Source organism: Oncorhynchus mykiss, chromosome 27 (genome assembly GCF_013265735.2).
Source record: "Oncorhynchus mykiss isolate Arlee chromosome 27, USDA_OmykA_1.1, whole genome shotgun sequence".
NCBI lineage: Eukaryota > Metazoa > Chordata > Actinopteri > Salmoniformes > Salmonidae > Oncorhynchus > Oncorhynchus mykiss.
In genome coordinates, this window is record NC_048591.1 from 20,748,269 (window position 1) to 20,820,357 (window position 72,089).

Here is a 72,089-nt window from a genome sequence, read left to right on the forward strand (position 1 = left end):
AACTTGAGTACATTAGTATATATAAGTTGATAGAAAACAAAGTACTTGTTCGAGAGCATCCTGACTGGTTGCATCACTACCTGGTATGGCAACTGCTCAGCCGCCCCGACCGCAAGGCTACAGAGGGTAGTGCGTACGGCCCACTACATCACCGGGGCCAAGCTTCCTGCCATCCAGGACCTCTATACCAGGCGGTGTCCGAGGAAGGCCCTAGTCTAGGTCCAAGATGTTTCTAAACTGCTTCTTCCCCCAAGCCATAAGACTCCAGAACATCTAATCAAATGGCTACACCAGACTAGACTATTCTCTCTGTTACCGCACGGCAAGTGGTACCGGAGCTTCAAGTCTAGGTCCAAGAGGCTTCTAAACAGCTTCTACCCCCAAGACATAAGATTCCTGAACATCTAATCAAATGCCTACCCCAGACTATTTGCATTGCCCCCCCCCCCCCCCCCCCCCACTGCTGCTACTCTCTGTTATTATCTATGCATAGTCACTTTAATAACTCTACCTACATGCACATATTACCTCAATTACCTCGACTAACCGGTGCCTCCTCACATTAACTCTGTACCGGTACCCCCTGTATAAGGTCTCACTATTGTTATTTTACTGCTGCTCTTTAATTGTTTGTTACTTTTTTTAGGTATTTTTCTTGAAACTGCATTGTTGGCTAAGGGCTTGTAAGTAAGCATTTCATTGTAAGGTTGTATTCGGCGCATGTGACAAATACAATTTGATTTGTTTAGAAAGATCTAGCTGAGTGGTCATTTTATGATATGCCTGTTGTGAAATCATTCATTTTGAATGAATCATTTCATGAATGAAGTCATCTAATGAATTGTAGATGGTGCTTGAATCTCAGAGGTTTAACTTTGTCTTTCAGGAGTTGAAAGTCTGGATCCTTGAGACTTGATGCTCCTCACCATTGGAATTCGCTGAAATCACAAAGAGAGAACTAAGTGGAAGTTATGTTGATCTTCTTTGAAATATAGTGTTTATATTCATAAGCACATCTTGTGACTTTTTTCAACAGGTATTTTCCTAACAGTATGTCATTTCCTACAGTATTTGTCAGGGTTGCTAACCCTGCTCTCAGAGCCACAGCATGAGCAGACTTTTGTTCAATCACCATTCTACCACACCTGTTTTATTAATCAATTGCTCAACATGACCAAGAGTAGTAGAATCAGGGGAGGTCGGACTGGTCTGCAACAAAGCCTGAACAGCCTGTGGTTCAAGCCCTGTCTACGCCGGGCATTTTGAATTTTAAGACCCCTTTAAGTATTCCAAAAATATATTACAAAATTATTTGATGAAGCATTTTTTTTGGCCTTAACTGCTATCAGCCCATAAAAACACATTTAATAACAGATTCATTACATGGAACAACAGTTAGTACTCCCAAAAATCGAAAGGAGTTTGTTCTGAAGTGTCTGTCCTATATCTGAGATATACAGTATAAGATATATATATATATATATATATATATATTTTTTTGTTTTACATGTATTTAACCCATTATTTTTTTGGTACTAAACAGTCTTCATAAATACTTCCATCAATTTTTTCAACTGGTACTGGGGACCTTCAGTTGGATCATGTATCCATAGCTTAAACGGACAGATTTTTATCAAATCAAATCAAATCAAATGAAATTCCATTAGACCTTACAGTGAAATACTTACTTACGAGCCCCCAACCAGCAATGCAGTTTTAAAAAATATGGATAAGAATAAGAAATAAAAGTAACAAGTAATTAAGAGCAGCAGTAAAACAACAATACCGAGACTATATAGAGGGGGGTACCGGTACAGAGTCAGTGCGCGGGGGCACCGGTTAGTTGAGGTTGTATGTACATGTAGGTAGAGTTATTAAAGTGACTATGCATAGATGATAACAACAGAGAGTAGCAACGGTGTAAAAGAGGGGGGGCAATGCAAATAGTCTGGGTAGCCATTTGATTAGATGTTCAGGAGACTAGACTTGGCACTCTGGTACCACTTGCCATGCGGTAGCAGAGAGAACAGTCTATGACTAGAGTGGCTGGAGTCTTTGACAATTTTAGGGCCTTCCTCTGACACCGCCTGGTATAAAGGTCCTGGATAGCAGGAAGCTTGGCCCTGATAATGTACTGGGCCATACGCACATACTGGGCCGTACGCACTACCCTCTGTAGTGCCTTGCGCTACAGACGCTCTCGATGGTGCAGCTGTAGAACCTTTTGAGGATCTGAGGACCGATGCCAAATATTTTTAGTCTCCTGAGGGGGAATAGGTTTTGTCGTGCCCTCTGCACGACTGTCTTGGTGTGCTTGGACCATGTTAGTTTGTTGGTGTCAAGCAAAGAGGCACTGAGTTTGAGGCTAGGCCTTGAAATAGATCCACGGGTACACCTCCAATTGACTCAAATGATGTCATTTAGCCTATCAGAAGCTTCTAAGGCCATGACATAATTTACTGGAATTTTCCAAGCTGTTTAAAGGCACAGTCAATTTAGTGTATGTAAACTTCTGACCCACTGGAATTGTGATACAGTGAATTATAAGTGAAATATTCTGTCTGTAAACAATTGTTCTAAAAATGACTTGTGTCATGCACAAAGGAGATGTCCTAACCGACTTGGTTGAAAAATGAGTTTTAATGACTACAACCTAAGTGTATGTAAACGTTTGACTTCAACTGTAAGTGTTACGATGCTAATATTTGTGTAAACTCTTCAGAATTGTAATCTGCTGGTGTCAATGAGTAGGCTGATACCTATGGATCGTTTGTCCATAAATTAGGGTAAGGCTGTACAATGCATTTAAGTATGCCCTCAATGCAATTCTAAAGTCTAATACATCCACAGTGTCAGATTTTTACAAATGATTGTCTTTTGTTTAATTTATGTAATAAAATTCGGACCTTTTATTAGCATTATCTAGTCCAGATATGACATGATTCCACTAGTTGTATCCGGTTAAATAATTTTTGAAGGGGGACATTTATTTTTTAAGGCAAACTGCAAATTCCACTATTGTGGCTAATCTTTACTGTGGCAAGCTTCACACAGGTCAGTCTACATACTATCAGGTATGAAGGTAAGACCCAGATGCAGACAACGTCGAATTAACAATGGTTTAATAATCCAACAGGGGCAAGAAATAGACAGGTCAAGACAGGCAGGGGTCAATAAACCAGAGGTGGGTCCATGGTACTGAACGGCAGACAGGCTCAGGGTAGGCAGAGGTCAATAATCCAGAGGTGGGGCAAAAGTACAGGTCGGCAGGCTTGACAAACAAGACAAACTGGCAACAGACAAACAGAGAACACAGGTATAAATACACAGGGGTTAATGGGGAAGACGGGCGACACCTGGAGGGGGGTGGAGACAATCACAAATGCAGGGGAAACAGATCAGGGTGTAACAGTACTGCAAAAACACTGTACACAGTATTGCCTAAACCATTTCAGTTAAGATAAGATAACTAATATTAATACATGTAAATATCTATATCTTAAATTGTTGCAAAATGTGACTGGGATTATTGGAAATGAACTTGTCATATCTAATCTAGTTTGATATGTTGCTGTCACAACAAGTTATTAAATCTGATTATCGCAAACCTCACCGCTCAGGCGGTGTCGATCAGAGAAGTGGTGACAGGAGAATGCATCCACATTCGTCTCTGAATGAATGACATACCACTGTGAGACAAATGGGGAGGCAGGTAGTGGTTAGAGCATTGGGCCAGTAACCAAAAGGTTGCTGGATCGAATCCCCGAGCTGACAGGGTAAAAATCTGTCGTTCTGCCCCTGATCAAGGCAGTTAACCCACTGTTCCTTGGGTGTCGTGGATGTCGATTAAGGCAGCCCCCCGCACCTCTCTGATTCAGAGGGGTTGGGTTAAATGCGGAAGACACATTTCAGTTGAAGGCATTCAGTTGTACAACTGACTAGGTATCCCACTTTCCCAATGGAAGGGTCTTTCGCAGCCTGATCTTATAGACATAGTAAATGAGAATCCGGGACACTCAAATTAGTATGATATGTTATTTTTGGTATGGTTACATACGACAAAAGGTTACTTAAGGGGTGGATGGGTAGGCGTATAACGCAAACGTCTAGCAACCCAAAGGTTGCGTGTTTGAATCTCATCACGGACAACTTTAGCATTTGAGCTAATTAGTAACTTTACAACTACTTGTTAATTTTTAGCTACTTTGCAACTACTTAGCATGTTAGCCAACACTTCCCCTAACCTTAACCCTTTAACCTAACTCCTAACTTTAACCCCTAACCCCTAATGTTAGCCACTTAGCTAACGCTAGCGTTAGCCACCTAGCTAAAATTAGCCACAATCATGTGTGACAGCTGGGTGAACCACATATCGTATCACAGTCATATCAAGTATATTTTCCCTCAATTAAGTAGTTCTCAGCAAAGTCAGTTCATCTGCCTTTGTAGTTACTGTAGACTCTATGATTAATATTGCATTGGCTGTGAGGGTGATAATTAAAGAATTTAGGAATAGTTTATACCTGAAATTTTATTTGGGCATAAACTGGATTGATTGCATTTATCCAATAGCTTTTATTTTGTATTTCAAATATTTTGTTACAATTGTATTGTTTTGTATTAGAACTTATCCAAACAAGCAATATCTTCAACAATTTCTGGTTGATTGGTATTCTATGTTCAGTGTTGGAAACTTTTCTCCAGGGGTTTTATGTAACACTTGAGCCAATATGCTCTGAGGTAAACAGCAAGCTTAAGAACCTCCTTGGGCACTCAGCTCGGCAAACTCCCATTATGTCTATAGCATTGTCCATAGAGAAATCACAGACAGCATAGGTTGTTCCACCACCAATGGTCATCCTTCACTTCCAGTGGTTTTCCTAACATCAATCTCCAGTCTCCGTTAGATCGAACTGTTTCCTGGCCGTAACTCATAGGATGTGTCCCAAATTTTACAATTTTCCCTATATAGTGCACTTCTTTTAACCAGAGCCCATAGGTGTTTGGTCAAAAGTAGTGCACTAGATAGGGAATATGGTGCCATTTGGGACGCACTCCTAATGTCCCCATGATTCCTAATGTCCAATCATTTACCTTTTTCCCCTGTTGCACTGGCCCAGGGGTGAAGTTTATCAATGTAAATACTGCTTGCTACCCTCTGAATAACCTTAATGAGGCTAAATACGGCAAGGATTTATCCTTAAGGCTGGAGTAATCCTACAGTCTTTGGCTCAGCAGTGAAAGTCCTGATCTGAGACTCAAAGGGGTTTTCTCTCTTAAACATCAGCAGAACAGACCATGAAGCTCATCCACACTGACAGGCAATTTAGGATCCACAAGCTGTGTGTAAGTAAAACAACCATAATATGAAAATGCTTCCTTTATGTAATTTGCTATGTTTGCTGCAGAAAATCTGATTTTTGTAGGTGTGAAAGTTTTAGTGGTGGATTTGGGAGGGATTTGCAGTTAGTGCTATTTGTGTTGATAGGAATCGGTAGGCAGCAGAGCTCAGGTGGTTGTCATCTATGATGTGTTTAGACATATTATTTCCATGAAAAGTCATAGTCATTTAGTTTTGTATTGTACATGTAGAAAGGTACAAGCCAATTATAGTTCATTCAATTGACATATAGTTTTTTTTCTTATTTACCCTGTTAAATAATAAGCTATCTCTAGTTAATGTGCATGCCTTAATTCTACAAAATTAAGTTTGGAAAATATGTTCAATATTCAAAGTTGAAAAGCCAGGTTAGTGTAGTCTCCCATTTCAGGGAGATGTTACAGTTGAATGTTGGTTAAGTAAGTAAGCCTTGTCTGAGGGCAGAATCTCTACAGCAGAATCTCCTGTTTCTGTAACATGAAACAGCTTGATGTACAAGTACAGAACGTTAGTGAATGTCGGTTAAAATGTACAATTAATTATCTAATTAGCTGGCCCCTGTGACATCTCTGACCATTCTCTGTGATTAAACCGGGACTGGGACAAGGACAGGGACAGCCATGAGTGAAGACACTGATGGACTGGCAGAGCTGGACTCTGAGCACAATGCAGAGCTGGCCGACATGGTGGCCGCCATGAGCATGGCATCCAACCGGATGACCACGCCCAACGGTCACCGAAGGCCCCCTGCACCAGCGCGCCGGAAGCTGTCATTGTCAGACAGGAAGCTATCATTGCAGGAGCGATCGACCCAGCCGCGAGAGGCCCGACAGCCCACCATCGAGTCCAAGCGGGTGTCCATTTCAGATTCCCAGGTCAGAGATCAAGGCTGCATCCCAAATGGAGGTCAGGGCTGTGTCCAAAATGGCACCCCATTCCTTATATAGTGTCTACTTTCGACAAGGGCCCATAAGGGAATAGGGTGCCATTCAGGACACAGTATATGGGGGATAGGGTTCCATTTGGGATTCATCTATGAAGTCTCAAAATAAATAGGCATGAGCCTATATAATGTGTAGTCAATGTGCAATATCCCACCACTAAATACCCTTCACTTTGTTTCTCCCTAGAATTGTATCCAGCTCAACCAATACAAGTTGAAGGATGAGCTTGGAAAGGTAAGAAAAGAAAAGTTAGAATACTCAGTCTGGTACAAAACTGGATATCAAAACTAGATGCTGAATTTGTCCGACAAGAGAAAACATTTTTTCATAAAGCATTCTTGTGTAATAAGTAAAAATGATTCTGTCAGACTTTCTTCTTTTTCTATTGTAGGGCTCGTATGGGGTGGTGAGATTAGCTTACAATGAAGATGATGAACAATACTATGTAAGCATCTTTTCAGCTCTGCACATTCCATTCCTTATCATCCCCTTTGTGGAAGCAGAGACATGTACAGTTACTCAACTCTCTGTTTTGGCCTGATTGGCTCTTGTACCATAGGAGCAAACTGATCATGTCTGTCCTTTCATAGGCAATGAAAGTTTTTTCAAAAAAGAAGTTGATGAAGATGTGTGGATTTCCTCGTAGGTGAAATTTTTCCTTTTAAGTCCTTTTAAGTATGTGCTTTAGAACCAATATGAACATGAACTGGTGATGCTCACCACTATATATATATCACTATATATAATGGCGGTTGGTTATAGGGCGTCCCCCTCCTCGAGGAGCCAGCACAGAACAGGGACTGCCACCCAAACCCCTGGGGCCACTGGAGAGAGTCTACCAGGAGATCGCCATCCTGAAGAAACTAGACCACCTTAACATTGTCAATTTGGTGGAGGTGAACACACATACATAAGTGGAAGATTTAAAAGGTTCTACTATTACATGTAGTTGTATTAATTTAATAGATTTACACTTTCCAATTGTAGGTTCTCGATGATCCTGCTGAAGATAATCTCCACATGGGTAAGTATGCATTCATCTCAGTGCACTAAATGATGAAATAAGGTGTTATGTGGTAAATGTATGTTTTCTGTTGTATCTCCTTGTACTAGGTCCATAGTTTGAAGACTATAATACAGTCTATCCAGTTTGTTTATTACATAGAAACTAATGTGAGCTCTGACTAGTCCTTTCATTCTCTGTTTGTTTATTTTCTAGCCTTTGAGTTAATGCCAAAAGGGTAAGTTTTACCCCTTTCTGAAATATACTGTATTGCATTACATTATAACACTAGTCCTTTGTAGCTCAGCTGGTAGAGCATGGCACCTGTAACACCAGGGTAGTGGGTTTGATTCCTGGGACCACCCATATGCAAAATGTATGCATGCATGACTGTAATTCACTTTGGATAAAAGCATCTGCTAAATGGCTTATATTATTATTATATATAACACTGAAAGGATGAATTTAGTTATTTATATATAACTCATCCAATTACTGAATTTTGTGAATATAAGGTATCCATTGTTAAGGGACATAAGATAACAATGACAAGGTTCAGGCATTTTTAGTGGTAGGAAGACCACTCTTTGGAATATTATGATGGTGATGCTTGATTACCTTTGCCTGTCTCTGTTGCTTTTCCTTGGCCCTAGCCCAGTGATGGAGGTGCCCTCAGACACTCCTTTCACAGAGGGACAAGCCCGCTTCTACTTCAGAGACATCCTCCTGGGGATTGAATACTGTGAGTCCTTCACCTGGATTTCGTCACAAATGGCATCCTATTCCCTATATAGTGCACTACTTTTGACCCGAGCCCTATGGGCCATGGTCAAAAGTAGTGCACTAAATAAGGGGATAGAGTGCCATTTGGGACGTAGGACCTACAAGCCTTTTGTTCAGAGACCTGCAGCATACTGCTAACCCTGCTCACGCTTTAGCAAAACATTGGTTTAAAAGTCACTCGTCAGATACGTTCTGAAAAGACAGGATCAATTGGTGCTTTGACAGCTGAATATCAAGACCTAAATTACTCGGCCAATGCTGTTCATAGACGTATAAAAGTTGATTTAAAAAAAGAGCTAAAGCAGTGTCTCCTGTAATTCTTCCCTGGTACCCCTCCCTCCCAGTGCACTACCAGAAGATCATCCACAGAGACATCAAGCCTTCCAACCTGTTGCTGGGAGACAATGGGCATGTGAAGATTGCAGACTTTGGTGTCAGTAACCAGTTTGAGGGGAGTGATGCTCTCCTGTCCAGCTCAGCAGGGACTCCAGCCTTCATGGCCCCCGAGATGATGACTGACCATGAACAGAGCTTTACTGGCAAGGTTAGACACTAATCGCTTATTTATCTAATTAGATAATTAATCTTTGATTATATCGTAGAAATAAAATTTACCCCATGAAAATGTATTGTATTGACTGGTATCAAAAATAATTAGAAAAGTACTTGGTGTCAAAGGTCAACATTTTACTGTACTGTAAAATATACAGCAAGCTCTCTTTGTAAAGTAATGGTCAATGTTCATGTTTGTTAGGCCTTGGATGTGTGGGCCATGGGAATCACCCTGTACTGCTTTGTCTATGGGAAGGTAGGTTCTATTATTATCATAATGTACGGTATTCTGCCATGGATTGTTTTGGCCTGCTGGTTTCTCATCTGATTTCCTGTGTCCATTATGCTGACGACTACAAATATTGTTCGATCAACCGATGCACCTCACATAATAATGCTTTTAAAATAAATCAATTGAATGCTTTATGTGGGAAACAGACAGCATGTGTATGCATGTAGCCTATCTATTTATTTATAGCAGCATTTTAATGTTTTTTTCTTCACTATCTTCCTATCTCAGTGCCCTTTCATCGATGAATACATCATTGGCCTGCACAATAAGATCAGGAACAGGCCTGTGGAGTTCCCAGACATGTGAGTTCCACTAAGGGACACTGTTTACCATGTAAAAGCAATGTGTGAATATTTAGTCTGCACTATATGCACCTCTCTAAAATATGGGTAGAACTTCACAATATGGCATGTAATAGTACGTGATAATAACATAGTAATCGTATTGTTTTATTGTTCTTAGCCATTCACTACTACTCTAGTTACTGTACTGTAGGTGGTTTGGTGGGTATTCATCTCAGTCACTCTTTGGTACCACAGGCCGGAAGTTTGCAAGGAGTTGAAGGATCTTATTGTAAGGATGCTGGATAAAAATCCTTATACAAGGATCACCATTCCTGAAATCAAGGTGAAAGCGGGCAGAGCTAGACCTTCAATGGTGCTTTAAAAAAAACAGTCCTTCATGACATCTTTGACATTTCAAATTATGAAATGTTACAGTAGTAGAGTTGTCCCAGTAGAGCTGTCTCATGTGTTGTGTGACTATTGTCCTCCCTGTCCTGTGTGTTGCCAGGAGCACCCGTGGGTGACGGAGGATGGCACTGACCTTCTACCCCTGGAGGAGGAACACTGCACCGTGGTGGAGGTCACTGAGGAGGAGGTCCAGAACTCTATCAAACTCATCCCCAGTATGTCTGCTGTGGTGAGTCAGTTCACTAGTGTCCTGTCCAGGGAATGTACAGGCGATAGGCTCCTGCCCTATGAGCCGTTCTGGCTCGGACAAGACTTACTTAATTACTCATCTATCACAAACAGGGACTGGAGTTTTTCCTGAACATCTGTGTCTTAATAAGGGGAAAAGTCTGGGACCTACAACAGGAAAAACTTGAGTGCCCAGAGTTTTCCAGGTCAAGACACATGGTCAGGGAAAAGTTAAGTCATAAGGCAAATTGATAGAGTATTTCTCTGTCCTAAATGGCACCCTATTCCCAATATAGTGCACTACTTTTGACCAGGTCCCCTGGTCAAATGTAGTGCACTATATAGACAATAGGGTGCCATTTGGGACACCCTGTGACACTCTCTCTCCCCACATTAGATCCTGGTGAAGTCCATGCTGAGGAAGAGGTCCTTCAGTAACCCCTTTGTGTGTCAGAACAGGAGGGCAGAGAGGTCCATGTCTGCTCCAGGAGGTTTCCTTGCGTAAGTCCCCTAGAAATCTTCCTTATCTGGTTTCTCTATCTGCCGACTTTGGGATTAGGAAACAAACAAAACAAAACAAAGTGACAGAAATACACAGAGTTGGTTAGATATATAGGCTACTGTAAATGGAATTAACATAGGATGACAATTCCCCCATCCACACGGCACGTGAGCACGGGAGTGATCACTGGATGGTTTGATGAGCATGAAAATGATGTAAACCAGGGATCATCAACTAGATTGGATGGTCGGGGGGGAGGTGGAACATAATTACAAATAATTTGTAGACTGCAAATTGACTGCAAGAAGCCCAAGCAGATCTAATATTTGACTAAAACATAATAATTTCAAACCTTGCTTACAATTGTATACGATCGTGTGTCTCTTTATTATGCATGGGAATACATGGGAACAGATTTCCAAAATTGTAATCACTTGAAGCTGATTTCCTGGTGTTTGAAGAAAATTGAAAAAATGTTTTTTGTTCAGAAAACTTGGCGGGCCAAATAAAACCACCATGGGATGCCAGTTGGGGAGCCCTGGTGTAAACTACAGTGGGGCAAAAAAGTATTTAGTCAGCCACCAATTGTGCAAGTTCTCCCACTTAAAAAGATGAGAGAGGCATAGGTACACTTCAACTATGACAGACAAAATGAGAGAAAAAAAATCCAGAAAATCACATTGTAGGATTTTTTATGAATTTATTTGCAAATTATGGTCGAAAATAAGTATTTGGTCAATAACAAAAGTTTATCTCAATACTTTGTTATATACCCTTTGTTGGCAATGACAGAGGTCAAACGTTTTCTGTAAGTCTTCACAAGGTTTTCACACACTGTTGCTGGTATTTTGTCCCATTCCTCCATGCAGATCTCCTCTAGAGCAGTGATGTTTTGGGGCTGTTGCTGGGCGACACGGACTTTCAACTCCCTCCAAAGATTTTCTATGGGGTTGAGATCTGGAGACTGGCTAGGCCACTCCAGGACCTTGAAATGCTTCTTACGAAGCCCCTCCTTCGTTGCCCGGGCGGTATGTTTGGGATCATTGTCATGCTGAAAGACCCAGCCACGTTTCATCTTCAATGCCCTTGCTGATGGAAGGAGATTTTCACTCAAAATCTCCCGATACATGGCCCCATTCATTCTTTCCTTTACACGGATCAGTCGTCCTGGTCCCTTTGCAGAAAAACAGCCCCAAAGGATGATGTTTACACCCCATGCTTCACAGTAGGTATGGTGTTCTTTGGATACAACTCAGCATTCTTTGTCCTCCAAACACGACGAGTTGAGTTTATACCAAAAAGTTATATTTTGGTTTCATCTGACCATATGACATTCTCCCAATCTTCTTCTGGATCATCCAAATGCTATCTAGCAAACTTCAGACGGGCCTGGACATGTACTGGCTTAAGCAGGGGGACACGTCTGGCACTGCAGGATTTGAGTCCCTGGCGGCGTAGTGTGTTACTGATGGTAGGCTTTGCTACTTTGGTCCCAGCTCTCTGCAGGTCATTCACTAGGTCCCCCCGTGTGGTTCTGGTTTTTGCTCTGATTCTGATTGATGTGGTTCTGATTTTTGCTCACCGTTCTTGTGATCATTTTGACCCCACGGGGTGAGATCTTGCGTGGAGCCAGAGATCGAGGGAGATTATCAGTGGACTTGTATGTCTTCCATTTCCTAATAATTGCTCCCACAGTTGATTTCTTCAAACCAAGCTATTTACCTATTGCAGATTCAGTCTTCCCAGCCTGGTGCAGGTCTACAATTTTGTTTCTGATGTCCTTTGACAGCTCTTTGGTCTTGGCCATAGTGGAGTTTGGAGTGTGACTGTTTGAGGTTGTGGACAGGTGTCTTTTATACAAGTTCAAACAGGTGCCATTAATACAGATAACGAGTGGAGGACAGAGGAGCTTCTTAAAGAAGAAGTTACAGGTCTGTGAGAGCCAGAAATCCTGCTTGTTTGTAGGTGACCAAATACTTATTTTCCACCATAATTTGCAAATAAATACATTTTGTCTGTCATAGTCGATGTGTACCTATGATGAAAATTACAGGCCTCTCTCATCTTTTTAAGTGGGAGAACTTGGACAATTGGTGGCTGACTAAATACTTTTTTGCCCCACTGTATATGCCATGGCCATCTCAGTCACCAGATCTGAACCCAATTGAGCACTTTTGGGAGATTCTGGAGCAGCGCCTGAGAGTGTTTTTCACAACCATCAACAGAACACAAAATTATGGAATTTCTCGTAGGAGAACGGTGTCGCATCCTTCCAATAGAGTTCCAGACACTTTGTAGAATCCATGCCAAGGTGCATTGAAGCTGTTCTGGCAGCTCATCGTGGCCCAATGCCCTAATATGACTTTATGTTGGTGTTTCCTTTATTTGGTGTGTTGGTGTTTCCTTTATTTTGGCAGTTACCTGTATCTGTAGCAGAAGCATTTGGCCCCTCCTAAAAAGCTAAGAGGAAAGCCCCGAGGAAAGCAGAGCTAATGGTGTGCTGCCAGCTGCGTTTGTTTTCCAAAAAGTCAGGCTGGGTGTACAGTAAGTGCACTGGGACCTGTGCGGAGCTGTTTGGTGCCTCTGCCACAACTAATTATACCTTCTTGTGAAGTGATGTAGCTAATTAGCTAGTTCTGGTCCAGGGTGTTATGTGCGGCTTGCCTGTAGGAAGGCGCCGAGTCAACAAGCTGCATGTAACGCACTGGAAGTGATGTAACACCGTTGTGTAGTTAGCTCTCTCCTTCCACACCACAGAGATCCTATTTTAAACTAGTTCACTAATTCACTTCATTTGTGAGTTACAGGATCTCTTTGTTCCATAACCACATGGGGCGTCAGGCACCCCAAACATTTTAGAGGGTACAAAGTCTGTGAGGATGGCTGAGGGGTGGTCCGACAGTTGGAGAAATTTGTATTTTTTTTAAACATCTGAAACAGATTTGTCCTGCAATCTAGAGCCATAATCATTTTTGCTTAATTCTATGTACAAAAAAGCATATTTTTTCACATATCTAAGCATACCTCTTGAGCTGTTTGTTCTCTGCATCTCTGCTAAGACCTGGGTAAAATATTGAAAGGAATGTGAGTTTAACAGTACATTTAGTTATTGCTTTCTATTCAAAAATCTACCAACCTGGCCAGTAGGCATTACAACTAAGACAGTTAGACACATGCCACAGGTGAGTTTCAAGTTTGGGGAAGCAAATTTTCACCAGAAAAATGCACCTTTATAATAAATTATTCCATGCATCATCACATCTGCAGACTTACAGAACCAGTCAAAAGTTTGGACACACCTACTCATTCAAGAGTTTTTTTTAATTTAGACTATTTTCTACATTGTAGAATAGTAGTGAAGACCTCAAAACTATGAAATGACACATATGGAATCATGTAGTAACCAAAAAAAGTGTTAAACAAATACAAATATGTTTTATATTTGAGATTCTTCAAAGTAGCCATCCTTTGCCTTGATGACAGCTTTGCATACTCTTGGCATTTTCTCAATCAGCTTCACCTGGAATGCTTTTCCAGCAGTCTTGAAGTAGTTTCCACGAATGCTGAGCACTTGTTGGCTGCTTTTCCTTCACTCTGCAGTCCAACTCATCCCAAACCATCTCAATTGGGTTAAGGTCAGGTGATTGTGGAGGAAAGGTCATCTGATGCAGCACTCCATCAATCTCCTTCTTGGTCAAATAGCCCTTACACAGCCTGGTAGTCAAATGATAGTCCCACTAAGCGCAAACCAGATGGGATGGCATATCGCTGCAGAATGCTGTGGTAGCCATGCTGGTTAAGTGTGCCTTGAATTCTAAATAAATCACTGACAGTGTCACAAGCAAAGCACCCTCACACCTCCTCCTCCATTCTTCACGGTGGGAACCACACATGCAGAGATCATCCGTTCACCTACTCTGTGTCTCACAAAGACTCGGTGGTTGGAACCAAAAAATCTCAAATTTGGACTCATCAGATGTCTAATGTCCATTGTTCATGTTTCTTGACCCAAGGAAGTCTCTTCTTATTATTGGTGTCCTTTAGTAGTGGTTTCCTTGCAGCAATTCAACCATGAAATCCCGATTCACGCAGTCTCCTCTGAACAGTTGATGTTGAGATGTGTCTGTTACTTGAACTCTGTGAAGCATTTATTTGGGGTGCAATTTCTGAGGCTGAGGCTCAAATGAACTTATCCTCTGCAGCAAAGCTAACTCTGGGTCTTCCTTTCCTGTGGTGGTCCTGATGAGAGGCAGTTTCATCAGCTTGATTTTGCAACTGCACTTGAAGAAACGTTCAAAGTTCTTGACATTTTCCGGATTGACTGACCTTCATGAATTAAAGGAATGTTCTTGCCATGATATGGACTTGGTATTTTACCAAATAGGCTATCTTCTGTATACCACCCCTACCTTTTGACAACATAACTGATTGGCTCAAATGCATTAAAGGCACACCTGTCAATTGAAATGCATTCCAGGTGACTACTTCATGAAGCTGGTTGAGAGAATGCCAAGAGTGTGCAAAGCTGTAATGAAGGCAAAGGGTGGCTACTAAGAAGAATCTCAAATATAAAATATATTTTGATTTGTTTAACACTTTCTTGGTTACTACATGATTCCATATGTGTTATTTCATAGTTTTGATGTCTTCACTATTATTCGATAATGTAGAAAATAGTCTAAATAAGGAAAAACCCTTGAATGAGTAGGTGTGTCCAAACTTTTGACTAGTACTATATATAAGAGCCTACTATTCCTAATGTGATGAGCAGATTTGATAGTCATAATTTAGGCGAATAATATTGCTCAGTCACTGTTCGCAAAAAAGACCGTTAAATGCTTGGCTGAGTGCCATACAGTAGGCCTAGGCTATAGGCTATATCAGATATGTTTCTTCTCCTTTCTGTGCAATGGAAAATGTTTGCCTTTTATGCAATTCTACACTTTATATGACTGTGGATATTGGCATACTATTTTTAATTCAACAAAACTTACAGTGTAGCCTACTCTGCTGACACAGACAAACATATCAATAAATACGATGTTGATCCATTTAATATGCCTATGAAAAGGGGAGAAACAAATACAATATTACGTCCATCTAACACAGAGGACAAAATTATTGTAAAAAAAAAAACTTTCAAGTGGCACTGACCCAACAATGATGTGAATATGCTCACTCACCGGCCAAGGCAGCAGCTACTCTTCCTGGGGTCCAGAAAAATGAAGGCAATTATGCATTTTTAAAACATTGCAATACATTCACAATATATTAAGTGTGTGCCCTCAGGCCTCTACTCTACTACCACAGATCTATAACCAAAATCCATGTACCTGTGTGTATAGTACGTATGTTGTCGTGTGTTTGTATGCATGTGTCTGTGCCTGTTTGTGTTGCTTCACAGTCCCCGCTGTTCCATAAGGTGTATTCTTATCTAATTTTACTGCTGCATGAGTTACTTGATGTGGAATAGAGCTCCATGTGCTGTAGTCATGGCTCTATGTAGTACTCAATCTCTCCTCCACTTTGAGCCAGGAGAGATTGACATGCATATTATTCATGTTAGCTCTCTTTGTACATACAAGGGCCAGCCGTGCTGCCCTGTTCTGAGCCATTTGCAATTGTCCTAAGTCCCCTCTTTGTGGCATCTGACCACACAACTGAACATTAATCCAGGTGCGACAAAACTAGGGCCTGTAGGACCTGCCTTGTTGATAGTGTTGTTAAGGCAGAGCAGCACTTTATTATGAACAGACCTCTCCCCATCCTAGCCTACTGTTGTATCAACATGTTTTGACCATGACAGTTTACAATCCAGGATTACTCCAAGTAGTTTAGTCTCCTCAACTTGCTCAATTACCACATTATTCATTTGAAGATTTAGTGTAGATTGAAAAAAGTAAGAGGCCTAGACAGCTGCCCTGTGGAATTCCTGATTCTACCTGGATTTTGTTGGACAGGCTTCCATTAAAGTACACCCTCTGTCTTCTGTTAGACATATAACTCTTTATCCACAATACAGTAGAGGGTGTTAAGCTATAACACATACATTTTACCAGCAACAGACTGTGATCGATAATGTCAAAAGCCGCACTAAAGTCTAACAAAACAGCCCCCAATCTTTTTATCATCAATTTCTCTCAGCCAATCATCAGTCATTTGTGTAAGTGCTGTGCTTGTTGAATGTCCTTCTCTGTAAGTATGCTGAAACCCTGTCAATTTGTTTACTGTAAAATAGCCTTGTATCTGGTCAAACACCATTTTTTCTAAAAGTTTACAAAGGGTTGGTAGTAGGCTAATTGGTCTGCTATTTGAGCCAGTGAAGGGGACTTTACTATCCATAGGTAGGGGAATAACATTTGCTTCCCTCCAGTCCTGAGGGCACACACTTTCTAGTAGGCTTAAATTGAATATGTGAAAATATCATCTGCTATTATCCTCAGTAATTTTCCATCCAAGTTGTCAGACCCCGGTGGCTTGTCATTGTTGATAGACAACAATCACTTTTATAATTTGGTCAGATATACTAGGATGTATAGTGTCAGCGTTTGTTGCTGGCATGTCATGCCTCAATTTGCTAATCTTGCCAATGAAAAAAATAATTAAAGTTTTTGGCAACATAAGGGTTTTCTGATGAATAAGCCATCTGATTCAATGAATGATGGAGAAGAGTTTGCATTTCTGCCCAAAATGTCATTTAAGGTGCTCCAAAGCTTTTTACTGTCATTCTTTATATCATTTATATTTGTTTCATAGTGTAGTTTCTTCTTCTTTTAATTCAGTTTAGTCACATGATTTCTCAATTTGCAGTACGTTTGCCAATCGGTTGTACAGCCAGACATATTTCCCATTCCTTTTGCCTCTTCCCTCTCAACCATGCAGTTTTTCAATTCCTCATCAATCCACAGGGATATAACCGTTTTTACATTCATTTTGTTATTGGGTGTGTCATGTCTTTGGCTATGCCGGATTAAGTGATATGACATGCTATTCTATAAAATAATTTCTCTGTAATTAATATTACCTGATTGAGCTAATCATGTAAATGTAATTAACTAGATAGTCGGGGCACCACAAAATAATATTTATAGAGCTGTTATCTTCCGAATAAACTCTTAAAGACCTAGTAATATTTTACATCAATAGCAGTCAATATTAATCGTCATCTTAATTCAGTCTCATCTGAAAGTTGTAAATTCTTGGTTATCTGCACGAACCCTGGCTAACAAGTTGAATCAGCAATAGAAAATTGGGTTTAATTATTTATTTACTAAATACCTAACTATTCACACAGAATTACACATACACATAATTAAATCATAACTTGATTACAAATTACATCATCAAGGAAAACGTCCCTAGCGGGCGGAACAGATATGACAGCTGTAACGGCCGTCGTCGGTGGAATAAGGTGAGGACCAAGGTGCAGCGTGGTAAGTGTTCATGATTTTTTATATAATCAAATCTGAAAACTAAACAGAATAACAACTAGGAAGAACGAACAAACAAAACAGTCCTGTCTAGAGATGAACCACAAAACAGAAAATAAACACCCACGAAACACAGGTGGAAAAAGGCTACCTAAGTATGATTCTCAATCAGAGACAACGAACAACACCTGCCTCTGATTGAGAACCATACCAGGCCAAACTCAAAAACTAGCATAGAAACACAAACATAGACTGCCCACCCCAACTCACACCCGACCATACTAAAACAAAGACAAAACAAAGGAACTAAGGTCAGAACGTGACAACAGCTTGTTACACAAAAGAAAAGGGGCCTGGTTTGAGTGAAAGAGCGGGAAGACTGAGGAACAAAGGGCGAAGCTGTGCTATCGTAAATACAGTATCTTATGCATTCTAAATTACCTCCCATTTGGAAAAGGAAAATGCAATAAATATTTACTCTGAGCTGCGCTTCGGTAGGTTGGTGGTAGATGGAAGGCCGTGTTGTCCAACCGAGTCCTTTGTCCTTTAAAGAATGTCTCTGGTTGTCAATTGGATACGTTGTAGTAACTTTGTTGTGTGATAGACGGGATACGCTGTCTGTTCCTTCCTAACCCTCGTTTGCAGCAGCTGTTGCTAACTCAACGGCTAGGAGGTATCACTTCTGTAGTGAATAAGAGTTCAAAGTTCATACCATTCGCAACCAAAGCTCACGCTGATGTTGGCTTCGTTCTGTAGTTATTATCTGAACCATTCTGACATCGGACCGTCGTCCCCACATCCTCGGAACAGGAGGTTATATTGTCGTCAAGGCTTTACATAGGAAGTGAGAGGAGGGCATGTTAGAAAAGTTTTATAGCCCATGTTCCTTCACAGGGGCGGGCAACTGATTGAGCAGAGCCCTAACCTTATGAAAACCCAAATCTCACATTTTAGAAGCTAAAATCACATTTCATCCCATCAAGAATAATTTCATATTCAAACATTTAAATTGAACAACAATTCCATGTGAATCCGATAACTCTGATGTGTAGACATTTTCCTCTGTAGAGTTTGTCATCTTATCATTGATGAGAATGTCTCAGATGACAACCGAACTGACATCATATTCATTATGATATGTTCAATTGGTCGGATTACCAGAATATAGTTCATTTCCCCCCACCTTCTGATGTTCCCAGAATCTCTATGTTAACCAAGGGGTTTGCAAATGTAACATCAGTAGGGTAGAGAGAGGAAAAAGGGGGGGAAGAGGCATTTATGACTGTCATAAACCTTCCCCCAGGCCAACGTCATGACAGGTGCATACTTATTAGTAACTGGGATAAGCAATTTCATAAATGTGTCAAGTGCAGCATCTGGTTGCTCCTCATTACACACCACGGACCAATAAATATTCTTTATCAACAACATAGGAATCGCTACAAAACCTATTGTATGACCTCATATACACTATATTAGGCCCAGCCTTTGGAACTTTGGTGTTCCTAGATATGGCTACTATATTGTCATCACTACATCCAATGGATTTGGATACTGCTTTCAAACAGTTTTCTGTAGCATTAGTAAAGATGTAATCAATACATGTTGAGGATTTCATTCCTGTGCTGTTTGTAACTACCCTGGTAGGTTGATTGATAGCCTGAACCAGGTTGCAGGCACTAGTTCCTTTCTCTTGAGTGGGCAGCCATTTAATATTTAAATCACCCAGAAAATATACCTCTCTATTGATATCACATACATTATCAAGCATTTCACACATGTTATCCAGGTACTGACTGTTATTAACACTTAACACTTGGTGGTCTATAGCAGCTTCCCACCAGAATAGGCTTTAGGTGAAGCAGATTAACCTGCTTAACATGAGATCCTCTCTAAGCTTTACAGGAATGTGGTTCTGAATACAAACAGCCACATCTCCACCTTTGGCATTTTTGTTATAACCATGTAATGCTACCACTGTATCATCAACAGTATTATCTAAGTGGGTTTCAGAGATTGTCAGAATATGAATGTCATCTGTTACTAGCAAATTATTGATTTCATGAACCTTCTTTCTTAAACTACATGTTAATGTGGGCTATTTGTAGCACTTTTCTGGGATTCTTGATTGTTTTTCTTGCTTTACTGGGAAGCTTAGCAGAGGTAGACATGCTTGGGTTATTTATGTTAGTGCAGTGTGAGCTGCACTGAGGTGGACTTCCTGCTAGGGCACACCACCTCAGTGCTACCAGTATAACTCTGGTTCATAGGCATATGATTACTGCATACAATAGCTGTAGGATCAGCAGAGGCATTCAGGGCAGTACGAGGGACATACATTAGGTTGCTTATATTGTGCCTTCCAACACCCCTGGGATAATGTACATTTGCTGAAGCATTATGACAGCTCAGCGACACAATGGTAGGGATTAAATGAGCTTGGCTTGGGTCATTGATAATGCGTTGTCTCAACGCATTTGACCGATGCTCTCTGCTAGGGCCAAGAAGATAGGCTATACTGTTCTCTCAATTAAGTAGAGCATTTTGATAACTAAAAGGCAGATTATAGTATTGTCTTTGACTTCTGTTTACAGCAATAGTCATTTGCTTTCCAAACTGTTTTCCCATGATTGTAATTTGGAATATTGTGATATGCGTTGTTTATCTATCTCCATCATGTAATGTAACTTTATGATTAAATTGTATTGACGTACTTTAACAAGCACATATTTGCTGATATTGTCCTGTTCTTGTCTATCTGTTACCTGTTGCAGAGACTCTTGGGGGATTTTGGAATCCAAGGTTCATCCTTCGTTGAGGTAAGAGCCCTGGTCAAAGTAGTACACACTATATAGAGAATATGGTACAATTTGGAATTGGGACGCAACCTTAGTTGCTGTTCCTGACAGGCATGGCATTTAATGCAGTGTTCTTCTTGTCATGACCCTTCCCCCTTCTAGTTGCCTTTAACAACACACAGTAACAAGACAAGAGTAAATATGTTGTCCCCCACAAATTATGCAACACCCCCATTGGGCCAATGAGTGCCAATTATTCACGTTTGTTGCGTGGATTAATGAGAAAGATAAAAAACAATCAAGTCTTTTTTCCCTTGGAAATCAAAACTTGATAGCTCACAATGGACGGGATGTCAGAGAATGAGCTCGACTGCCTGATAGGGAGATGCATTGATATAAAACAAGATCATGAGGAGATGCTAATTTGTACAAAATGTAATGACTGTAGCTCAAAAGGGACAGGCGATATGCTTGTCCAAAACTTGCTGGGGGACAAAAAGTATAATTTCTGGAAATTGTAATGGGCCAAGCTAGTAGGTCTTTATGGAACACTTGATGCTCATGAGGAGATGCCTTGCAAATTGCAAAAGTATTCAGACCCCTTGGATTTCTTCACATTTTATTATGTTAGATATTGGGATTAAAAGGGATTTAATTGTCATTTTTTTGTCAACAATCTACACAAAATACTTTTATTTTATTTCACCTTTATTTAACCAGGTAGTCCAGTTGAGAACAATTTCTCATTTACAACTGCGACCTGGCCAAGATAAAGCAAAGCAGTTAGACACATACATCAACACAGAGTTACACATGGAATAAACAAACATACAGTCAATAATACAGTAGAAAAAGTATATATACAGTGTGTGCAAATTAGGTAAGGTAAGGGAGGTAAGGCAATAAAATAGGCCATAGTGGCGAGGTAATTACGATATACAGTGCCTTGCGAAAGTATTCGGCCCCCTTGAACTTTGCGACCTTTTGCCACATTTCAGGCTTCAAACCTAAAGATATAAAACTGTATTTTTTTGTGAAGAATCAACAACAAGTGGGACACAATCATGAAGTGGAACGACATTTATTGGATATTTCAAACTTTTTTAACAAATCAAAAACTGAAAAATTGGGCGTGCAAAATTATTCAGCCCCTTTACTTTCAGTGCAGCAAACTCTCTCCAGAAGTTCAGTGAGGATCTCTGAATGATCCAATGTTGACCTAAATGACTAATGATGATAAATACAATCCACCTGTGTGTAATCAAGTCTCCGTATAAATGCACCTGCACTGTGATAGTCTCAGAGGTCCGTTAAAAGCGCAGAGAGCATCATGAAGAACAAGGAACACACCAGGCAGGTCCGAGATACTGTTGTGAAGAAGTTTAAAGCCAGATTTGGATACAAAAAGATTTCCCAAGCTTTAAACATCCCAAGGAGCACTGTGCAAGCGATAATATTGAAATGGAAGGAGTATCAGACCACTGCAAATCTACCAAGACCTGGCCGTCCCTCTAAACTTTCAGCTCATACAACGAGAAGACTGATCAGAGATGCAGCCAAGAGGCCCATGATAACTCTGGATGAACTGCAGAGATCTACAGCTGAGGTGGGAGACTCTGTCCATAGGACAACAATCAGTCGTATATTGCACAAATCTGGCCTTTATGGAAGAGTGGCAAGAAGAAAGCCATTTCTTAAAGATATCCATAAAAAGTGTTGTTTAAAGTTTGCCACAAGCCACCTGGGAGACACACCAAACATGTGGAAGAAGGTGCTCTGGTCAGATGAAACCAAAATTGAACTTTTTGGCAACAATGCAAAACGTTATGTTTGGCGTAAAAGCAACACAGCTGAACACACCATCCCCACTGTCAAACATGGTGGTGGCAGCATCATGGTTTGGGCCTGCTTTTCTTCAGCAGGGACAGGGAAGATGGTTAAAATTGATGGGAAGATGGATGGAGCCAAACACAGGACCATTCTGGAAGAAAACCTGATGGAGTCTGCAAAAGACCTGAGACTGGGACGGAGATTTGTCTTCCAACAAGACAATGATCCAAAACATAAAGCAAAATCTACAATGGAATGGTTCAAAAATAAACATATCCAGGTGTTAGAATGGCCAAGTCAAAGTCCAGACCTGAATCCAATTGAGAATCTGTGGAAAGAACTGAAAACTGCTGTTCACAAATGCTCTCCATCCAACCTCACTGAGCTCGAGCTGTTTTGCAAGGAGGAATGGGAAAAAATGTCAGTCTCTCGATGTGCAAAACTGATAGAGACATACCCCAAGCGACTTACAGCTGTAATCGCAGCAAAAGGTGTCGCTACAAAGTATTAACTTAAGGGGGCTGAATAATTTTGCACGCCCAATTTTTCAGTTTTTGATTTGTTCAAAAAGTTTGAAATATCCAATAAATGTCGTTCCACTTCATGATTGTGTCCCACTTGTTGTTGATTCTTCACAAAAAAATACAGTTTTATATCTTTATGTTTGAAGCCTGAAATGTGGCAAAAGGTCGCAAAGTTCAAGGGGGCCGAATACTTTCGCAAGGCACTCTAGCAATTAAACACTGGAGTGATAGATGTGCAGAAGATGATGGTGCAAGTAGAGATACTGGGGTGCAAAGGAGCTAAATAAATACAGTATGGGCTATGAGGTTGTTGGATGGGCTATTTACAGATGGGCTATATACAGGTGCAATGATCTGTGAGCTGCTCTCACAGCTGGTGCTTGAAGTTAGTGAGGGAGATATGAGTCTCCAGCTTCAGTGATTTTTGCAGTTCGTTCCAGTCATTGGCAGCAGAGAACTGGAAGGAAAGGCAGCCAAAGTAGGAACTGGCTTTGGGGGTGACCAGTGAAATATACTTGCAGGAGCACGTGCTGCGGGTGGGTGCTGCTATGGTGACCAGTGAACTGAGATAAGGCGGGGCTTTACCTAGCAAATGCTTATAGATATTAGAAGAAAGACTGTGTGATAGACTGTGTCAATCACCTGTAGCCAGTGGGTTTGGCGATGAGTATGATGAGTATGAAGCGAGGGCCAGCCAACGAGAGTGTACAGGTCGCAGTGGTGGGTAGTATATGGAGCTTTGGTGACAAAACGGATGGCACTGTGATAGACTGCATCCAATTTGTTGAGTAGAGTGTTGGAGGCTATTTTGTAAATGACATCGCTGAAGTCGAGGATCGGTAGGATAGTCAGTTTTACGAGGGTATGTTTGGCAGCATGAGTAATGTAATGTAATATCAAAGTGGAAGACAATTATATATACTGTATATATTACATAACTAAAATATGGTCTTTGCATAAGTATTCAGCCCATTTTTAGGCAAGCCTAAATTAGTTCAGGAGTGAAATATTGCTTAACAAATCACATAATAAGTTACAAGGACTCACTCTGTTTGAAATAATAGGGGTTTACATGATTTTTTAATGACTAACCCTTCCTCTGTCCCCCATACATACAACATCTGTAAGGTCCCTCAGTCAAGTATTACATTTCAAGCAAAGATAAAACTACAAAGACCAGAGAGCTTTTTGAAAGCCTCATAAAGAAAGGCAGTGATTGGTAGATGGGTAACAATAACAAATTACACATTGAATATCTCTTTAAGCATGGTAAAGTTAATAATTATGCTGTGGATTATATATTAAACCACCCAGACACATCAAAGGTATAGTCGTCCTTCTGAACTGAGCTTTCGGACAGGAATGAAACTGCTCAGAGATCCTACCACGAGACCATTGGTGATTTTAAAACAGCTGCCATCTATGATGGCAGAAAACTGAGGATGGATCAACAACATTGTAGTACTCCACAATACTGACCTAAATTATAAAAACTTGCATCTTAGTTTTAACAAGGTATTAAAGTAATATTGCAATGCCTTATGTTTGTGGCAAATCCAACACAACACATCACTGAGTAACTGGCTCCTTATTTTCATGCATGGTGGTGGCTGCCTCATGGTATGGGTATGCTTGGCAAACACTGGGGAGTTTTTCAGGACAAAAAGAAAGGGGATAGAGCTAAGCACAGGCAAAATCCTAGAGGAAACCCTACTTCAGTTTGCTGTACACCAGAGACTGGGAGGGGAATTCACCTTTCATTAGGTCATCAACTGTGATTGACAGCGCCGGAGAAGATGGCTGACGTTTTATTGCTCCTAACCGATTGTGTTTTTATGTCAAGTCTTTTGCGTTGTATGTAGCTTATTTTTAAACTTTTGTACATAATGTTGCTGCTATCGTCTCTTATGATTCAAAATAACGTATGGACATCAGAACAGCGATTACTCACCACGAACTGGCAAAAGTTTTTTTTCCTTCAACGAGTCCGACGAGCCCGATGTGAACTGCATACTGCTTTCCAAGGAACAGGCCAAAATCCCCGTAATTTGCTTGAAGAGACGACGGAGGAAAAGAGGACAGAGGTCCTTCTGATTCCTGCTTACAAGCAAAAATGTATGCAGGAAGCACCAGTGACTCGGTCAATAAAAAAGTGGTCAGATGAAGCAGATGCTAAGCTACAGGACTGTTTTGCTAGCACAGACTGGAATATTTTCCGGGATTCTTCCTATGGCATTGAGATGTACACCACATCAGTCATTGGCTTCATCAATAAGTGCATTGATGACATCGTCCCCACAGTGACCGTACGTACATACCCCAACCAGAAGCCATGGATTACAGGACACATCCACACTGAGATAATGGCTAGAGCTGCCGCATTCAAGGAGCGGGACTTTAACCCGGAAGCTTATAAGAAATCCCGCTATGCCCTCCGGTGAACCGCAAAGTGTCAATACAGGACTAAGATCGAATCGTACTACATCCGCTCCGACGCTCGTCGGATGTGGCAGGGCTTGAAAACTATTACGGACTACCAACTGGCAAGTGTCTTCACTGACATTTTCAAACTCTTTCTGTCCGAGTCTGTAATACCAACAACAGACCACCATAGTCCCTGTGCCCACGAATACTAAGGTAACCTTCCTAAATGACTACCAACCCGTAGCACTCACGTCTGTAGCCATGAAGTGCTTTGAAAAGGAACACCTATGTGAGAATGCTTTCATTGACTACAACTCAACGTTCAACACCATAGTGCCCTCAAAGCTCGTCAACAAGCTATGGACACTGGGACCTAACACCTCCCTCTGCAACTGGATCCTGGACTTCCTGACGGGCCGCCCCCAGGTGGTCAGGGTAGGTAACAACACATCCGCCACGCTGATCCTCAACACTGGGGCCCCTCAAGGGAGCGTGCTCAGTCCCCTCCTGTACTCCCTGTTCACTCATGAATGCATGGCCAGGCACAACTCCAACACCGTCATTAAGTTTGCCGATGACACAACAGTGGTAGGCCTGATCACCGACAACGACGAACCAGCCTATAGGGAGGAGGTCAGAGACCTGGCCGTGTGGTGCCCGGACAACAACCTCTCACTCAACGTGATCAAGACAAAGGAGATGATTGTGGACTACAGGAAAAGGAGGGCCGAGCGTGACTCCATTCTCATCGACAGGGCTGTAGTGGAGCAGGTTGAGAGCTTTAAGTTCCTTGGTGTCCACATCACCAACAAACTAACATGGTCCAAGCACACCAAGACAGTCATGAAGAGGGCACGACAAAACCTATTCCCCCTCTGGAGACTGAAAAGATTTGTCATGGGTCCTCAGATCCTCAAAAGGTTCTACAGATGCACTATCGAGAGCAACCTGACTGGTTGCATCACTGCCTGGTATGGCAACTGCTCGGCCTCCGACCGCAAGGCACTACAGAGGGTAGTGCGTAAGGCCCACTACATCACTGGGGCCGAGCTTCCTGCCATCCAGGACCTCTATACCAGGCCCTAAAAAGGAGGAAGGCCCTAAAAACTGTCAACGACTCCAGCCACCATAGTCATAGACAGTTCTCTCTGCTACCTCATGGCAAACTTACTGCACGAGGTCAAATCTACACTGGAGTTTCTTACCAAGAAGACAGTGAATGTCCCTGAGTGGCCAAGTTACAGTTTTGACTTAAGTCTGCTTGAAAATCTATGGCAAGACTTGCACATTTCTGTTTAGCCATGATCCCCAACATCTTGCCAGAGCATGAAGAGTTTTGACAAGAATAATGGGCAAATATTGCACAATCCAGGTGTGCAAAGCTCAAGAAGGCTTACAGCTGTAATTGATTCCAAAGGTGTTTGTAACATGAATTGACTCAGGGAGCTGAATACTTGTGCAACGACTATATTTTAGTAATTGTATTTAGATTCATCTTAAAAATACATATTTTTTATATCCCACAGAATAACAGAACAGAATAAAATGTGATGAAATCCAAGGCGTCGGAATACTTTTGCAAGGCACTGTATGTACAAAATCTAATGACTGTATCTCAAATGGGACAGGAGATATGCGTGTTCAAATTGTGGAATTTCAGTTGTACGGAGACCGATCCATAGTTGTCCCGCTTGCCCCGATTTCATCATTGGGGAGAATAAAACATATGTTGCCCGCAGGAAATCAAGCAGAGTCGGAGAGTTGGATGGAAGCGTAGAAGGAGAGTTGGAGGACCTTACTGAAGATGATGGTACATTTGCATAGGCCTGCTGGTAAACCTGCTCCCACACCATTCTTTCTTTGTTTTTTTGTCTTTTCTGATTGACCTGTTTAAATGAAAGGACAGACCTGTTTAAAGAAAACTCTTTGCTGTATCTTCACATAATATGTAATATTAATGTAATCTATTTGAAGAAAGATCCAAATGAAAGAGCTCACCCCGATACAGTCTTTTAGAAATATTTGTGATAAACCTTATATATCATATAATAAAAGTACAAACCATGTGTTATTTTTTTAAAAACTTTTGTCTTATCCCAACTGCATGATGTTTGTGTCTGTTGTTAACATAGGTTTCATTGTCTATTCATGACTGTACTATAGTACTCTTAATAGTCTGAATGCCTTTTGTACTGTTAGCTCTGTGTTTCTCCAAATATTACACCTATGTGCTCAGCTGAAATGTGGTTGTTACAATCCATTCTAAAGAAGTCATTTTTGCATGCTTTCATACAGTTGATGTTGCCGATAATTAAAGTTAGCAAATGAACATTCTTGTTTGTTCCCTGTATAGGTCTCTCTAACAGGACTCTTGCACGCAGGTGTTATTAACGTCCTATAGTGCAAGCAATCTTTCATCTGGAGCTGTTTTAAAAAAAAAAGTAGGACTAAATGCTTTATTATCATTTTTTTTTTTTTACTGTTGTACAAATTGAAGTGAGTAATATCACATCTAGAACTCCATCAAGATGTCAAATGGACTTCTGGAACATGTGTCAGAATAGCCTGACCACAGCTTTTAGGACAACATACAGATTTAAGAGTGAAAAACAAGTTATGTCGACACAAAGTCTGCATTGCGAGGAGCTAAAAAGTGGAGCTTATTCTGAATCATCTCAGCTGACATGAAAGTTATATAATATGGCAATGTAAACACCTGAATAAGACAAAAGACCTGTTTTCGGTTTGGCTTTTTTCATTGGTGCTTTTGAAATTCTGAAGTATATCACATAATTTTCAACAATATGGCCACATATTTGTTCATATTGATAATCCCTCATGTCATAGCCCAGTAGGCTATTCAAATATGGCTCTCTGACACCATCCACATGTTTTTGTAAAATAAACAACTGGAATAACACTTGTATTATTGTGACAGGGTAGGAACCTGGGCCCAGATTCACAAAACCTTCTTAAGAGAAATGTCTTCTTAATACACCCACAAACTTAATCTGAAAGTTTCAGTATTGATTATTTTAAACCCAAGAACATGTTTTAGAACAGTAATCGCAATAATAAATATGCTAACATGATTACCATTGCTAGCTAGCTAGCTAGCTAAATTGGTTGCCTAGAGATTACTGTTCTCAAACATGTTCTTGGGCTAAAATAATCAATACAGAAACTATTTTAGCTATCTTAGAATTTCCAATAACTGTAGTTCAAGAATCTACATTTCTTCTTAACTTTTTGCTTCAGGAGAAATAGCTCAAGAACATTTTCAAGAACCTTTTTGAAGAATAGCAACTTTGCTTAACTTTCTTCTTAAGTCTATAGTTATGTAGAAAATGGCAGTTAAGAAGACATTTCTTCTTAAGAACGTTTTGTGAATCTGGGCCCCTCTGAATGGGCCCCTGGGACCTTAATTAGGATGGGACAGGTCGATAGTATCAAAGAGGAGCCCTATGATGTGTTTAGGTAAGAGATTTTGTACCTGAAGTTGATGGAGACTGTTTCTGAGAACCATGCTGTTTTGAAGAAATGTTTGGGGTGTGTGCAATCTACTAAGGTATGTGTCTACTTTGATTTTCAGTGTTTGTTTATTCAAAATTGAAAGACATATAGTCTTTCATAGGCCTTATGTTCAATGTCCCTGTTTCTTTGTAAATATACCACTAGATGGCACCCTTCTGTCTAACTGTATCTATTGTGCCTCAGGACAGTTTTTTTCTCCATTGTTCTTCATACAGAGGCTACATTAGGCTTGCTTCAGACATATTATAGTGTATTTCTGTAGAATGATCTAATACCACTTGCCAACGACCACAATGAAACATCATGCCATTTGTCCCATGCTTTTTTTCTTTCAACGGTCAGGGAACACCTTGATGTCACACAATGCATGTAAAGGTGTGTCCACTCTTGATAAGAAAGAGGTGCACATATGAAGTCCATACGTCACTGTCATGCACTCCTCAGCAAGAAGAGGTAAAAAATAGGTGTGTTTATCCTGTGTACTATAGAGCCATTTATCTCAAGGGGCTGTCATACTAGTCATATGTGTTATGATAGGGGATTTGGATTGACACACAGTCCCTTTATCTAAAATGAACACTCCAGGGGTTAAGTTTCCCTTTATTGAAGTGAGTGACTTACTGCACAGGTGTTAGGGGTACCTGCTAAATGCACAGCCTCCATGTGAGCTGTAACAAAATAAAAAAAGGCATGTTCATTAATTTATTGAAACATGCACATCAGTTTGGACCATGTTTAATCATTTTTCACATTAGTTGGCTTTTTTGTGATCGGTTTGTTTTCCCATTGATGTACATGGCACTCCTCGAAATCCACAGTGTAATGTTTCTGAGCAAAGGTTACTGTGGAAACAGTTGCCAAGCAACAGCACAGTAGTGCTCTGTTTTTGATCGGACCACACCTTAGAAATAGAATGCATAAAACTGTCTTGTTTCTCCACACTATATATAAAAATACACTGGTCTACTGATAGAGGTACAATTCAGTTGACAATTGATTGTTGTGATTCCTTACATAAAATAGACTACACAGGAAACAGAAAATGTGTTGTTTTGTAACTGATTTAAAAAAACAAGCTCCCTAATCCCGTTTGTAGTACATACCTATGTATTGTAGATCACACCTCCCCTTTGTGCTCCAGAGACCACCAACCCTTCAGCACAGCCTGTCTTCTTTGGGAGAACTGTATGCCGTATAGCTGATCATTTTCTGCTGCCTTGCAAGCAACATCTGCCATGACAGCCTCAGCAACAGGCTGAGCCAGCCAGGCCAATGCAAAGGCCCAGCGGGACTCCCCCGGACCAGCTAAAGCCACTACAGCTGTTACAACCCAGTCAGCACCATCATGGGCTTGGTTTTCTCAGACTCCATTTCCCATCCCCAACTCTGTCAGTCTGTTCTAAGTCACTCAAGACTCCATCATGCTAGCAGTCATGTTGCCCATGTCTCTTTCTCTCTGAGCTTCATATAACTGACTTGTTTGCAAAACCTGGCCTAGACACACGTTAAGGTCCAGGTTGATTTTCACACAAAGATCATGCTGGTGTCACTGACATGCAATCAAGTCCTAAACCAACAAATTAAATCATCACTTTCAGAACTGCCACTGCGGCAGAGAGCTCATTTCTCGGCTATACTCCTTGGTAGACTGTTTTCACTGTTCCTCTTTTCATGATTCTTAATAAAAATAAAAAAAAATTAAACTCAATGCGAATAACTGCAGATTACACAGACAGTCTTCTCAAAGTATCTGTTTTCATTTGCAAGGTCTTGACAAATCTTCACAGCTGTTTACTGTCTCTGTTGGGTGTGCTCTGTCTCTCTCTGTGTGTGGATACTAACCAACCAGAACCAACAATAGATAGCAAAACAGGAAATACACAATTACACGTTTCAATCAAAGAGTGCATGATTCACATGATCAAAAAGTGCAACAACAGGAAATAAAATGACTTTTTGCAATGCTCAAGCCAAGCTTTTGTTGCTACCGCTGTTTTTTGTAGTGTAATCCTGTGGGCGTGTTTGTTGTAGCTTTTGTACCATGAGGTCTGTGCAGTAGGTACTGTATGTTATTTAGGTTTGTGCTATGTGGGCTCTCAGTATGTCACACCCAGCAGAGGGAGATTACCTCTAATGTCCATAGTCCTGATACTTGTCCTTTTTCCCAGGGTGGGTGTTGGGTACAGTATATCTCATATATGTCTTTGGACACATGAGCTTGTCTTTGTTTCCTAACAGTCCAAGAAAATAGTTTAAATCATGTCCTTTTCACTATGCTCCGGGAGCCAAACTTTGACCCCTTCCACAACTGGCACCACGGCTCATGGCTCTTCGACCAGTCCTTCGGGATGCCCCAGATCCCAGACAAGTGATCCCACTGGCCAGGCTCCCACTGGCCCGGCTACATGTGCCCCCCAGGCTCCTCTGTGGATGTAAGCTTCTACTTCTACTGCCTAATGGGCAACCCCTACTTCTACTGCCTAATGGGCAAGCCCAGTACATACGGTCACTGTGGGGACGACGTCGTCAATGCACTTATTGATGAAGCCAATGACTTAGGTGGTATGCTCCTCAATGCCATTGGATAAATCCCTGAACATATTCCAGTCTGTGCCAGCACAACAGTCCTGTAGCGTAGCATCCGCGTCACCTGACCACTTCCTTAATGAGCGAGTCACTGGTACTTCCTAAATTTGTTTTTTGATTGTAAGCAGGAATCAGGAGGATAGAATTATGGTCAAATTTGCCAAATGGAGGGCGAGGGAGAGCTTTGTATGCGTTTCTGTGTGTGGAGTAAAGATGGTCTAGAGTTTTTTTTCCCTCTGGTTGCACATGTGACATGCTGGTAGAAATGAGGTAAAACAGATTTAAGTTTGCCTGCAGGAGTGCCCCTTCTGCGTAAGCATTTTCTTGTTTTCTTATGGCCTTATACAGCTGGTTGAGTGCGGTCTTAGTGCCAGCATCGGTTTGTGGTGGTAAGTAGACAGCTACGAATAATATAGATGAACTCTCGTGGTAGATAGTGTGGTCTACAGCTTATCATAAGGTACGCTACCTCAGGCGAGCAATACCTCGAGACGTCTTTAATATTAAACATTGCGCACCAGCTGTTATTGACAAATAGACACACACCTTCGCCCCTCGTCTTACCAGACGTAGCTTCTCTGTCCTGCCGATGCATGGAAAATCCCACCAGCTCTATATTATCCTTGTCGTCGTTCAGTTTATGTTTTGATCTTTCTTGTATAATAAAACAAATAAAAATGTTGCTTACCTACTGGTAGACGAAGATAAATGTTACATTTATTAGTCACGTACAGTACTGCAGCTTATAGTTAAGGGTCAATGCCAAATCTTTGTCGGTAAACATTGTATCCCAGAGCAGCTTCAGGAGGGAGTCAAGCCTTTCAAAATAACAACCCAGTACCCATACAATATACTACAGCCAGGTGCACTCTAAAGCATAAACTGTAGACTTAACTCAATCTGTGCACAGAGAGTCATACACACACTGTACACACCGAAGATACACTCCTAACCCCAATGTGTCTGTAATATCAATAGGAAAGCACGAAGAGAGAAGAGATGAAACTTCACCAGGAAGTCCACGTGAGCACAAAGCAGAACATTTCAATAGTTATAAATCCTTAAAGCTAAAGTAACATCCCTTGGGTGTTGATTGCAATGATACGTCCAAAATGGCACACTATTCCTTATATAGTGCACAAATTTTGACCAGAGTCCTTTAGGTCTTGGTCAAAAGAAGCACACTACAGTATAGAGGGAATAGGATGCAATTTGGGGTGCTGATATTGACAATAATAACTTCTGTCACATGAGAGTACTCTCCTCTGATACAAACTTGTTCTGTCTCCTGGCTGCAGTATTCTCCCGGTGTGGACTCTGAGAAGGTGATCTCCTCTCTCTCTCTCCAAAGGGTGTGCTCATCGTCAAGGTCCCACTGCCCATGCCAGCTGTCCAGGAAGGAGGGCTCTCCATGGCCATCAGCAAGAGGTAAACTCCCCATGAGTAAACTCCCCATGAGTAAGCTTCCAACATTGTGTAATTTTGCAGGCACCAGTTCTCAAGTGCAATTCATGGCTAAGACTTGACATCTTCTGCAGTGGCTTGTATTTTATACCTTAACTTGCATTGTTAGTGTCACTTCTTATAGTTACTGTCAATCAAGTCATTGAATGGCCTGTTTCGGTGAAATTGTATTTTGATATATTTCATTGGTCCTGTAGCTCCAACCCTTTCTCTATTCTCTATTCTCTTGAAAAACTGACAGGAGAACTGACAGACATCTGATATGTTATTTTTACTTAACAGGGATGATGTTTGGGACTAGCGACTAATAGCTAACAACCAATCATGGCAAGAAGAGTCAAGCATACAGATCTTCTGCAGTAGATATTGGTCAACTGGAGATAAGCGCTTACAGACTATTAGTAACATTTCAACTAACTATCTACTAACCCTAACCTTAACTTTTATCCTAACCCTAAACTTAATCCTTACCCTTATGCTAGCCCTAACTCGAACTCTTACCCAAACCCTTATTCTAAACCTTACCCCAACCCCACTGTAACCTTAGAAAGCAGTTGCTTATCAACAAATAGTTTGTAGATAGCATGATCATCTGTAGAGCATCTACGGATGGACTATCCAAAGAAAGTGTGACCATGTAAATGATCATGTATGTACACTTGATGCTGAATGAAAGTGAGTTGGGAGATACGTTTCTACCTGGAAATCATTATTTCTGCAGTCTCATGTTTCAATCTTCTGATTTCAAATATGTATACTGTACAGTGCTTTTTAAAATGTATTTTCAATATAGTAGACATTTCCAGTGAAGAGGGGCGGCTAAGGAGAGTTCTCTATGCTGTTTTACTCATGGGAGGTTTCTTAAAAACTTCAGCTGAAAATTCTGGTTATTTTGATAAATAATACACAGCAAAGTCTATAAATGTTCATATGAATTAATAATACATTTTGTCATTCATACTATTTGTCTTTATTTTGCCTTGTTGAAGAATATCTACAGTACCAGTCAAAAGTTTGGACACACCTACTCATTCCAGGGTTTTTCTTTATTTTGACTATTTTCTAGATAATAGAAGACATAATAGTGAAGACATCAAAACTATGAAATAACACAAGAGTGTGCAAAGCTGTCATCAAGGCAATGTAGAAAATAGTAAAAAATAAAGAAAAACCCTTGAATGAGTAGGTGTGTCCAAACCTTCGAGTGGTACTGTATATTCCATTCAAATGAACCAGACAAATCTGAGTAAGAGGAAATGAACCCTCAAAACAGATAATCAAATCTTGAAGTTTGATAAATCTTCTTAAGGATCGGACCCTTTATTTAATTTTTCGCCTAAAATGACATACCCAAATCTAACTGCCTGTAGCTCAGGCCCTGAAGCAAGGATATGAATATTCTTGGTACCATTTGAAAGGAACCACTTTGAAGTTTGTGGAAATGTGAAAGGAATGTAGGAGAATATAACACATTAGATCTGGTAAAAGATAATACAAAGAAAAAAACAACAGTTGTTTTGTATGTTTTTTGTACCATCATCTTTGAAATGCAAGAGAAAGGCCATAACTTATTATTCCAGCCCGGGTGCGATTTAGATTTGGGCCACTAGATAGCAGCAGTGTACGTGCAAGGTTTTAGGCTGATCCAATGAACCATTGCATTTCTGTGCAAAAGGTTTGATCAAGACTGCCCAAATCACTGTATTTTAAGAATGTGAAATGTCAGAATAATAGTAGAGATAATTATTTATTTCAGCTTTAATCTCTTTCATCACATTCCCAGTGGGTCAGAAGTTTACATACACTCAATTCGTATTTGGTAGCATTGCCTTTAAATTTTTTAACTTGGGTCAAATGTTTCAGGTAGCCTTCCACAAGCTTCCCACAATAAGTTGGGTGAATTTTGGCCCATTCCTCTTGACAGAGCTGGTGTAACTGAGTCAGGTTTGTAGGCCTCCTTGCTCGCACATGCTTTTTCAGTTCTGCCCACACATTTTCTATAGGACTGAGGTCAGGGCTTTGTGATGGCCACTCCAATACCTTGACTTTGTTGTCCTTAAGCCATTCTGCCACAACTTTGGAAGTATGCTTGGGGTCATTGTCCATTTGGAAGACCCTTGCAACCAAGCTTTAACTTCCTGACTGATGTCTTGAGATGTTGCTTCAGTATATCCACATAATTTTCCTCCTTATGAAGCCATCTATTATGTGAAGTGCACCAGTCCCTCCTGCAGCAAAGCACCCCCACATCATGATGCTGCCACCCCCATGCTTCATGGTTGGGATGGTGTTCTTCGGCTTGCAAGCCTCCCCCTTTTTCCTCCAAACAGAAGGATGGTCATTATGGCCAAATAGTTCTATTTCTGTTTCATCAGACCAGAGGACATTTCTCCAAAAGGTACGATCTTTTCCCCCATGTGCAGTGTCCCCAAACCATGGTCTGGCTTTTTTTATGGCGGGTTTGAAGCAGTGGCTTCTTCCTTGCTGAGCGGCCTTTCAGGTTATGTCGTTATAGGACTTGTTTTACTGTGGAAATAGATACTTATGTACCTGTTTCCTCCAGCATCTTCACAAGGTCCTTTGCTGTTGTTCTGGGATTAATTTGCACCCTTCGCACCAAAGTATGTTCATCTCTAGGAGACAGAACGCGACTCCTTCCTGAGCGGTATGACGGCTGCGTGGTCTCACGGTGTTTATACTTGCGTATTATTGTTTGTACAGATGAACGTGGTTCCTTCAGGCATTTGGAAATTGCTTTTAATTTTCCCATGATGTCAAGCAAAGAGGCACTGAGTTTGAAGGTAGGACTTGAAATACATCCATAGGTACACCTCCTATTGACTCAAATGATGTCAATTAGCCTATCAGAAGCTTCTAAAACCATGAAATCATTTTCTGGGATTTTCCAAGCTGTTTAAAGGCACAGTCAACTTAGTGTATGTAAACTTCTGACCCACTTGAATTGTGATACAGTGAATTATAAGTTAAATAATCTGTCTGTAAACAATTGTTGGAAAAATTACTTGTGTCATTCACAAAGTAGATGTCCTAACCAACTTGCTAAAACTATAGTTTGTTAACAATACATTTGTGGAGTGGTTTAAAAACGAGTTTTAATGACTCCAACCTAAGTGTATGTAAGCTTCCGACTTCAACTCTATGTCTATGTCCTGGGAAATGTTCTTGTTACTTACAACCTCATGCTAATTGCATTAGCCTACGTTAGCTCAACCGTCCCGCAGGGGACCAACCAATCCTGAAGAAGTTGGATTAGATTGAGAATATTGTCTGATAGAATGCCAGATTTTTAGCAGTTTCAAACATCTCAAGCAATAAGGTTTCCCATTCAACACCCTGCAAGATGTTGTTAAGTGTATCCCACATGGAACTATGAAGCTACTTTGTTTTGGTACTCCGAACTTACATAATACCTGTGTACTCGTAACTTTGGATCTCGTAATTTACTACATGTAAAAGATGCCGGAAGACAAGTAGATGCATTAGATCACCATGCATTTTGTTTTTCATGATCACCCCCCCCCCCCCCCAACAAAAAAAAGAGAATGCCAGTGGAGCTCCAGAAATATCATCCTATTAAAAAGCTAGTAGTACTGTAGAAGCTGAGTACACAGACAGTTCTAATAATAGTACTCTCTGCCTGCAGCCTGTGAGTAGACACTGAGTAGACTGGGTACATCAATGTGACAGCCAACCATGGAGACTAGGCTACGGTGTAGTCAGTCCATTAGACATCAACATACTCTTGCATAACAAGCAAAAAACTCTGAGCCAAATTTAGCACACCATCTCCCTCTATTCCGACTAAGTTATGATAGTCATTTACACTGTAAAGAAATCCTTTGTAGCACAGCAGGATCGCTTCAGATTCCACAGTGGACGTAGCAGGCAAATGATGTAATATCACTGTAAGAATAGAATACAATAGCATTGGGCCTTCCGACTTGCACAGTGGTCTAAGGCACTGCTTCGCAGTGCTAGAGGTGTCACTACAGACCCGGGTTCGATCCTGGGCTGTATCGAACCAGCAGTCCCATAGGGCGATGGACAATTGGCCCAGCGTCGCCCGGGTTAGGGGAGGGTTTGGCCGGGGGGGCTTTACTTGGCTCTTCACGTTCTAGCGACTCCTTGTGGCGGGCCGGGCGCCTGCAGGCTGACTGCGGTTTTCAGTTGAACAGTGTTTCCTCTGACACAGTGGTGCGGCTGTCTTCCAGGTTAAGCAGGCCGGTGTTAAGACGCGCGGTTTGGCGGGTCATGTTTCGGGAGACGCAAGACTCAACCTTCGCCTCAAAATCCCGAGCCCGTTGGGGAGTTGCAGCGATGAGACAAGATTGAAATTGTGGAGAAAAAGAGGGTAAAATACCGCAAAAAAATGAAAAAAAATAGTACTCTAGCATGGTTAATTTTGTCAAAGACTGTTCACACATGCAGTGCATGGTTCAGATGGTGCCCATTAGGTTTCCTCTATATATACACACAGCTGTTTGTCAGGGATGAATGAAAACAGAAACATGTATTGTCTTGAATTAAGTTTATATACACTACTCTTAAAAAGTTTGGGGTCACTTAGAAATGTCCTTGTTTTTTAAAGAAAAGCTCATTTTTTGTCCATTAAAATAACATCAAATTGATCAGAAATACAGTGTAGACATTGTTAATGTTGTAAATGACTATTGTAGCTGGAAACTGACCATTTTTTAATGGAATATCTACATAGGCTTACAGAGGCCCATTATCAGCAACCATCACTCTTGTGTTCCAATGGCACGTTGTGTTAGCTAATCCAAGTTTATAATTTTAAAAGGCTAATTGATCATTAGAAAAACCTTTTGCAATTATGTTAGCACAGCTGAAAATTGTTGTGCTCATTAAAGAAGCAATAAAACTGGCCTTCTTTAGACTAGTTGAGTAGCATTTGTGGATTTGATTACAAAGGACTTTCTTCTGAAATTTGTCAGTCTATTCTTGTTCTGGGAAATGAAGGCTATTCCAAGCAAGAAATTGACAATAAACTGAGGATCTTGTACAACGTTGTGTACTACTCCCTTCACAGAACAGTGCCAACTGGCTCTAACCAGAATAGAAAGAGGAGTGGGAGGCCCCGGTGCACAACTGAGCAAGAGGACAAGTACATTAGACTGTCTAGTTTGAGAAACAACCTCTACTGGCAGCTTCATTAAATAGTACCCGCAAACACCAGTCTCAACGTCAACAGTGAAGAGGCGACTCCGGGATGCTGGCTTTCGTGGTTGTCGGTTTTAACTCAGTGGGCTGCTTTAAAACCCCAGACCTCATTATGACACTTTGACCAGAGATAGAACACTGACCTCACATCCTCTTAATGGTTTATAACTATGTTTTCTGTTATTTAATCATTTGTAAATGCAATATAAACCATTTAAAGTGTTACCATGTGAATAGTGCCCATAGAATAGGTTTGACATGATTTATCAGTGATTTATACATAGAGAGAACATATCTGGTTAACTTGATTATACTATAGTATCGTTGTTGCCTGCTGTCTAGTCTATGTTGTCACAATCCAGGAAGTCATCAGATGCTTAGAAGGTCGGAAAAAAGGACCAATGTTAGCAGATAAATAATTTTGTCATTGTTTTATAGATACTTTCAAAAATCTATTGGACACCGTATGAATGTTGGTCTTGTCGTCCTTGGTGCAGATAATGTAGTGCACTACAACACAGCATGGGGGACAGGTTGGTGCTGCTGAATTCTAATGCTTCCTCTGCTGCTTGAGCTTTCATATTTTTTTGCAGAATGCTATAGGTGTCTGAACAATGCAGCAAGGAACTGGGGCTAATAACAGGAGGCTTATTATAGCCCTAGCAACAGGAACGAGATTGGTGGCTGCGCAGGGTGAGCCTATCAGCTATTGGCTGGCAAGAGAGACCATTCCAAAAACAGAAATTCATCTAATGAAAGCTTCAGTACAGCAGGCTGCAGCAAGAGACTGCAGTCTAGGGTTTGGGGATCCAACAGCTTACCATTTCATCTTATCAGTCATTGTGGGGTTCTGTTTCTGGATTGCAATAAACAGATGTGCATGAATAATTTGTGTGTGTGTGCGTGCGTGCGTGTATGTGAAACTACTGTCGGGGAATGGCAGATATCATTGGCTTACAGCATCCACATGACAGAGATTTATTGTCCAACAAGCATATCAGTTTCTTTCAAATGATGTTAATGAAATGTATGTTTTGAGTAAGAACACTATATTTCACCCATAGGAAAAGAGTACAGTATATGTGGTTCTCTATTGGTATAGCCTAGAAGTATGCATTTGATCCATATTGTGATTTTATAGATGATGATGTAAAAAAAGCACCTTATCTCTCTCTCTCTCCCACTCTCACTCTTTCTCCCATACACACACTCACATACTCATGCACACATACAGATACATACAAACCTGTTTGAACTATGACCTCTGACCCAGCATCTCTGACCCAGCACATGAAAAGCAAAAAAGTGTTTCATTTGAGAGCACAGTGTCCCAAATTGGTTTCTCTGTCACACTGTCCAATGGTGCACTACACTAATTTTTAAAATGTCTATGGTGCACTACACTCTCCCTTCTAATATGTAGATGGTGCACTACACTCTCCCTTCTAATATGTAGATGGTGCACTATGCTCTCCCTTCTAATATGTAGATGGTGCACTACACTCTTCCTTCTAATATGTAGATGGTGCACTACACTCTCCCTTCTAATATGTAGATGGTGCACTATGCTCTCCCTTCTAATATGTAGATGGTGCACTACACTCTTCCTTCTAATATGTAGATGGTGCACTACACTCTCCCTTCTAATATGTAGATGGTGCACTATGCTCTCCCTTCTAATATGTAGATGGTGCACTACACTCTTCCTTCTAATATGTAGATGGTGCACTACACTCTTCCTTCTAATATGTAGATGGTGCACTACACTCTTCCTTCTAATATGTAGATGGTGCACTACACTCTCCCTTCTAATATGTAGATGGTGCACTCCACTCTCCCTTCTAATATGTAGATGTGGCACTACACTCTTCCTTCTAATATGTAGATGGTGCACTCCACTCTCCCTTCTAATATGTAGATGTGGCACTACACTCTTCCTTCTAATATGTAGATGGTGCACTACACTCTCCCTTCTAATGTGTAGATGGTGCACTCCACTCTCCCTTCTAATATGTAGATGGTGCACTACGCTCTCCCTTCTAATATGTAGATGGTGCACTACACTCTTCCTTCTAATATGTAGATGGTGCACTACACTCTCCCTTCTAATATGTAGATGGTGCACTCCACTCTCCCTTCTAATATGTAGATGGTGCACTCCACTCTCCCTTCTAATATGTAGATGGTGCACTACACTCTTCCTTCTAATATGTAGATGGTGCACTACACTCTCCCTTCTAATATGTAGATGGTGCACTACACTCTACCTTCTAATATGTAGATGGTGCACTACACTCTCCCTTCTAATATGTAGATGGTGCACTACACTCTCCCTTCTAATATGTGGATGGTGCACTACGCTCTCCCTTCTAATATGTAGATGGTGCACTACACTCTCATTTTTTAAATGTCTATGGTGCACTACACTCTCCTTTTTTAAATGTCTATGGTGCACTACACTCTCCTTTTTTAAATGTCTATGGTGCACTACACTCTCCTTTTTTAAATGTCTATGAGTAAAATACTGGAAACATTGTAGCACTGAGTGAAATACTGGAGAAGGCAGGAAACATTGTAGCACTGAGTTTATAGGATGAAGTATAGTGAATGAGCTGGTAGTTCAGAATGACAATAATAAATATCTACTGTAATAAATAATGTATACTGTATATACTGGCAAACAAATAGCTTGAATGAGCAACAGATAGCAACGACATTTCCTAAAAACACACTATACATGATTCATTAAGCCCATTATAATAGTAATTGATTTGTTGATAAGATTGTGTGCCTTCAGTCTACATTTGTTCTGTTGTATAGCCATGGTACCAACCCTTTACTTGATTCAATTGAAGTTGAATTCCATTTCAGAGAAAAGAGAGCATACATGTTACAGTACTGTTCAGCCTAAATGCACAGACACAAGGATCTGTGTCAAACAAAATGACAGTTAAATAAATAAACACAAACAAAATAGCAAAAAAACTAAATTAAATTAAACATTACTGTATATCAAAACAATGAATGAAATGTTCTTAGTGTATGAACCATCCCTTCTGATGTGTCCAAAAAACGAAACTAAACAAATGATAAGAGTTTAACGTTTCTATGCGATGCAAAGTCATCTGAATCGTTCACTCTCGCTACCTGCGTTGACATACCGACGGAAAAAGTAACATACAGTGTTCAAAAGTCGCCTTGTGACCCAGAAGGGACTATGTACGTTAACTAAGTACCAGGTTTAATTACATGTGTTAACTGTACTTACTAAATGACATGTGTTAACTGTACTTACTAAATGACATGTGTTAACTGTTCTGAGATTAGCATGGCAAAAATGGAAGGCATAACAGTGTCTCTCTGTTGATGGCACTAAATGAATGGCATAAAGTAACACCATAGGCTTATGAATATAAATATCTAAATCTGACACACCTCAAGGTGTTTGGGTTTGCCAGGGCAAGTGATAATATCTGACACCAAAAAATACAATTTGCTGAGTTTTAGCCCATTACGATCAGGATAATACATCTAATAAAATCTAGAGAGCATAGCAGCAAGATAGAGAACCACATCCTCAGCAATATATATTTGGATACATGGTTAGCTCAGAGGATGTGAGATGTACAGAGTGGGTTAAAGACTATAGGTGGCTTCCCAAATGACACCATATTACCTATAGTGCATTACTTTTGACCAAGACCAATAGGGCTCTGGTAGGGCTCAAAAGTAGTGCAACATATAGGGAATAGGGTGGCATTTGTGACGCTGTTAAAGTCCTAGATCCTTTAGATCCATTATTTTTGTTGTGGTGGAAATCATTCAGTTGGGACATTCAGCCCTCGGTGGTAAATAACGTTAACAGTGTATGACAAATGACTCTCCCTGTTTGCTTCAACCTGAAGTCCTAAACGCCAGCTATTATTGGACTAGCGTTTGCATTACATTGCATGAGCAGACATGTGCACTCACTGCACTGGTGTCATACAAGTTTGCGTAGATCTAAAAGCGCGAGTGGGTTTTTAGTGTGTCCTTGTGATTCTCTGTTTGCATACATGGTTATTGAGGATGCCTATGGAGTATGCTGAATCAACTATTTGAAGTGGCAAAGGAGGCACACAAGAATAGCATACTAGCAGCACACAAGAGGTTACAACATTCTATCTTAAATACTTTTCTTTAAAAAGCAAAAGTTGACTTATTAGTGACATCACAACAATACACTCGACCACCATGGAAATGGTGCATTTATCATTTTGTCATATTCTTTTTTTATTATCATAGTTAGCTCGTTTCTTGTGCAACTGCTACATAATGACTCACATTCAAGATATTTGTCACTCAGGAACAGCTAAAAGGTATAAAAACAAACAAAAAATGTATACTGTCAGAAATAAATTGTGGTCCATGTTGTGAATTCATAACAGAAACACAGATTCTGAAAACTTCACCATTGTTCAAACTGGTTAATAACATGACAAAATAAGTACTCAAATATAGTTCAAAGAACAAAGTATTTGTTTTACAATGCCATTATTATAATTTAATGTGACAAAGCCATTATCATAATTTAATGTTACAAACACCAGCTGGTAAGATTAAGCAATCACTGGTGTTTTTTCCACTTTTTTTCTTCCATCAACAAATTAAATACACATATTGCATGCCACTATAGCAATGCTCATAACATATACATTTTTACGATCACCGTTTTGGTATAGCAAATATAAACAAAATAAGAATAAGTTATAAATAAGAAATAATCAGACAAAGCCTATGTTTTCTCAATCTTATGAATACTTAACACCCACAGTATAAGTTAATAAAGTCAAGCTACTGTATGTTTCAATACATCACCAGCATGCACAATACTGAATAATCGATATTATTGTAGTAATCATCTTACACTGAAGAAACAGTATAGTAGGCAAGTGCATTTAATAAAACAAACACAGAAGTAAACCACAAACTCTGCAGCTGCTTTAAGATCATGTTTCTGTTTTAACCTGTCTCTGCCTTTAGATAGACTCTATTGGAGGTAAAGCTATGGTTCCAGTATCATATTTAGAGCAGTCAGAGGACAGTCACATTGGATTTCATGCCAAATTCACCTCAAACTAGAAGTCATGTGAAAGAGGAAATTGATAAGTATTTTCTCCTTACCTCATGGCCATCATTGGCATTAACTTTACAATACACATCTAACCTTTACAAAACATCTGCATTGTACTTTTTGTAGTTGATTTGGTCAGATTAATACTTTTAGCTTTCCTGCACTCCCTTCAAGAGTGAGTGATATTATATATCATAATGGCTAGAAAATCGTGATGTAGGACCACAGATCATAGGAACGCGCAGTTTCACATATGTGGACACTGGTTTGGTGCTGGAGATAATGAATATGAGGTTGAAAAGTGGCCGAGTTGACCTTTAAACTAGTACTGGAACCATTGCAAGCTATTTTTGTGAGGCACTCTCACTCAAGTGTTTTTTTTCCCTTCCTCAAGTGTCTGCATCTCTATCATGCATAAACCTAACTAAGCAGCTTCCCTTGGTACAACGACACCAGTCCTTATGCCAGTGTGAGGCTGCCAAACCAATCCAACAACGACCACTTCAGGCGGATTGACTGACATTTCAGTGGTTTTGGCAAACGTCAAAGAGAAAATCAAGATGGCAGCCCTTTCAACCATTCATATATATTTCTATATATATTAAACTAAGATGTAACCTCCCCTCTCACCTTTCTTTTGATTCTTTTCTTTTAACACATGGAAAAATAAAGAACTGCTGCGGTACGATCATCAGCAAAAGCGCCTACCAAAGCCCACTGGCCCTTCATTATATATTTTTTCTAAGTGTGGTTTATTAATCTTTGTTACCCTCCCCTCCTTCATCATCCTGCTGGTCACTTGTCCACAGTGTTAAGTTGTCTCGGAGCAGCTGCATGATGAGAGTTGAGTCTTTGTAGGAGTCCTCGTTCAGGGTGTCCAGCTCAGCAATAGCGTCATCGAAGGCGGTCTTGGCCAGATGACAGGCCTGCTCAGGGGCATTCTGGATCTCGTAGTAAAACACAGAGTAGTTGAGAGCCAAGCCGAGGCGGATGGGGTGGGTGGGCTGCATGTGCTCTTTGCTGATCTCATGGGCCTCGTTGTAAGCCTTCTCTGATGATTCGATGACGGTGGCCCTCTTCTCGCCCGTGGCCACCTCAGCCAGGTAGCGGTAGTAGTCGCCTTTCATCTTCAGGTAAAATACCTTGCTCTCGTGCTGCGTCTCGTTGCAGTTCTTGATCAGGTAGTTATCCAGAAGGTTGAGCACGTCCTGACACACAGCCTCCAGCTCCTTCTCAATCTTCTCCCTGTAGGCCCGAACCATTTCAATCTTTTTCTCATTTCCATCTGCAGAGGTCTTCTGCTCGATGCTAGAGATCACCCTCCAAGAGGAACGGCGGGCCCCTACCACATTCTTATAGGCCACAGACAGGAGGTTCCTCTCCTCGTTAGATAGGGCCTCATTCAGCTCTGTTACCTGAGGAGGGGACAGAGCAGTGGTCATAAATGCAATATCTGGGCAGTGATTTAGGAAGCTGTATAAGACAGCAAATGAACCCCTATATTATGCATTCATGAATGTAAACAGTTATCTTTCAACAATATCACGTACAGAAGGTGTGGTTTTACAGGAAATCATATCAGAGCATTTACTGTACTTTACTGTACTGTACACTGTATGTCACAACCATATACAGTGTCATACCTATAATATCTACTGTACAGTATGTTGTTCTTGGGAATGAGCAAGATTCAACTCATCATGTGCAATTCCCAGTTTCCATGGCAATCAGCCCATTATGTGCACCAGTAGCTCCAGCTGTCATGTGGACAGCTAATGCTAGCAAGTGGAGAACCATATTCAAGATAGTGAGAGAGAGTGGGGGTTGGGACTGGAGAGGGGGCAGAGGATTGGAGGTAGCTATGTTCCCACGAGGAATCCAGGGGCAGCTGCAGTGTAAGTGTAGACGGTCAGTTGATCATCGCTCAGGCAGTTCATGTGTCTCCCTGACCTTCTCCTCTGCTTTAAACTGACCTTTTCATCTGTCTGAAACCCCATGTAATGCTGTCACCCAGGACATGCTTTTCACCTACTACCTGACTCTATACGTACAGGGTAGGACGTAACATGTTAATTAATCCCAGGAATGTCAAATATTGTACTGTAAAAAGCACAATTGATAAGTAACCTTTGAACTTTTAACGTTGTAAAACCTGACTTGGTCTAAATGCTACACCTCATTCCACTAACCTACAAGGTATTTATTTAGTGGCTCTGACTGAAAGACATTGGGTAGCAAATTACAATAAGTAACCAAAAATATTCTCAACAGTTTAATCCACACACAAATGTCATATACAGTATTTTCCCTGGGTCATTCCACAAATTCGGTGCCTTTTGAGATGTGTAACCTGGTGATTTCACATACATTCTGTCATAAAGAGCGCATGTTTAACTTAATAAAATTGTTGAACTTAATAAATGAAGGAGCACTTGAATGCACGTATATGTGTTTCATGTGTTAAAACATTTATAGTCTGTATATCTATGGGTAACAGGGTTGACGTGCTATGCTCAACCCACTCTGTTTCCCCCACAAAACACTAGAAAATGACCAAAATGAGTAGAGCCAGCTCATCTGTTTTTAAACTAGGATTTGACTATTAGATGTTCAATGTTTATTTTATTTTGTATTTTCTCTTTAATTCTGCATTGTTGGAAAAGGACCCGTAAGTAGCAGTTCACTGTCAGTCTACCTCATTTGTTTCTTTTGAAAACATTTATTTTCATTTGAAATTTAATATTTTCACCATATTAAAATGAGTTTTTTACCTGACAATGAATCACTATTCACATGAAATAAAGAATAATATTCAGAAATTACTTTTTCAAAACAACAAAATAACTAGGGTTTTAGAATGATGGTGAAATTCTGAAGTGAAATGTTTTAAAGTCATCCTGGAAGTCACAGAGGGTGAATTATCCATGTGGTCTATATTAAAGGGCACTTAATTTAATATTACAGGCTTTTAAAATGCAATATTGGTGCATAATTTCTACTTAAAATATCAAAGGGATGCAAAAGACATTCATTTTGTGGAATGACCCCCCCTATCTTGAATATCACATTAAGAGCAACTGTAAAGACCTGAGACGCTTCCAGTCCACTTCCAGATAACCTTACATCAATAAAACAAGCTTTTTTTTTTATCTCCATCTAAATCAATATCGGCTAAATAATTAGATTATCTAGATTATAACTATAAGAGGGAAGATGCAGACAGCACAAGGCTACAGTATAAATACAGCTACAGAGGAAATACAGCTTAATGGGTGGCCCATTCTAGCAAAGTCCTCTCTCTCATTGAGAAGCTATTATTTCTCTTTTCTGGTGAGCTGATGTGACATTCCCCTCCCAGCCTGATAGAGGAGCAAAAAGAATGCGGCTGATAGGTGACGTCACAGCCACCGTGTACATGGATGACAGAATGCTTCTAAGCAGGCGTTTTTCCTTTCCAGCTTTCAATGCAAGAACACACAATTGACAGCTCAAATGCCATGGTATTACTAAGCAAATGTTCAATTACTATCTGATTGTTAGTCCATCTTGATGGATATGTAAGAAACATAAAGGCCAGAGAATGCAAAAGACTACAAGTGATGTTGGAAAAGCCCATCTTATGCATTACTTGTCAGTGAATCATCATTGTACCAAAATGCTGATGTCAGTCAATATAAATAAAGCCTACCATACTGATCTGAATACCTAATTGCCAGCCCAAACAATTATTGACGGGCTGGGTTCAAATCTGTCACGACTATGCTGAACACATTATGCAACTGTAAATACATTACATAATAAAATAAAACAAATGCCATTTAACACATTCACTGACAAAGCAGCACTGCTTATAATTGCATCTTACTGCATTGATGCATTAACTTCTGCAAACATGTATGCAGAATAATATTGTACTCTATGTACTGTACTGGTCAAGGTGAAATCAGAACATAAAATCATACCTCTCATTACTTTTTCCTGCCATCAAATGAACCCTGGCTGCAGTGGCAAGGGATTTCCCATTGGAGAGGGGAACGAGTACACACCCCTACACTGCAAAAAGGCCCAGTTCTGACTGCATGGACTGACCCAGCAGATTGCTTAAAGGGAAAGGAATCCCACATGCACACATCACTAAAATGCCATCGCATGCAACCAGAAATCTGCAGGAGAAATAGATCTAAATTACGCAGCCGATGAGACAGAAAGTGTAACTAGGTAATAATAATAATGGTTAAGATGTCAGGAGGAGACTGGGCATTTAGGTTTAGGGCCTAATGACAATGCATTTTTCACACAGTGTGAGACCTGTATCAATAAACCAAACAATAATGTAAATTTCATTAAATTGCTTTAAAGAACACACAGCTTCACCCTATCCATATCCAGACATACAGTATGTCTAGAGAGGCAACTGCACACGTTGACAGTGACACACAATGCGACATACAGGTGCAATGCAGAATGATAATGTGATCAAGTAACTTAATGTAGCTCAACCACGGATAACAAAAGGACCAATATCCAATCTGATCATTGACTCACTGCAATACGACAAAATACAGAACATTCTAGAGAGAATTATGCTGCCTCCTACATTTGTTTTGTGTAAAGAGCTGGAAACTGAATAACCATTTATGCAGGAATAGATGCTCATTCAGAGAACATCTGTAGCCTCTATTAACAGACACATATATATATTAAATAGAGGACAGATTTAACTCAAAAATATACTTTAAAAAAATGTATATTATTACTAGCCAATTATATAATTAAATATAGATATTACAGGGAGAATCGATCAATATTCGAGCAACCTCACATGGTACAATCCTAAAGACCAATTCTAACTGATCTGAATTTAACAAATCACATGGGGAATTAAGTCCCACTGGGCATACATTAAATCAACGTTGTTTCTACGTAATTTCAATGAAATTACGTTGAACCAACGTGGAATAGACGTCTGTACACAGTGGCATAGGACACATTTATCACATGTAATTTTATAACGCGAGGAACACGTTTGACAGAGAAATCAATGTTATTTGGTGCCTCTGAATACATTTCGTGGTAATATCACTCCACTGCATTTATTTTAAAGACACGAAACTGGCACCGCCCAAGCACCGCCCAAGGAGCGTTCAATAGCATACATTGATTGCCTTTCTTGAATGTTTCTTGAATGTTTGAGCTCCACATGTAGGCTATTCTAGTCGTTATAATTAAACAGTGATTGCGCCCTATGAAACAGACTTGATATTCTGAATGGTGTAGGCTAGTATTTCAATGCAGTATAGTGATGTCTAGGATTGCTGGCAAAACCTTTACATAATCTAATATCAAAATGTTAAATTTTTATACACATCACATCTCTAGGAATGGAATAAAATATCTAAATAGAGATCATTCATATTCATTAGAATGACATTGTAGAGAATTCAATGTTTCATTGAACACCAAATCATCAGTCCTTATTCGTAGGCTATTCACATGCAATCGTTTTGGAGACTTACCGATTTCATGGCAGCTGCCATGTCATCATATCTTTCAGCCTGTTCAGCCAGCCTGGCTTTCTGCACCAGCTGCTCGCGATCAACCATTTTAATATTTGGTTAGTGTGAACGATATTCTATAGGTTTTGGGATAAAATGATATGTCTACTACTTGCAATGCCGTGAAATTCTGTGCGAACTTAGGCTGCAGCTGTTCTGTGCAGTCTGTGCTAGTGCCGACGGGACACCCTTTCTCGTTCCTCACACTTTCCCCCGGCTGCGTCATCACTCAGAAAGGTGGGTGTCTTGCTACTGATGTAACAGTCCTTACATGGGAATCCAGAGGTACTGCATATCTGGGATGAGAGCGAATCAGATTTCCTGTTTCATTCCCACTAGGCAATCAATGAGGGAAATTTAGTCCAATAGGACTCCTTAGTGATTCTAAACCTAACCCTTACCCCAACCAATAACCAGCCATAACCTTATCCTTAAGTTCATTCCCACACCCTGGCTCAAGCATAACCATAATAACCCTAGTCATAACCCTAACCCTAGCTTCAACTCCACACCCCAGCCTAACCCTAAACCTACCACTACCTCTATCTAACACCTGTCACTGAACAAACCACTCACTGTTACCAATGCAAAGGGTGACCTCTCCTGGGAAGATAAGCTTCATACAACTATTTGGCATTACTAGTGTCACAACTTGATTGTGCTACCTGTTTCTTCTGAGAAAATCAGATACTATTGTTGCAACCCAACTGGAATTATCAGGTATCCTCCTTATTCATATTCAATGGGTGTGGAAAGTCCCAAATGCAACCCTATTCCCTATATAGTGCACTACTGTTGACCAAGTAGTGCACTATATCGCACTCAATGTCAGTGCATTTAAAGCACATTTCTGCAGGGAGATGGAGTGATGGAGAAGGGACCTCCTGCTTGCTGTACCTTAAGTCCAGCAGCACCAATACAATGAGTCAGTCAGAACACCCTCTGCTGGTACAGCATGGTACAAAGTCATGACTCAGTGCAAAGGATGGATGAATCATCACGGCCAGTGCTAACTCCTTGCATTTGCGAATCAGTAAGGGGTGAATCCCAACTTCCTATTGATGTTAATGCAGTGAAAATTCTACCTACGTGGAAGTTTAGGATTCACCCCTAAACTTCATGTATTTGACATTTTTTGACATAGTTTCAGAGTACTATAGGTGCGGTTAGTATGCTTTTGTCAGTCACAAAGTCTCAATATTAGCTGAATCGGAGTCCTACATGTATTGTTGTATTGGGGACAATGGCGAACATGCATTCTGCAGAATCAGGACACTGTTGGTTCACACCTGGCTCCAGTTGGAGGGACAGATCAGCTAATTAGTAAAGATGTTCCAAGCTGATTAAGGTATCACAAACGTCAGATGATTATTTTCTGTCTCTCAGCCCTTCAATGTAGGACGGCTGCAAAGGCACCAACGCTTCCCTTCTTTCTTCTCCCTGCCTGCCTTTCTCTCACTCTTTCTTTCTCGCACTCTCTTCTTTCTTTCTTTCTTTCTTTCTTTCTTTCTTTCTTTCTTTCTTTCTTTCTTTCTTTCTTTCTTTCTCACTCTCTCTTATTTATTTATTTCTCTCACTCTTCTTTATTTATTTATTTCTGTCTCTCTTTCTTATGGCGATAGAATACTGCCATCTCTCCTTCTCTCTCTCCCTTTCACACTCACTCCCCTCTCTCCCCTCTCTCCCCGTTTCTGTCCTTTCCTTTCCTTTCCTTTCCTTTCCTTTCCTTTCCTTTCCTTTCCTTTCCTTTCCATTCCTCTCCTCTCCTCTCCACTCCTCTCCTCTCCTCTCCTCTCCTCTCCTCTCCTCTCCTCTCCTCTCCTCTCCTCTCCTCTCCTCTCCTCTCCTCTCCTCTCCTCTCCTCTCCTCTCCTCTCCTCTCAATCACTGTTTCCACACTCTTCACCTTAGTTTCAACCCCTTCCATTTGTCAAGGCAGTGGTGAGAGAGATAATCTGTTGCTGACCTAAGTTCAGAGAAGGAAGTTGAGTTGAGTCTCAATATAAACTTAAAACCGTCTTGAGTCAATTTCTGTGCCCCTGCGGAAATCAAATCAGCATATTAAAAAAATCCCCATAAAAATCTGTCTATTTAAGCTCGAGATATCTGTTTTTTTGCATGGGCTGCGTCTATGACCCCTCTATGGAAAGGTGAATCTCTCATGAACACATGAACACAGTACATGTCGGTTGTTTTGCTCTAGGGTGCCCACAAGACTCGCCTAAAGATAGCCCGGTGCCATGTATGATTGGAAGTATATATGGTAGTAGTTTAGCCCCTAAAAAAGCCATTAAATATGTGTCATTAAAAAAAATGTTTCCTGATCCTTCTTGTATCTCTCAGATATAGGATAGACACTTCAAAACAAACTTCCTTTAAATTTTTTTGAAGGGACTAACTGTTTTTCCTTGTATGAATGTGATATTCAATGTGTTTCTATGGGCTAATAGCAGTAATGTCAAATTCAATGTTTCATCAAACCATTTTTGTCTATATATTTTTATATCTAAAGAGGTCCTAAAATTGTTAATCAAATACACTCAACAAAAATAGAAATGTAACATGCAACAATTTCAACAATTTTATTGAGTTACAATTCATATAAGGACATCAGTCAATTGAAATAAATTCATTAGGCCCTAATCTATGGATTTCAGATGACTGGGAATACAATATGCATCTGTTGGTCACAGATACCTTAAAAAAAGTAGGGGTGTGGATCAGAAAACCAGTCAGTATTTGGTATGACCACCATTTGCCTCAAGACATCTCTTTCGCATAGAGTTGATCAGGCTGTTGATTGTGGCCTGTGGAATGTTGTCCCACTCCTCTTCAACGGCTGTGCAAGGTTGCTGGATATTTGCAGGAATTGGAACCAGCTGTCGGGGTTCATGCTTTGGAATTATATTGAATTCTGCTTATATCATGCTATACCTCAATAAACACAAAGTTCAAATGCAGAAACTTTGAGACCATTAATTGAGTGCTTTTGAAATCGCTGCTGCGCTGTATCAGCACAATGGACAGCGCCCTGTACACTAAAGCAAGGCCTTTTTGGTAATGGATATAGGCTGCAATTCACCTATTACAAACCGCCTATGTGAATGCACCTGTACACACAGCTGTCTTACCAAAATAATGCAAATGCTGAAAGTAGTAGCCTAGTTATTCATGCATGCTAACGAAAATACTGAATAGCAGTTTGGCTTAGAATACCAACATTACTGCAAATGCCAACGAATGAATGTGAACAGAACAAAACAGAAGTACCAAGTAGGCCTAGTTAACTAAATGTTGATTCGAGGCATGAAACAATCTATATTTAGGCTAGTTACATTAACAGTAAACAAACACAGTAAACAAAAGGCAAATGGAGATCCAAATAACCAAAACATAGCCTACAGCCTACTACAGTGAGATGCAGCCATGCACAGCTGTCTTGCCAAACAAATGGAACATGGAAAACCATGCTGCTCATAAGTACAGCAACACCTTCTGATATGGAACAATACACTTCTGTTGGATCAAATTCGACCTGCGTAATCAATTAAGGAATGGCAGCCTACCATAAATACATTTCCAATACTTACAGTTCCATTTACAACCAAGAAAACCAATACGCTACCAAGAAAATCCTTATTTCTATGATGAAACATACCGATATGTTCTTGCATTGGAATTACATTGAATTCTGCTGCTGCTCTTCGCTCTCCTTCTCATTTTGGCTTTGTTTGGGTACTTTGGCGAAGCCAGTTTCTGATATCCATCATGGCAGAGGCAGATTAGCTGGTGAGAGCTAACTAATAGGCTAAGGCTTATAACACGAATGCTTTTTACAGCTAGGCAGAGTTGTGTGAAGCAGCTTCAATGGTGAACTTGACCCCGGCCTTATAAATCAAAATAGAATATTACAGATGGAAGCGTATCATGTTATTCACTTAGCCTACCATGGATGAGAAGTGTTTTTTCCCACTTTTTATGAAAACCCATAGGATTCTGCAGAACCCCAGTGTTTTTCCATAGCCCTCCTACACACACTGCAATGCGCTCTGTCCATTGTGCTGACACAGCACAGCAGAGATACAGATTTTGCAGCAACCTGTCACTCATCATTAGATTTTTTTTGCTGTTTTTATATAGGTACATAAAACTAAAACTGAGGGGGCACAAGTTTCAACTGGGGGGGCTGCTAAGCCCCCTTTTTCCCCCTCGTGGAGCCAGACCCGCATACGTTCACTTTATAGTATCTCACTTACCACCCATTTGTAGCTGACTGAAAAAATGATATCTGCATGTTCTCTTTTTATTTTTATTTTTTTTATTTAACTAGGCAAGTCAGTTAAGAACAAATTCTTATTTACAATGACGGCCTACACCAGCCAAACCCTAGTAGTGCTATACACTATCATCTTTCATTTAAACTTCCCCCAACAATGCACATCTTTAGCGCATGCAAAGCTGAACATTCTTCTCTTGCTACTACACTTCTACAGACAGACTGTGTCCCACAGGTAGAGAGGGTTGGGACGAGAATGTTATCCACTTTCCTCAAAGAGGATTACAGCCTCAGGCAGCTTAGCTTCATAAAGGGTGAGGGTAAGGAGAGCCCTGTTTTCTCCAGCAGCCATCTGTCTGCCCAGTGTAGAGCTGAGAGGGGTTGCTCTCATTGAAGTGAAGAGGGACTTCAGAAACTCTTGGAGGACAGTGGACGTTGATAAAAATGCTTCTTTATTGTTAAAACCAACACATTCTGGCCCTTAACTGTCATCAGGGTTGCTCTCACTCACATAAGAGCTGATGGATGGGATGCTAGGAGTGGATGTGTTTCTTTACCCTGATGGACTGAGAATTGCTACACCAGAGGATATTAGGCAATGGGAGCTGGAGACCGCCAGCCAGGTGTCCAGCCAGGTGTCTCAGGAACCCCCCGTCCGACTCTTTGTGGCTCTTTTCCCATACAACCCTGCTGCGATGTCCCCAAACCCTGAGACCGCTGCGGAGGAGCTCCCTTTTGTGCCAGGACAGATCATCAAGGTAATGTACTGAGTAGTTTATCTGTACTGTAGACTATCAACCATTGTGTAATAAGTGTTTATAACAACCAATGATTGACAGTTTCTAAACAACTTATAAACTCCTTTTTAAATACTCCTGTTTAATATACCTTATGTAAAGAGTAACCTCCCATTTTAAAGGGGTAGATATGATAAAACCAAGTTTGAACATGGCGTGGTTAATATGAGGTAGGCAGATTATAAACAGTTATACAGTATATTGGATTTTCTAGATGCTGGTGTTTCCTGTTTGTTCTCTGTTGATGCGTAGGCCTACATGATGTGCAAAAGTTGTGGTTTCCTCATTTCCTGTCATTATTTGCAACTTGTTGATGTTGAACTGATAACTTTCCACTCATGTTCCTTTCTTTTACACATGCACAGTAGATCTGTATCATTACCAAACAAATCCCATGGAAACAAAATGGCTGACTTTGTCTCTGTCTCTGCCAGGTGTTTGGAGATAAAGACGATGATGGTTTCTACCACGGGGAGTCTGGTGGTCTGTCTGGTGTCGTGCCTAGTAACATGGTATCTGAGATCCCAGTGGATGATGACTACCTCAAGCATCAGCTCATGCAGCAGGGTTTCCTGCCTGTCGACCACACAGGTATCTCTTTCTTTTTTTCTCACTCTCGCTCACACTCTCTTTCTCTCTCACTCTCTCTGAAATAGTTTATATAAAAAATAATCTGAGATTTCTTAATGATGACAATTGAGATCTGGTGTGCGTCCCAAAGGCACCCTATTCCCTATATACTGTAGTGTACTACTTTTGACCAGGGCCCTGGTGCCATTTGGAATGCAGTCCTATGATCTAATCCTTCAACTCTTGACTTCTCTGTTTCACATCAGATCCCAGTGAGGAGTCCAGCGTGCTAGATGACTTGGTCGTCCGCAGGATGGTGGCCATCTTTGAGTATGACCCTTGGGAAAGTTCCCCCAACATGGACAGCGACGTGAGTGTGGAACCTCCACATGGGTGTCCAAATCCACTTTAACTTTCTTAATTTGGTCTTTTGAATTTAGTGAACGCCAATTCCGAGGTAATCCCAGTTATAGGGCCTAACTGTGCATATTACAGCAACACCAAATGAACAGTAACTTTTCCCCCCAATCATTTTATTGTAGGCTGAGCTCGCCTTCCGTGCAGGGGACATAATATATGTGTTTGGTGATATGGATGAAGATGGATTCTATTATGTGAGTGCTGGACTGCATTGTCTTTGGGGAAATGTAACCTTGTTTTCCATTGGTTCTATATCTAAATGCTTTGCTAATGTCTAATCTCCATCCAGGGGGACCTTCATGGGCTGAGAGGTCTAGTGCCATCCAACTACCTGGAACCACTACCATGGGAATAGGATTAACAAGGAGCATCCGATACATGAGATTATGCCAAGAATCAGAATCAGATACAATGAACAAAAAAACTTTTTCAAGGATATCTGAAGGGATATTAGTGTGTCAAAGATCAAGATTTTGTCATGTTTTTTCTTCTGCATAAGTACATGTGACCACAGAAATCTCCTCAAGGATTTGTAATGATCATGGAATAGGGTTTTTATGAACCGTGTGTAGGCCATCACGCACAGTGACGCAGTAGACAGATTTTGCTCTGTCCAAATAAATCCTATGAACTACAAACCTTTTGTTGGACATTTTAAGGTGCAGTAAGATTGGCCAAAATAATGACATCATGGTTATCGTATTACATAATGCTTTGTCAGCAGCTAGGGTATTGTAGCCTTAAAAAATGATTTTTATTCTCACTTTGCTGATGGGGATCTATGTTGTAGTTATGCCTATATTTGCCTTACTACATCTTTCGGTTTAGGAAATATCTTTCTTGTTAGAGATATTATTTTCTTCCTTAGTAGTATGCACCATTTTTTTTATTTTAATTTTGGTAAATACCAACTGAGATTCTGATGGGAACATTGAGCACGTTGAATGAAGATATCTATGCAGAATTTAGCAGTACTATTAAACTGTTCATTTTCTGAAAATCTGTTTCGTACACTTGTTCCTCATGTTAGTGGGTTTAGAATTATACAACGCAGGATCTTCATCAAAACCAGATGCTGAACACTGAAACAATTGTAACTGTACAACCACTTTTACTATAAACTGCACTGTGATTGTTATACAAATATCTACAATAGTAGAATGACCATAAACCACGGAAAGCAAGAAAAACAATTAATTTATTTTCATTAGTACAATATTGCAGTCAAATCTACTTTTATTTGAGAAACATGACTGAATAGTTAATGGGAACTTAACATTTATTCATAGGACTGCATTTCTAGTACAAAAATGTAATACAACTTAAAAATAGACCATGGTCTCCAAGCTTTTCAGAATCGTTCATTGATGTCAATGGAGTCCTTGTAGTATTTTCCTCCGTAGCCAACAGTACAGTCATCCATAAAGTAGGAAACACTACACTGTGCAGAGGAGTTTAGTAGTACTCTCTACTTTATGGATGACTGCACTGTACATCAGTATCTTCTCGTTGCTGTGGCAGCTTCGTGTTTGGTTCTGCTCAGAACCCCTCCTCAGTCCAATCCGTAGAGCAAATTCAAAACAGGAACTAACTAAATCGTCACAAAAACGTGATGTTTTTTTTTGTAATACATTGCGGATGTGTAACAAAATGATCTCATAATTTATAAAAGTATACTAAAATCGTCTCAAACAGTAGAACCAATAAAATGTTACAATATATTACTGCCACCATACAGTAAACCTCTCATATGTTTTATACAAAATTAAATTCAATGAATATATCTAATTCAGTATATCACACGGTCTTACCATCTTTCTCTCCTCTATCCCAGCAGAAACAGAAGTGTGAACTAACAGTGGTGTTCTTATTAAGCTTCGTAGTCACGTGGTGTAAACCACAGGAAGAGGTCTAACAGTCCCTCTACAGCGATCTCTCCTTCTGTCTCTGAGATACACCAACCAACCTACGCCCATACAGCCCACATAGACAGACATCTTCACTGATGACAGAATGTGTACCCTAAATGGCACACTTTTTCCTTTACAGTGCACTACTTTTGACCAGGGCCCATCGAGCTCTGGAAAAAAGTAGTGCACTATATGAGGAATAGGGTGCCATTTGGGACACAGTCAGAGTCTCTTTTAAGGGAAAGCAGAACATAACAAAAAAAAAATTAAACAGGCAAGTCAGTTAAGAACAAATTCTTATTTACAATTATGGGGAACAGTGCCTTGTTCAGGGGCAGAACAACAGATGTTTTACCTTGTCTGCTCAGGGATTCAATCCAGCAACCTTTCTGTTACTGGCCCAACAGTCTAACCGCTAGGCTACCTACCGCCCAATTAACAAATGTGCTACTTAGATATTGTGAAATTTATGCATATTCTATTGATCGCTTTCAAATTGATTTGACATTGACGTGCTGTCCATGTTGACTATAACCTAGAGAAGAGATAAAAAGCTCAGGATGTGCTGAACCTTTGATGGGATTCACACCAAAAAAATGTTTTAGGCTTTTAATAGAATAGATCCACTATTAAAGGAGTGTAGGAGTAAAAAGAACACGTATGTCTTATGAGGGTGTATCTCAGACATGGTTTAATTAATTGATCCATAACCTGTTTTTAAAAAAAGAGGAGGTGCAGATGTCAGCTTTTCATTGCTTTAAAATATTTGATGGGATAGGTTACGCTACTGCTTATTCTTTTTTCTTCCATTTTACATTTGAGTCATTTACTGTAGCAGATTCTCTTATCCAGAATGACTTACAGTAGTGAGTCTTCCAATGCATTCTGCCAACAGAGAAGAACACTAACACATACCTCTACCCCAGTTTACAGCAGCAGATAATGGGCTATATGTAATAGGCACAACTGAAACTTGTGAAATGACTTTTAAAAGAGATATGTCCTCTGTTGTCAAGACAACCTAAACCTCAGAGTCAAGTCAGGCGAGAGAGGAGGAAGTGGTGATGGGTGGAAACTGGGTGTGCAAACTGTGCAAGATATTTTTGTGAAATGTTTACAACAAACAGCGATGCGTTCCACGCCTACACTCGACCTTCTCTTTATTTAGTTGAAGATACTTGAAGACCTGTCATTTCTCTCACATTTAATGATTTCACTACTAATATTTCAACCTTCCTACACCATAATTACACTGTACCTGCCTATGTAACTACCATGAAATAATATAGGTATTATAGACAGATGGTAAGAATATGGTCCTTGAGTAGCTCTGGTCCAGGGTGTTACATGCAGCTTTAGCCTCCTTGAAGAAGTCCTATAGCCACTGGCGACCCGTCATTTAGGGCAGGTAGGGCAGAGCCCCACCTGTTTTGAGCTCCACATTTTTAGCAAAAAGAAATGGTGGTGGTGGTGGGGCAAGCCAGCAGAAAATATGGAGCTTTGCGCCGTGATTGGTTCAGTGTTCTGTCACTCATGGGGACACTACCTCACCGCCAAGTCTAAGGGTAGAGCTAGAAAATTCTAGCTCCTTGGGTGCTGCCATAGAGTTACATTAGAAGTGCCCATCCAATAAGTTTTAAGGTCATTGGCCACAGATAAAATGACGTCAAATAACATTATATGTACAGTAGCTTTGTTTGGACTGATCATGTCAACACCATACTTTCATCATGAATCAAGTCGACATTCTACTGGAAAATCCTTTTAAATGCCTGTCACATGAAGATAAATAATGAAGAGAAATTATGGATAAAAGTGCTAATTTGCCTTTGGACATACACATTACACAACAAGTTTGAAATCGCAAATTCAACAATGAGTGGTATGGAAGGAATCAGTGACAGTGGCTAACTGAAAGCATTGCAAAGCAATCACTAGCCTGCTATTCAGTGGAGTGGCTGTGTGGTCCCAAATCTGGGAATAAGGGGCTCTTTTCCAAGTTTGAAATTATAAACATTCAACATTGGGCATGCTGTGTCACGCCTTGACCATAAGGAGCCTTTTTTATGTCTCTTTTTGGTTTGGTCAGGGTGTGATTTGGGTGGGCATTCTATGTTCTTTATTTCTATGATTTGTGTTTCTATGTGTTGGCCGGGTATGGTTCTCAATCAGGGACAGCTGTCTATTGTTGTCTCTGATTGGGAATCAATTCCCTCCTTTCAGTGTGAGTAGTTGACTTGTGTCAGTGACACTTAGCCCTCGTAAGCTTCACGGTTGTTTATTTCGTTTCTTGTTTTGTTGGCGACATTTACAATAATAAAATATAATGTATGCTCACCACGCTGCACCTTGGTCTCCTTCCAACGACGTCCGTGACAGAACTACACACCACCAAAGGACCAAGCAGCGTGGTAAAGAGGACTCCTGGACATGGGAGGAGATCCTGGATGGAATGGGACCCTGGACGCAGGCCGGGGAGTATTGCCGTCCGAGGGAGGAGATGGAGGCAGCTAAAGCAGAGCGGCGGCGATATGAGGAGGCAAGTCAGCGAAGCAGGCACGAGAGGCACGGAGTCAGAGTTTAGACCTGAGCCAACTCCCCGTGCTTACCGTGGGGAGCATGTGACTGGTCAGGCACCGTGTTATGGGGTGATGCGCACGGTGTCTCGAGTGAGCATTCACAGGGCGGTGTGCTCTGTGCCAGCGTCTCGCATTTGCCAGGTGGAAGTGGGCATCCAGCCAGAACGGGTTGTGCCAGCTCTGCGCTTGAGACCGCCAGTGCGCCTTCACGGCCCAGTGTATCCGATGCCCGCCCCACGCACCAGGCCTCCTGTGTGTCTCTCCAGAGACTGGGACGGAGATTTGTCTTCCAACAAGACAATGATCCAAAACATAAAGCAAAATCTACAATGGAATGGTTCAAAAATAAACATATCCAGGTGTTAGAATGGCCAAGTCAAAGTCCAGACCTGAATCCAATCGAGAATCTGTGGAAAGAACTGAAAACTGCTGTTCACAAATGCTCTCCATCCAACCTCACTGAGCTCGAGCTGTTTTGCAAGGAGGAATGGGAAAAAATGTCAGTCTCTCGATGTGCAAAACTGATAGAGACATACCCCAAGCGACTTACAGCTGTAATCGCAGCAAAAAGGTGGCGCTACAAAGTATTAACTTAAGGGGGCTGAATAATTTTGCACGCCCAATTTTTCAGTTTTTGATTTGTTAAAAAAGTTTGAAATATCCAATAAATGTCGTTCCACTTCATGATTGTGTCCCACTTGTTGTTGATTCTTCACAAAAAAATACAGTTTTATATCTGTATGTTTGAAGCCTGAAATGTGGCAAAAGGTCGCAAAGTTCAAGGGGGCCGAATACTTTCGCAAGGCACTGTATGTGTTGGCCGGGTATTTATTTTATTTTATTTAACTTTATTTAACCAGATAGGCTAGTTGAGAACAAGTTCTCATTTGCAACTGCGACCTGTCCAAGATAAAGCATAGCAATTCGACACATACAACAATACAGTTACACATGGAATAAACAAAACATAGTCAATAATACAGCGGAACAAAAGAAAACAAAATGTCTATTTACAGTGAGTGCAAATGAGGTGAGATAAGGGAGTTAAGGCAATAAATAGGCCATGGTGGCAAAGTAATTACAATATAGCAATTGAAACACTGGAATGGTAGATGTGCATAAGATGAATGTGCAAGTAGAGATACTAGGGTTCAGAGGAGCAAGATAAATAAATAAATACTGTATGGGGATGAGGTAGGTAGATAGATGGGCTGTTTACAGATGGGCTATGTACAGGTGCAGTGATCTGTGAGATGCTCTGACACCTGGTGCTTAAAGCTAGTGAGGGAGATATGAGTCTCCAACTTCAGAGATTTTTGCAGTTCGTTCCAGTCATTGGCAGCAGAGAACTGGAAGGGAAGACGACCAAAGGAGGAATTGGCTTTGGGGGTGACCAGTGAGATATACCTGCTGGAGCGCATGCTATGAGTGGGTGCTGCTATGGTGACAAGTGAGCTGAGATAAGGCGGGGCTTTACCTAGCAGAGACTTGTACATAACCTGTAGCCAGTGGGTTTGGCGACGAGTATGAAGCGAGGGCCAACCAACGAGAGCATACAGGTCGTAATGGTGGGTAGTGTATGGGGCTTTGGTGACAAAACGGATGGCACTGTGATAGACTGCATTGCGTTGAGTAGAGTGTTGGAGGCTATTTTATAGATGACATCACCGAAGTTGAGGATCGGTAGGGTGGTCAGTTTTACGAGGGTATGTTTGGCAGCATGAGTGAAGGATGCTTTGTTGCGATATGGGAAGCCAATTCTAGATTTAATTTTGGATTTGAGATGCTTAATGTGAGTCTGGAAGGAGAGTTTACAGTCTAACCAGACACCTAGGTATTTGTAGTTGTAAAGAGTTGTATGGCATTGAAGCTCGTCTGGATGTTAGTTAACACAGTGTCCAAAGAGGGGCCAGAAGTATACAGAATGGGGTCGTCTGCGTAGAGGTGTACCAGAGAATCACCAGCAGCAAGAGCAACATCATTTATGTATACAGAGAAGAGAGTCGGCCCGAGAATTGAACCCTGTGGCACCCCCATAGAGACTGCCAGAGATCCGGACAACAGGCCTTCCGATTTGACACACTGAACTCTATCAGAGAAGTAGTTGATGAACCAGGCGAGGCAATCATTTGAGAAACCAAGGCTGTCAAGTCTGCCAATAAGAATGTGGTGATTGACAGAGTCGAAAGCCTTGGCCAGGTCGATGAATACGGCTGCACAGAAATGTCTCTTATCGATGGCGGTTATGATGTCGTTTAATACCTTGAGCGTGGCTGAGGTGCACCCGTGACCAGCTCTGAAACCAGATTGCATAGCGGAGAAGGTACGGTGGGATTCGAAATGGTCGGTAATCTGTTTGTTAACTTGGATTTCGAAGACCTTAGAAAGACAGGGTAGGATAGTTATAGGTCTGTAGCAGTTTGGGTCTAGAGTGTCACCCCCTTTGAAGAGGGGGATAACCGCGGCAGCTTTCCAATCTTTGGGAATCTCAGACGACACGAAAGAGAGGTTGAACAGGCTAGTAATAGGGGTTGCACCAATTTCGGCAGATAATTTTAGAAAGAGAGGGTCCAGATTGTCTAGCTCGGCTGATTTGTAGGGGTCCAGATTTTGAAGCTCTTTCAGAACATCAGCTATCTGGATTTGGGTGAAGGAGAAATGGTGGGGGCCTTGGCGGGTTGCTGTGGAGGGTGCCGGGCAGTTGACCGGGGTAGGGGTAGCCAGGTGGAAAGCATGGCCAGCCGTAGAGAAATGCTTATTGAAATTCTCAATTATAGTGGATTTATTGGTGGTGACAGTGTTTCCTAGCCTCAGAGCAGTGAGCAGCTGGGAGGAGATGCTCTTATTCTCCATGGACTTTACAGTGTCCCAGAACTGTTTTGAGTTAGTACTACAGGATGCAAATTTCTGTTTGAAAAAGCTAGCCTTAGCTTTCCTAACTTCCTGTGTATATGGTTCTCAATCAGCGACAGCTGTCTATCGTTGTCTCTGATTGGGAATCATACTTAGGTAGCCCTTTTTCCCTCCTTTCAGTGTGGGTCGTAAGCTTCACGGTTGTTTATTTTGTTTCTTGTTTTGTTGGCGACATTTACAATAATAAAAGAAAATGTACACAAACTGTACACTCACGACGCTGCACCTTGGTCTCCTTCCAACGACATCCGTGACATGCTGTCAATGAAGATTTATGCCACGCTCAAAACAACTTGAACTGCGAGAACTTGACTTCACTGAGTTCAAGACAACTGGGAACTCGGGAATAAACGAGCTCCGACTGGGAAAAGAAGCTTTGAACAGTCATCCAACTCGGAATTGTAAATCCGGCCTCTTTCTAGAGCTACGACCTGAAGATCAATGACATCAACATGATTCAACCTTGTTTTTTTCTAAGTTCCCAGTTGTTTTGAAAGCACCATAAATCTAGAGAATTCCAGACTTTGATGACGAGTGTTGTTCGAGTGAGCACAGCACAACAAGGTAAGTCCAAAAATGTATTTTATGCTGCTGCATAAATGATGTAATATGCCAGGGAGATATGTATACTGTAGCTAAGAAAGTAATACTAGTGTTTGTTGTGTAGTGAGTTGTTAGTAGCCCATGTGCCTCCCCCTAATAATTTTGTATATTTACTCTTAATTCCACCTACTGTTCTGACTTGGTGGTGCACATAACAGCCTATCACCTGTTTTAGAGAAATGTAATCATTGAATATTTTTTATTTTTTTACATTTTATTTTATTTAACCAGGAAGGGCTCATTGAGATTAAAGTCGCTTTTTCAAGAGCGCCCTGGCCAAGATAGGCAGCACTAAGTCATTACAGACAACATGAAAAACTACAAGTAATCTAGTAAAAACCATTGAATTCACAGGAGTATAAAACAGCAAATTAAAAACATTGACAGGTCAGGGAATCAGCCTCAAAATCCTTCATCAGTGATTTAAAAACACCAATCGGGTCAAGTTCTTCCAGTTTAAAAGTATTTTGTAAGGTGTTCCAAGACAATGGGCAGAGAACTTAAAAGCCCTTTTACCAAATTCAGTTCGGACATTTGGAACAGTTAGCAAGATAAAGTCCAGCGACCGAAGAGAGTACCCACCACATTTCTGAACAATAAAAATGCACAAATAAAAAGGTAGTAAACCCAAATTGGCTTTGTAAATAAAAGTATGCCAGTGACTGAGCCTACGAGTGACTAGAGAAGGCCAACCAACCCTGGTATACAAAGTGCAGTGGTGCGTAAGGGTTTTGCTGTTTAAAATAAATCTCAAAGTGCCATGGTAAAGAGTGTCAATTGATCTCAAACACTGAGCGGTGTCACGTTCTGACCTTAGTTCTTTTGTTACGTCTTTGTTTTAGTATGGTCAGGGCGTGAGTTGGGTGAGTTGTCTATGTTAGTTTTTCTATGATTTGCTATTTCAGCTGTCAATCATTGTCCCTGATTGAGAACCATATTTAGGGAGCCTGTTTTCTGTTGTGTGTCTACACCAGCCAGAACTGTTGTCGGTCGTTTCTCTTTGTTATTTTTGTTATTTCCGTGTTCATTCTAATAAACGTGGATACATACCACGCTGCACCTTGGTCCTCACCTTCTTCCACCAACAACGGCCGTTACAGAATCACCCACCACCAAAGGACCAAGCAGCGTGGTAAGGAGCAGCGCTATCTGGAGGAGTTTACAACATGGGACGAAATAGAGTGGTGGTCGGTCGACCCAGGGAGAGTGCCGGAGCCCGCCTGGGATTCTCTGGAACAATGTGTGAGGAGGGATACCGGAGAATGGAGTTGGCACGGTGGTCAAGGAAGCCCGAGAGGCAGCCCCAAAAATGTATTTGGGGGAGGCGCACAGGGAGTGTGGCTAAGTCAGGTAGGAGACCTGATCCAACTCCCCGTGCTTACCGTGGAGAAAGGTGGACCGGGCAGGCACCGTGTTATGCCATGAGGCACACGGTGTCCCCGGTGAGCAGGCATAGCCCGGTGCGGTACATAGCAGCGCCTCGTATCGGCCCGGGCTAGGTTGGGCATCGAGCCAGGTGCCATGAAGCCGGCTCAGCGCATCTGGTCTCCAGTGCGTCTCCTCGGCCCGGGGTACATGGCACCAGCCCTACGCATGGTGTCCCCGGTTCGCCAGCGCAACCCAGTGCGGGCTATTCCACCTCGCCCCACTGGCCTGGCTACGGGGAGCATTCAGCCAGGTAGGGTTGGGCAGGCTCGGTGCTCGAGACCTGCAGTGCGCCTCCACGGTCCGGTCTATCCGGTGCCGCCTCCACGCACCAGCCCTCCGGTGGCAGCCCCCCGCACCAGGCTGTCTCTCCGTCTCCTCCCTACAGATGCTCCTGCCTGTTCAGCGCTGCCAGAGTCTCCCGTCTGTCCTGAGCTGCCAGAGTCTCCCGTCTGTCCTGAGCTGCCAGAGTCTCCCGTCTGTCCTGAGCTGCCAGAGTCTCCTGTCTGTCCTGAGCTGCCCGGAGTCTCCCGTCTGTCCTGAGCTGCCCGGAGTCTCCCGTCTGTCCTGAGCTGCCCGGAGTCTCCCGTCTGTCCTGAGCTGCCCGGAGTCTCCCGTAAGTCCTGAGCTGCCCGGAGTCTCCCGTCTGTCCTGAGCTGCCCGGAGTCTCCCGTCTGTCCTGAGCTGCCCGGAGTCTCCCGTCTGTCCTGAGCTGCCCGGAGTCTCCCGTCTGTCCTGAGCTGCCCGGAGTCTCCCGTCTGTCCTGAGCTGCCCGGAGTCTCCCGTCTGTCCTGAGCTGCCCGGAGTCTCCCGTCTGTCCTGAACTGCCCGGAGTCTCCCGTCTGTCCTGAGCTGCCCGGAGTCTCCCGTCTGTCCTGAGCTGCCCGGAGTCGCCCGTCTGTCCTGAGCTGCCCGGAGTCGCCCGTCTGTCCGGAGCTGTCCGGAGTCGCCCGTCTGTCCGGTGCTGCCAGAGTTGCCCGTCTGTCCGGTGTTGCCAGAGTTGCCCGTCTGTCCGGAGCCGCCAGAGTTGCCTGTCAGTCAGGAGCCGCCAGAGCCTCTCGTCAGTCAGGAGCCGCCATAGCCGTCCGTCAGCCAGGAGCCGCCAGAGCCGTCCGTCAGCCAGGAGCCGCCAGAGCCGTCCGTCAACAAGGAGCCGCCGGAATCGCCCGTCACTCCGGTGCTGCCGGAGTTGTCCTTCACTCCGGCGCTGCCAGAGTCTCCCGCCTGTCCGGTGCTGCCCGGAATCTCCTGTCCATTCGGGACCCATTGCTAGAGTCCGCAGTCCGAAGTCGGCGGCGAGGGTCGCCGCTCAATAGAGGCCACGGAGGCGGTTGAGGAGGCGGACAAAGACTTTGGTGGAGTAGGGTCCACGTCCCGCGCCAGAGCTGTTACCGCGGACAGACACCCACCCAGACCCTCCCCAATAGGTTCAGGTTTTGCAGCCGAAGTCCGCACCTTTGGAGGGGGTACTGTCACGTTCTGACCTTAGTTGTTTTGTTATGTCTTTGTTTTAGTATGGTCAGGGCGTGAGTTGGGTGAGTTGTCTATGTTAGTTTTTCTATGATTTGCTATTTCTGTGTCTGGCCTGGTATGGTTCTCAATCAGAGGCAGCTGTCAATCGTTGTCCCTGATTGAGAACCATATTTAGGGAGCCTGTTTTCTGTTGTGTGTCTGCACCAGCCAGAACTGTTGTCGGTCGTTTCTCTTTGTTATTTTTGTTATTTCCGTGTTCATTCTAATAAATGTGGACACATACCACGCTGCACCTTGGTCCTCACCTTCTTCCACCAACAACGGCTGTTACAAGCAGAAGCATTCATATACAAAATATCCCCATAGTCTAGTAAAGGCATAAATGTAGCTGATACTAGCCTCCTTCTGGCTTCAAAAGAAAATAGGTCTTATTCCTAAAATAAAATCCCAATTTCAGCTTCAATTTCTTTTGTAAGTTGTTGAATATGCAATTTAAAAGAGAGGCCGTCATCAATTAAAATTCCAAGATATTTATATGAAGTTACAGCCTCAATCTCCTTGCCCTGACATGTAGTAATAGGTGAACGTTTCAGAGGTCTATTTATTGCAATGGAAAACACCATTAGTTTAGTTTTGTCAGTATTGAGGATAAGCTTCAATTGACACAAGGTATGTTGAACAGTATAAAAGTAACAGTATTTGCATGTTCTGGAAAGCTTTTGTAAGAGACGAGGCACAACAGTAATTTTAAGAGCTTTCAATGTCTGCTTATATGCCCCATTTATTTATCCTGACTTGGTGTACTGTGAGAACACCATAAGAACAGCCGATGTTCTCAATTCGCAAAACAAATAGTTATATTGACTACGTTCGTCCTAGCTCGCTCATTAACATCTTAATCTAAGTTACAAATGGCCTCTTATCCGCTTGTTGTCCCCTTATGACATAGTTTGTACATCTCAATTGTCATTAGAAACCACATTTGTTTAAGCAAGTCAGCCATATCAGATATGTTTTTTTAAAAGGCAGTAAATTAGGCTGAATGAACTGTTTCGCTGCCAGACAAGGCTGCACTGATAGCCAGGTGTAACAGTGGTAATGTATTAGGACTGCTGTTAGGACAGCTTTATGTAGGCCCGGACAGTTTGTGGGCACCGTTTGTCACCGTTATAGTGAAATTAATGCATTGTTTAGTGTTGTGATGTGTAGTGGCTTTGCTGGCATGCATACCATTTTATTTTTTTTGCCCCACCAAGATTTACATGCTAAAATTGCCACTGCCTACAGCAATAGCCAAACATGATTGAGTAGGTGGTAGATTATTCCCCTGGTTCAACTCACTGCAGTGCTATTTCTTTTTAACATGGGATTACTTAAGGTGAAATGGATAGTGTAGCCTACCTGTATCTAAACAAGAAGTGCCCTAAATGGAATCAGTGGCTATTATCCACAGGTTGTTGACTAGGGATTGATTGAATTATCCCTGATTAGACTAGTGTGACATTGTTAGGTGTGGGGTGTCCTGACTAACCTGACCTGGCTATGGGAAGTCTAAAGTCTACAGAGTGGAAATTATATATTCAGTTAAAACACATGGTTATATGACCACAAGAGAAACGACCGACAACAGACCCCTATGGAAACCGCTGAATCTGCCATTGCAGCCATTTCTATTGTATCAATAATCCGTGAAGTGTGTGGGCGGGGGGGGGGGGTGCGACGACAACTGCTTTTGGGTGGAAATAAGAAAGTAGGAGTTGTACATCTTGCATTGCTTTGTGCAGTGTAGTGGTCAAAAAGGATGCAGAGAGGAATGGCAGGTGTGCTCTGATACCCATTACTGCCACTTGGTGGACTGTTGAAGAAATTACATAAGAATAAATCAAAATAGCCTTTTTTTCTTATTCTTTTTCATTTGTATTTACCTTTCTTTAAATAGGCAAGCCAGTTAAAAACAAATTCTTATTTACAATGACGGCCAAACTCGGACAACGCTGGGCCAATTGGGCGCCGCCCTATGAGACTCCCAATCACAGCCGGATGTGATACAGCCTGGATTCAAACTAGTGACTGTAGTGACGCCTCTTGCACTGAGATGCAGTGACTTAAACCGCTGCGCCACTGTTCTTAGTTAGTGTGAATAAAGTGAAGAAAAAACAATATGTTGTTAGCTTTATAGCTTTACCTGAATTGGTACACCTTATAGCTGGGACCGAGAGACTAAAAAACAGCTTCTATTTTTATTTTACTAGGCAAGTCAGTTAAGAACTAATTCTTATTTTCAATGATGGCCTAGGAACAGTGGGTTAATTGCCTTGTTCAGGAGCAGAACGGCAGATTTTTAGCTTGTCAGCTCGGGGATTCAATCTTGCAACCTTCTGGTTGCTAGTCCAATGCTCTAACCACTAGGCTACCTGCCGCCCCAAGGCCATCTGACTGTTAAACAGCCATCACTAGCACATTAGAGGCTGCTGCCTATAGGCATAGACTAGAAATCACTGGCCACTTTAATGATGGAGCACTAGTCACTTTAATAATATTTACATATCTGGCATTACTCATCTCATATGTATATGCTGTATTCTATACTATTCTACGGTATCTTAGTCACTTAATAATGTTTACATATCTTGCATTATTCTTCTCTTATGGATATGCTGTATTCTATACTATTCTACGGTATCTTAGCCACTTAATGTTTACATATCTGGCATTACTCATCTCATGTGTAAATTATTTTTCCATACTATTCTACAGTATCTCATTCACTTGATAATGTTTACATACTGTATTTTGCATTACTCATCTCTATACTATTCTACAGTCCATTCCGCTCTGACATCCCTCGTCTATATGTATATAGTCTTAATTCCTACTTAGACTTGTGTGTATTGGGTATATGTTGTGTAATTTGTTAGATATTACTTTTTAGATATTACTGCACTGTCAGAGCTAGCAGCACAAGCATTTCGCTACACCCACAATAACATCTGCTAATCATATGTATGTGACCAATACAATTAGATTTTATTTATATAAAAAATACATGGATGTGGTTTGTTACCGGACAATATAGATCAGAGTTCCAGTGCTGTGATACTGATTCTCACCAGTTGTGTTGCTGGTTCTGTGGAAAGCACAGGTCACATAATGACATTGACTGTTCAATAACAACAGGAAGTTTATGAGGTTAACTAAATATTAACAATAATGATATGAAGAAGGTAATAAGAGCGTCATAACAATGCTTGGATCAATGCCCTCTCAAGTATTGTTTTATACATAACAATAACATTATAAAATGTCTTGGTGCATTATTTATGCTGTGTCCTTAAACACATTACCCCCTTGAATAAACTGTATCAAATATAATTTGGCAAGTAAAGTCAACTTGAAAGAGAACATCTGCATAGCAAAGCAAAATATAAGCATTTGAGATTTTGGCAATATCAGGCACTCTCTAATTCACTGACACCCAAATCCAAAAGATCCTGGTATTTAGTTGGGCAGTGGGAGTCCAATGGCTGATATCACAGAGGTGATGAGTAGCAGAGTGCTGACTAAGACAACTTGACTTCCAGAGCGATACACCTGGCGACCATTCAATAGCTGGACTGGGCGATAGGTTCCCACCATAGGCTTTCCATCAGCAAACTGAAGCTGAGAAAATGCAGCAAGCTGTAAGACACAAAGATGAAGTAGATCAAGTATAAAGGTGACATAGGTGAGGTACAGTATAATGTCAAAGGTGAATCCATAAAGCACCTGTTGCCTGCTGAGAGAAATGGTATTTTCAAACATTGTCCAGACGACAGATTCTACACAGGCGGGTGTGGTGAGAGAGCCATTGTAGCGGAAGTAGCTGGTCATCTTACTCCGAGAGGGGATGAGCATGTCCAGGGACACTTCACTAAGGGTAGTGTTTGAGCCTAAAGTTGGACACAATAAATACAATGGAAAATAAATATACAGTTGCCAAGGATTCCAGCCACCCGACTTTCCCCAATGACTACCTGCTCTCTCTCCATGCTCAACCACAGGTCTACCACTCAGGCACATACACCTACACTGACACTCTTCTCATTCACACATACCCACATGTACACGCACTCATGCACCCACGCTCACACACTCACTACTGACGCCACACACATACAGATGTAGGATCTTAATTTGACCACTTGCACTTGGAGAGCACTTTATAATAACTCCACGTATTAAAGCATTTATAATGGATTATTAAATATTTTATTCATCATTTACACCCACATTTGTAAAAGTTAGTAACCTATTTAATAATGATTCATAAGATCATTTGTAAGATGTTTAATATGCAGTAGGTCCTTATAAACCATTTACTAGTCACTAGTTAAGTATTTTTGCGTGGACTCATCTAAAGTGTGGGATATTTATACTTAATAAATACTTTATAAATGTTTTGATCAGGGGCTGGAACCGAAATACTTTTTCAATGATTCTGTTCCGAGCAGAACCCCTATGTGTTTTGTTCTAGTGTTCTGACCAGAAAATAGTCCTAAAAGTCCTAAAGTGGTTTGAACCCCAAAAAAGTAACAGCTGATATAGTTCCTTTTTGTTCATTTCTTAAACTGTGAAATCATTTGTGAAATTACATTTAGCTCGTTAAATTACTCCTCCAATTAGTGCCACCTGAGCAGCTTGCTGTGGAACAGGTATTTTTATTTAACTAGGCAAATCAGCTAAGAACTAATTCTTATTTACAATGATGGCCTGTCCCAGCCAAACCGAGACAACCTATGGGTCTCTAAATCACAGCCAGATGTGATTCAGCCTGGATTCAAACCAGGGACTGTAGTGACACCTCTTACATGGAGATGCAGTGTCTTAGACCACTGCGCCACTCGGGAGCCCAAGAGGTAAGAGTTGTTTACATGTTTGATTGGTCAGATAAGTGCAGGCGCAAGATCCGACTGAAATTTCACGGGTTGGGAGAGAGCGACATGCTGCTTGGCTTGAAACGCTGAGCATCATGACTTGAATTTGAACATGTTTAGGCTATACTAACATTCTAATTATACAGAATTACATACTAGAAATTAGGAATATTTTTGGAACTAAAAAGAATGTTATTAACTCGTTCTCAAGATTTGAAAATAACAGTTATGTTCTGTAACACTAGAGATCCCTTTCGTTCCTGGTTCTGTTTCCGTTTCTCTTAACATTTAGTTATTTTTCGGTTTTCATTTCTGTTCTCTGAACCGGTTGCAACCCCTGGTTTTGAGTGACCGGTATCATTTCTCACAAAAAGATGAACATGCTCCTTAAGGTCTCAAAATGACCACTAGCACATATCAATGGTTTAACAATAAGCACACAATACAGTGGATGTTTAAGAGAATATACTTACAATTTTATTCCAAAACAGTCACCCTGTTGTGATAGTGTTATGCTAGGTAAAATAATGTTTTTAGTCTAAAAATGCTAACATATGAGTTTCTAGGCAGTGACTTTTATACCAAAACCAAAGTGTGGATTGCAGCCAGTCACTTCTTCTTGGTTAAACTTGTTAAACCCAGAACTAAAATATTGCGGAAATTGGTCAGCTGCGTGATTAAGGTCTTGGTTATTTTATACATCAGTGGTCCATACATGTTAGAAATTGGTCTCCACATTCGCAAAAGGAAACTCTCACATTTCCACTTTGACATTTCAGACTTGATTTCCCCTTACAAAAAATGTATCAACCCCTACAAAATTGTCTGTAAATTATAATCCATATAATTCACATTTCCTGTTGCTGCAGGATTATTTTCCTACTGTAGTAGGCTGGCTCAAATTAAAATCCTTTATCTGTACACTCACACACACACACACACATCACAATGCACACACCACATAGCTGCCATAGTGATTACTATTACCGTTCACTGCTGCTTTATTGATTATTATGATTATTATTAAGATTGCAATTTATCCTGCTACTAGTCACTTTTACCCCATTTTCATGTTCATACCGATCCCAATCACTCCAGTACCCCTGCACATTGTATTAATGGTACTGGCACTGACCTGTATATAACTGCATTCTCATGTTTCAATTTTTTTATTTTCTCGTATTTCACGTGTGTTTCTTTTCGTCTATAGTGCATTCAGAAAGTATTCATACCTCTTGACTTATTCCACATTTTCATGTGTTACGGATACAATTATCTATTTTTTTTTTTACGCATCTACACCCATTACCCTATAATGTTTGTACATTTATTGAAAATGAAGTACATAAATATCTTATTTAGATAAGTATTCACA

At 41.1% G+C, this 72,089-nt stretch overlaps 4 protein-coding genes and 1 long non-coding RNA gene across 5 annotated transcripts in view; 2 read left to right on the forward strand and 3 right to left on the reverse strand.

The window, feature by feature from the left end:
• Window positions 1-5,948: 5,948 nt before the first annotated feature.
• Window positions 5,949-27,698, forward strand: camkk1b (calcium/calmodulin-dependent protein kinase kinase 1, alpha b). Its single transcript, XM_021586988.2, has 16 exons — window positions 5,949-6,255; window positions 6,511-6,558; window positions 6,716-6,769; window positions 6,915-6,966; window positions 7,087-7,220; window positions 7,312-7,348; window positions 7,544-7,565; window positions 7,981-8,069; window positions 8,455-8,654; window positions 8,865-8,918; window positions 9,183-9,256; window positions 9,494-9,581; window positions 9,747-9,875; window positions 10,272-10,375; window positions 20,581-20,625; window positions 27,122-27,698. The coding sequence occupies exons 1-16, from the start codon at window positions 6,001-6,003 to the stop codon at window positions 27,204-27,206; spliced, it is 1,470 nt and encodes a 489-aa protein (XP_021442663.2). The 5' UTR covers window positions 5,949-6,000; the 3' UTR covers window positions 27,207-27,698.
• Window positions 27,699-42,419: 14,721 nt separating this feature from the next.
• ywhag2 (3-monooxygenase/tryptophan 5-monooxygenase activation protein, gamma polypeptide 2) lies at window positions 42,420-48,992 on the reverse strand. Its single transcript, NM_001124475.1, is given in 2 exon segments — window positions 42,420-44,696; window positions 48,798-48,992. Coding segments are annotated over 2 exon segments (747 nt in total). The 5' UTR covers window positions 48,885-48,992; the 3' UTR covers window positions 42,420-44,036.
• Window positions 48,993-53,445: 4,453 nt separating this feature from the next.
• si:ch211-105f12.2 (RIMS-binding protein 2-like) lies at window positions 53,446-56,015 on the forward strand. The gene is made up of 5 exons (XM_021587958.2): window positions 53,446-53,869; window positions 54,343-54,499; window positions 54,745-54,848; window positions 55,021-55,092; window positions 55,188-56,015. Exons 1-5 carry the CDS (start codon window positions 53,633-53,635, stop codon window positions 55,251-55,253), a joined length of 636 nt encoding a protein of 211 aa, XP_021443633.1. The 5' UTR covers window positions 53,446-53,632; the 3' UTR covers window positions 55,254-56,015.
• Window positions 56,016-56,078: 63 nt separating this feature from the next.
• On the reverse strand, window positions 56,079-56,826 carry LOC110507748. The gene is made up of 2 exons (XR_002471175.2): window positions 56,710-56,826; window positions 56,079-56,489 (listed from the first exon to the last, which is right to left on the reverse strand). It is a non-coding gene; the product is annotated as an uncharacterized LOC110507748 (long non-coding RNA).
• An 11,990-nt stretch (window positions 56,827-68,816) lies between these two features.
• Window positions 68,817-72,089, reverse strand: part of ca4b (carbonic anhydrase IV b) — a 12,152-nt gene continuing 8,879 nt past the window's right edge. Inside the window, exons 7-8 of the mRNA XM_021587959.2 lie at window positions 69,567-69,730; window positions 68,817-69,479 (exon numbers count right to left, since the gene is read on the reverse strand). Coding sequence (XP_021443634.1) covers window positions 69,300-69,479; window positions 69,567-69,730 — 344 coding nt within the window. The 3' untranslated portion in view covers window positions 68,817-69,299. The remainder of the gene's footprint in view (window positions 69,480-69,566; window positions 69,731-72,089) is intronic.

What these genes read in the sequence shown, in the direction of transcription:
- si:ch211-105f12.2 (XM_021587958.2), top strand. Translation starts at nt 53,633, where the DNA reads ATGGATGGGATGCTAGGAGTGGATGTGTTTCTTTACCCTGATGGACTG. An exon ending in TGCCAGGACAGATCATCAAG is followed by an intron (nt 53,870 to 54,342) that starts GTAATGTACTGA and finishes TGTCTCTGCCAG; the next exon opens with GTGTTTGGAGATAAAGACGA. An exon ending in ATGAAGATGGATTCTATTAT is followed by an intron (nt 55,093 to 55,187) that starts GTGAGTGCTGGA and finishes ATCTCCATCCAG; the next exon opens with GGGGACCTTCATGGGCTGAG.
- camkk1b (XM_021586988.2), top strand. Translation starts at nt 6,001, where the DNA reads ATGAGTGAAGACACTGATGGACTGGCAGAGCTGGACTCTGAGCACAAT. An exon ending in TTTGAGTTAATGCCAAAAGG is followed by an intron (nt 7,566 to 7,980) that starts GTAAGTTTTACC and finishes CCTTGGCCCTAG; the next exon opens with CCCAGTGATGGAGGTGCCCT. An exon ending in TCACCATTCCTGAAATCAAG is followed by an intron (nt 9,582 to 9,746) that starts GTGAAAGCGGGC and finishes GTGTGTTGCCAG; the next exon opens with GAGCACCCGTGGGTGACGGA.